Source organism: Pollicipes pollicipes, unplaced genomic scaffold (assembly GCF_011947565.3).
Source record: "Pollicipes pollicipes isolate AB1234 unplaced genomic scaffold, Ppol_2.1 Scaffold_4295;HRSCAF=5057_pilon_pilon_pilon, whole genome shotgun sequence".
NCBI classification, from domain to species: Eukaryota; Metazoa; Arthropoda; class Thecostraca; order Pollicipedomorpha; family Pollicipedidae; genus Pollicipes; species Pollicipes pollicipes.
In genome coordinates this window covers 5636518-5707316 of record NW_023596461.1, presented here as the reverse complement: position 1 = coordinate 5707316, position 70799 = coordinate 5636518, and the positions used below count along the sequence as shown (strand labels likewise).

The 70799-nt window shown below is 55.0% G+C and overlaps 4 protein-coding genes across 4 annotated transcripts; 2 read left to right on the top strand and 2 right to left on the bottom strand.

The window, feature by feature from the left end:
• The first annotated feature begins 7119 nt into the window (after nucleotides 1-7119).
• LOC119097013 (MFS-type transporter SLC18B1) lies at nucleotides 7120-10991 on the top strand. The gene has a single exon (XM_037220024.1). It carries the CDS (start codon nucleotides 7149-7151, stop codon nucleotides 8589-8591), a length of 1443 nt encoding a protein of 480 aa, XP_037075919.1. The 5' UTR covers nucleotides 7120-7148; the 3' UTR covers nucleotides 8592-10991.
• A 4793-nt stretch (nucleotides 10992-15784) lies between these two features.
• LOC119096421 (uncharacterized) lies at nucleotides 15785-23404 on the bottom strand. The gene is made up of 2 exons (XM_037219324.1): nucleotides 22889-23404; nucleotides 15785-17719 (listed from the first exon to the last, which is right to left on the bottom strand). The coding sequence occupies exons 1-2, from the start codon at nucleotides 23185-23187 to the stop codon at nucleotides 17332-17334; spliced, it is 687 nt and encodes a 228-aa protein (XP_037075219.1). The 5' UTR covers nucleotides 23188-23404; the 3' UTR covers nucleotides 15785-17331.
• Nucleotides 23405-33326: 9922 nt separating this feature from the next.
• On the top strand, nucleotides 33327-33860 carry LOC119096590 (ubiquitin carboxyl-terminal hydrolase 2-like). Its single transcript, XM_037219492.1, has one exon. The coding sequence runs from the start codon at nucleotides 33327-33329 to the stop codon at nucleotides 33858-33860; it is 534 nt and encodes a 177-aa protein (XP_037075387.1).
• A 13114-nt stretch (nucleotides 33861-46974) lies between these two features.
• On the bottom strand, nucleotides 46975-61217 carry LOC119096589 (segment polarity protein dishevelled homolog DVL-3). Its single transcript, XM_037219491.1, has 13 exons — nucleotides 61213-61217; nucleotides 56818-56887; nucleotides 56359-56485; nucleotides 55392-55451; nucleotides 53131-53268; nucleotides 52454-52691; nucleotides 51726-51982; nucleotides 51314-51364; nucleotides 50665-50751; nucleotides 48932-49063; nucleotides 48174-48341; nucleotides 47277-47489; nucleotides 46975-47012 (listed from the first exon to the last, which is right to left on the bottom strand). The coding sequence occupies exons 1-13, from the start codon at nucleotides 61215-61217 to the stop codon at nucleotides 46975-46977; spliced, it is 1584 nt and encodes a 527-aa protein (XP_037075386.1).
• Nucleotides 61218-70799: the final 9582 nt, after the last annotated feature.

Sequence of the window (70799 nt, the reverse complement as noted above, 5' to 3'; positions counted from 1 at the left end):
CTGCCGGAATGTTTGTCGTAGTGGCGTCGGTTCACCTACCCGCTCAGACGAGCCCTGCTTCAGGTACACATCTTCCACGTGATATCCGCAGTTGGCCATTATTCGGATTAGCTTTTGTCCGCATGCAGCGACTTAGGTTAGACTTTTCAGTCGACGCCCATCGGGAACGCGCACTTTGTGCGCTTTGGTGTATATTTTGTAGTCTTAGCGCTTGACGTATTCAAAGTTCATGTAGGTTGCAGTGGGATTTTTTGACGTGCGAAAGCTGTGTTAAAACCGGACACATGCAAAGAGAACAGTGGAAGTCCAAGCTGGAGTGGTTTGTTTATTGTTTATTTTCCATTATTGGCTTGAAGCAGTTGATATGATGAGTGGATTGACGCATAAGCAGAACGCTTAAATCTGAGCGCCTCTCCTAACAGCAAGATGTGGTCATCGCCACCAGGGAACCCACGACCCACCGCCCACTCGTCCGATCTGTAAGCCGACGCGGGCTGGGTCCGCCGCCGCTCCGGTTAACAAATGTAGCCGTCTCCGGCCGGTAGCGGACGCCCGGCCCGACGACGCCACCCAGCGGTTCATGTGCTGCTCGCGCCCGCTGAGAGTTTTTAGGCGGGTAATTTGGTTCCAAAATAGTTGCTTGGATTTTTTTTGCTATGTGCTGCGTGGTGCAATACCGTAAGTCGTCACCACTGATGCAGATACTGAGCTGCTGGTTGTATGTGAGCTTATAAAAGATTGAAATGATGCGATCTGCTTTACTTAGCATTGACTTACTTACTTACTTACTTACTTACTTACTTGACTTACTTAGCATTTACTTAGCATTCTGATCTCGTGACAGAGGGAGAGTCTTCATATGGATAGCCACACAAGCAAGAGGGGCTAGGAGTAGTTGAATTTTGAATTTTGAACATCCGAGCATTAAGTTCTGACCCTCCCAATGTCAGCCCAGTGTTTAGGACGCTACCAAACCTGCATCCAAAGGTCTGATACACTGGAGGCGCAGCTACACCGCAACGCTGGTATATTTTCCCTCTGAAGGAATGCGAAGACGGGAGTTGACACCTCAAGCGGAAGTTGGTTCCATCTTCTCGTGGTTGATGAAATGTAAGAGTTTTACTGTGCTGACGTTCTGTTCGGTGGTAATGTGAGTGTCATTGTATGCGCAGTGAACAAGTGTGCGGGTGTGTGTTCTGTAGAATGCGCCGCCGAATCTGTAGAATTCTGTGGCCTTGCTGCTCTGTGCTGTAATCTATCAAGTATAAGGGAGTCGCTGGCTGCCAAAAGTCTGTCATATGCTAGGTCACAATAATCTGACCAAATAGTCAATTATTCATGGTAGAACTCACCGCAAACAGGATGGACCTCCGCTGAGATAAGCAGCAGATATGATGGAAAAAGATCACTTGTAACTATTGGTGTGCTCTTAAGGCCAAACATCTTATCCTTACAGCGAATTTTCGCCATCAGTAAAAAAAGCACATTACATCATTGTTTGATTACGTCATCATACACCGCTCAACACTAATTGTGAGCCAATTGATGGCCGCCATACCTGGAAATCATGCTTATGAATGCCGGATATGAACGACTCGACGATTATATTCTTTGGCCTTGATCGCCTTAGGGTCAACAGAATGACATGATTTAAATGACGCTATTATGGCGTCATGCATGCCTGGGCCATCTTGAAATGTTCTTTCCGAAATAGTCTGCACATCTTTGCGGGCGTGTGGATCAGAAACTTGAAGGGTTTAGGTCTTGATAAGGGCAGGGTTGTGAACTACGCCGAATGATCTTCAAGATGGCTATTTCAGTTCCAAACCCCATACAAAGGAGGAGCAACCCCTCTAAGGGCCGAAGGGGGGGGGGTCTCCCTAAATTACGGTCTGTATTTTTCACAATAGCTCCTTCGCAATGCGCCGCTGAATTATTTTCGTATGCGTATATTTTTAACGATCCCCGACGGGTGAGAATTTAAGTATGTTTGCTTACACACAAAGCCAGCTGTCACTTGTTTAAATCATAGGTGAACCAGCTTTTTTGATTGATGAATGTAGAAGCAAAATCTCGCACGACTCAAATCCCTCGAGTTCCGTCCAGCATTCCAGCAGCATTCCAGCATCCAGCATACCAGCATTCACGTAGTTCCATGCAGCCATCGCACGCCTCTGCATCACTGATCCCTCTGCTACTGGGCCCCGTCCTTCCAGTCGCCACGGAGGCCAGCCCCCAGTCGGGACAAGGCCCACTCGCAATCGGACGAGGTCGTGCAGCTTTACCGCATCATCGCCACATTCATTACGGCGAGGGCGTCCTGCCGTACCACGGACACTTATCATTCAAGATGTCTAGACGGTGCCATGGCTTTCTTCCGACAACGGCAGGGGCCTCCAGCCGTGTCTTGGATATCTACGATACAGTATCCTGCGTGGAGGTCTCCTCCCGATTATACCAGACTTTGCATGCGGGAGCAAACCGTGCGGGGTCCGTTTAACTACAAAGGAGGCTCAAATGACAGCTCATCTGGTCAAAAGGGACCTCTTGCTGTCTAAATAATCAAGCGATCCGATTCATCTGCATGCTTAAGGCGATGTCTGCACCGGGCTAGAGATTGTCCCCATCCGTGCGCCACCGTGCCTCCGCTCTCAACCGCAAAGATTCGTGCATTGCTAAGGCCTGTTGTCATCCGTGACGTGGCTCCTCGCAGAACGACGGCCCCTGATCATGCCAAAACCTTTCACGACTGAGGCGTCCGCGGATCATTGCGATGTTGCATACGTTAAATGTCATGGGCGAGCCTTCTCACCACACCACTGCTGCTGACTGTACACATTCGCGTGGTTTTACCGGTCTTCCTTACAGAACGGGCAAACATGTTTGTTTGCCTACCCTGTCTGACGGTGGAGTGGGGCTGCTCACCCTGCCCACCTGGTCACCTTCAAGTCCATGGATGCCCTCAGATTGACAGAAAATGGATTCATGCGCCGACGGTGACGCATCAAAGTTATAATTATAGGTTACATAGATTGGGAGCTAAATCAACTACTCCCTCTGTTTGACTGTTATAAATGAGTTGATAAAATGTGATGGGAGCGTCCATGACGATTTTTTGCTGCTTTCATAATTACTGACAACCAACGCAACTCCGATGTTCATGTATCGCAAAACTGCGGTCGAACCTTCGATCCCTCACTTGGTCGTAGGCAGTGCTTTATACCAAAAGCACTATACGCTGTCCCGCTTGAAGCGAGGAGTGGAGAGGAGGCAGGAAGGACAGCTGCCTTCCATCCAAACACTGGAGTGGTGGCCAGCCACATCTCTTTGTCCATCAAAACGCATGTCAGACCACACCTAATTTGCTACCTGTTTTTCTCGGACGTTGAAGGTCGTCTGCTATTTTATCTGAGATACCTTCCAAATGTCACGCCGACCTTATCTGACGGCAGGCTTCTTGTCTCAGCTTGCTGCAAGTAAGTCAACACTTCTGACGCCGCTAGCGCAAAAGTCCAACGATATTTGGATCGATCTGCTTCCCCGAACGAATGACTGGGAAAGCTAAGCATGAAGTAAAAGTCAAAATTCATCTACGAGGTGTCGCTTGATAACAGCAATGCTCAAGGCATAATTAAGGTTACATGTAGATTGTAACATTATTATACTGCTATTGACTTTGGGGTTGAAAGCCACCTTCAACTTTTGTTATAACTTGGAACACTGGTGCAGGGGTGTGGTATGCTTACGTCTCCAATTAGGTCAAAATGATGGCATAAGACAAACGCGCGATCAGGTGGGCGGGTTTGGGGGGGCGGGGCAATTTGACCCCCGTCAGGGTTTTTCAGTGTAAGTTTTTAACGAGCGTGGCACAGCTGTCGGCAAACTTTACGCAGCTGCAGGGAATTGACTGTCCGGTATTTTGCATCAAAATTAGATTTGTCTCGCAAGTTCATTGATTCATGCAGGTCATAGTCGGGCAATGGCTGTCCGTGAAGACAATTTCCACGGAATTCTTCAACCTGATGAGACAATGGAGCATGAAATGGAGTCATGCGGCCTTGAAATCATTTGTTGGAATATCAGACAACTGAAAATGTTCTTTCAACTGATTCCATTAACCTTGAATCAGGTATGAGGGTCAGATCACAGTCAAAACCTTTGCTATTATCTTATTGCTGTAGAACTTACATTTTATGGGATAGTTTTGACGATCTTTCGCATTCTTTGATCACAGAGGCGTTAAGATGTATCTTATTTTGACATCATGGAAGTCAGGGAAGGCCATTTACCTAAAACGACCCCATCAGTCCTGAGCTTTGAGAAACATGCCACCTTGCGTGGTTTTTAGCGGTAATTTTATGTTCAAACATCAAAACAAACTCAAAGGCCTTCGGACATCTCTACCTCCTGAAGGTCAGAAAAGATCGCTGACCCGATGTGAATGCCAGCAAAGTTTTGCTTAGAAGAGGTATTTAGGTTAAAGCTGGTGGTGTGATGAGGTCTCAGGGCGCTTCAGACAGCGATCTGTAGTCAGGTAAAAAAAGTCAAACATAAAGCTTCACTCAGTAGATGGTGACGAACGCGCCTGCAACTGCCAGAGTCATGGCTTGTGTGTCTTTCCGGTTCTTGCCAATGTCGAATGACCACACCGTGAGCAGCAGCATCCTGTTTGTGTACACGACCTGAGGTAAGCCGCGCCGCAAACCACGAGACATTTGATGGGCCGGCATGCATGCATGTACATTGCGACCGGCGCGATAAGCGCTGGGTTGGGGCAGGCGGGCCGTACTGCAGACTGGGTGGGTCGCCGCTAGCCGGTTTATTGGGTCGACGGATAACCGGATCGGTTGCGTGGGTGGAATTTCAGAATCACCGAAGTAAAACTGAGGATAGGTTCTGTCTTCGTTACAAATAGTTCCTTGAAATTTTCAAGTAATATGCATGCGTGACGTTATTGAATGGTCAGTTCTTTCGTAATAGGCTTTAAAAGACCGGAAACCCGGCAAAATGTGTTGCAAAAAAAAACCACCGTCATCTGTGAGACCTGGGGCCTTGAACCACATACGCTATTCTATGTAGACCTGATCACTTTGACGTAACGTGCATTTCGGCTTTTTTACTTTCCAATCTCGGCACTGATGGCTTGAACCTCAGATTAAATGCAGGTTTGCCTTTTCCCTGTAAGAAATGTATTCTTCATCGTGAAGGCCTGGACATTGTCTGCGGACATTGCGTGCTGGCTTCTTCTTCACATGAATTACGAAGCTCACAATCATGAGGAATAATATCCTCCAGCTAGTTATGCAAAACAGCCCTGAATGAAATGCATGGAAAGCATGAGGACAACGAATGAGTAATATTGAAACATCAACGGGCACCTGCATACAATTTTAGTTCAATTTTAGTTCACTTTTGCCTCACCCCGAGAAATCTTCCGCCGTAGCTGTGTCCAGGTATAGACAAGTCTTTACACGTCTCTAGGACCATCCCGATCACTCCGCCTATGAACGAACATCGCTTGCTGACGACAATGAAACAATATAAAAACAATGAATGATTTGTAAAATGCCTCGTACGTCCAGACGCCCGTTGGCAAGGCAAAGTGCGCCTTTTGTGGCTTGCCGGAGCTGTTCACATAGCAAGGCTAGCAACAGGCCGAACCGTCCCACCGGACCGGTTGGCGTCCGTGACTGCGACGTCGGTGGCGCTACCTGGCATGTGCGCGTCCAGGGCCCTGCTCATAAGCGTGGAGCGGACGCCCCCGATTTACTGCTCCGTTGCATTTCGTTGCGCTCTCTGAAGAATTCAACGAAATCATCTCAGGCCCTGTGTGAAGAGGATCTCATTCAGCTATTCGGAGAATCACCGGATGCAAATGGAACACTCGGCGTGAATCAAAAGTCCCACGCCTGTTGTGAAAGAGGCGCGGGCGGCAGACGCCGTTCGCGCCGGTCGCTTCATAAGCCCGGGGAGAGGACGTGAGGAGGAGAGAGTGCAGGAAAGGCCCGGCCAGCTTGCGGGCGCCGGTGTCCGGGTAAGAAGGGAAGGCTCGATCGCGACCTGTGGGGCGGAGGGAGCTTGGAAGAGGGGCTGGGCTTTTGACGGTCGTGTGAGGAATGCAATGAGTGGATGATGTGATTGGTGCTCAAGCTAGGGTGCGAGGATGATGAGATTGGAGCGAGGTTCACCTGCTACGAAAGCGGTCGTTTCGAGACAGAGCCAAACAATTTTTCAGGACTGTCCGAAGATCACCCAGAATTGTGCTTCATCCAGAAACACGGAACACTAGCAGTGCAAAGCGTCTGTAAGTGGCAATGATTTGAGCACCGGGCTGTGGGCTTCTTGAGTTTTGTTAGGCACGGAGCGTCACCGAATGACTTAAATAATCAATACAGAACAATACAGTAAATGCAATACATGAGATTCAATGCGGACAGTTCACTTTTGAGCGCATATTTTATCGAAGGAAGCCTTATTGGGCAAGGCATGGAGCAGCTGGGGTCGGTAGGACAATTCCTATCCAAGGGAGAACTCGCCTCTGTCAAGCGGCGTCGTAAAGGGCACCATGTACGCGAAAGAACCGCATGTTATCACGCAATCACGACAAGTGCACGCACTCTCACCCTGTTCTTTCGGCTACGCCGGTTTTAGCGCAATCACGGTAAAACAAGGCGTGTTTCTGAGTAGAGATGTGGTCAGCGAGATAGCAGGAGAAAAAAACCGCGTGATACGGGCGAGCGCACCGGAGACGACCGTCTACCTTGAGAACCCCGACGAGTGGGAGTGCACCAGCTGAGGCAGAGAACCCGATGGGTGAGAGGCGCCCGCCGTCCCCGTTCGGGCCCGCGCCAGGCGCCCGCCAAGACAAAAAGTGCAATGGCGAATCGAGAAGGGTTTTCGCGCATTCCTTCCCACGCGTCACCTCCAGACGTCAGGCTCAATTTACAAAGTTGGCTCCTCTCCCCGGTGTGCCGCCCATGCGGCGCCGCCCACCGCGCTGAGTGCGGGCCTGATGGCCGATGGCCGCCGCCCGCCGGCGCCTGCTGCGACCGCGGCTGAGCCAGTGGCTCGGCAGCGGCCGGTGAGGGAGGGGGTTACGCGGCTGGGCGGCTCGTTACGCGCCGCGCGCGGCAGCGGTGGTGCCAGCCATGGGCAAGACGAGCGCGGCCGACGGGCCTGATCTGCTCACCAGTCTGGTCCACTCTGGTGACGGCCTGGGCAGCTGGAACAGCGGCAGCGACACCGGCGCCGGCGGAGAAAATGGCGGCAGCCTGGCGGGGCTCGGTTACCAGACGTTCGGCGACGCGCCGGCGGCGAGCGGCGCCGCGAAGCGCACTTACTCATGGCGCCAGAAGCTGCTCATGCTCGTGTTCTCCATGGGCAGCCTGCTGGCCGGCTCGTGCCTGGCCATGATGATCCCGTTCTTCCCGCTGGAGGCGCAGCGACGTGGCATCTCGCAGACGCTCACCAGCGGCGTGTTCAGCATCTTCTCCTTCACGCAGCTGGTGACGTACCCGGTGATCGGGAGGCTGGTGCCGCGCGTCGGCATCAATCGGCTCTACTGCATCGGCATGAGCATGACGGCCGTCTCAAACATCGTGTTTGGGCTGCTTTTCCGGCTGGAGAGCGCGACGACCTTCATCGCAGCCTGCTACACAGTGCGCGTGTTCGAGGCGATCGGCACGGCGGCCGTCATTACTACGGCGCTCACCATGGCCGCCAACCAGTTCGCGGAGAACACGTCGACGGCTGTGGCCGTGATGGAGACAATGAACGCCATCGGGCTCTCGTTGGGCGCCGCCATCGGCGCCGGCCTGTACAGCCTCGGAGGCTTCGGGCTGCCGTTCTTCTCGCAGGGCTGCTTCATCCTGGCCCTTGTGGTGCTCAGCGTCCTCTACCTGCCCGAGGTGGCCGTGCCGCGCCGGTCCTCCGGCGACTTCTGGGCCATGCTGCGCACGTTCGCCTCGGCCGGCGAGAGCTGGCTGTGCTGCGCGATCGTGTTCACCGCGGCGGCCACCTGGACCGCCATCGACTCGAGCATCGCGCGCTACGCCAGCGACGCGATCGGCACGACCCCGGCGCAGATCGGACTCTACTTCCTGGTGGCGACCGGCGCCTATGCGCTCTCCAGCCTGGTCTGGGGCCGGCTGGCCGACCGGCTGCACAACACGTACGTCATGATCGCCGGCTGCCTGTTCGCCACGGCGCTGGGTCTGGCGCTGATCCCGCCACTGCCAGGGCTCGGTCTGACGCCCTCCTGGTGGCTGCTCGGCCTCGGCCTCACCATCAAGGAGATCTTCCAGGGCGGCGCGTACGTGCCCGTGCTCAACCGCATGATCGCGACGGCGGTGCGCCAGGGACTGCCGGCCGACGTCACGACGCAGGCGTTCACGTGCAGCGTCTTTGGCACGGTCGCGTCGGTGGGCAACGTGCTCGGGCCCGTGACCGCTGGCGCCATCATCGACGCGCGGAACTTCACCTTCATGGTTGGCTGCTTGGCGACGCTAGCGTCGCTGGTCGGCGTCACCAGCGCCGCGCAGGCCGCCCGGGTCGTACGGCGCCGGTGGAGTGACCGCGGGGACCAGACCTGAGTGCTGTGTGAGACGCCGACGGAGCGACCGCGGGGACCAGGTCTGGGTGCTGTGTGAGACGCCGGTGGAGCGACCGCGGGGACCAGGTCTGGGTGCTGTGTGAGACGCCGACGGAGTGACCTCGAGGACCAGGCCTGAGTGCTGTGTGAGACGCCGACGGAGCGACCGCGGGGACCAGGCCTGAGTGCTGTGTGAGACGCCGACGGAGTGACCTCGGGGACCAGGTCTGGGTGCTGTGTGAGACGCCGACGGAATGACCGCGGGGACCAGGTCTGGGTGCTGTGTGAGACGCCGACGGAGCGACCGCGGGGACCAGGCCTGAGTGCTGTGTGAGACGCCGACGGAGTGACCGCGGGGACCAGGTCTGGGTGCTGTGTGAGACGCCGACGGAATGACCGCGGGGACCAGGTCTGGGTGCTGTGTGAGACGCCGACGGAATGACCGCGGGGACCAGGTCTGGGTGCTGTGTGAGACGCCGACGGAATGACCGCGGGGACCAGGCCTGAGTGCTGTGTGAGACGCCGACGGAGCGACCGCGGGGACCAGGTCTGGGTGCTGTGTGAGACGCCGACGGAATGACCGCGGGGACCAGGTCTGGGTGCTGTGTGAGACGCCGACGGAGTGACCGCGGGGACCAGGCCTGGGTGCTGTGTGAGACGCCGACGGAGTGACCTCGGGGACCAGACCTGGGTGCTGTGTGTCAGCGTGTTCGCGGGGCCGTGCAACTGGCGTGCTCTCGCGGTGTTCCGGTCCCGAGCACCGACTAACCGTCAGGTGAAGACGGACGAGGACGGCTCGATCGCAGCGCTGGGCGTCAACGGGCGCCAAAGGATCACTGCCTGAACCTAACGCATGATGGCTGAGCCGCCTAATGTGCGATGACTGCAATCACAAGACATTGTTAATGTCATGCGTGGTGGCGGCTAATCTTCCGACGAATGGAGGCTGGGCGTGGACACAGGCGCAGTTTTGTCTGCTTTCTTTCCGTGCAAGCGGAAAGAAAGCAGACGCCTTTGCCGTCCGTGAGGCCACGCCCTGTTGCTGATGTCATACTCCCTGAAGACGTTCGACACTGAAAAAGACGCATGAGTATCAAGGTCTAGTAACGGTGCCCGAGTGAAGTTGTCTTTCGTTGCAATTTATGATTTTTGTGGCTTGGTGATCTATGTGATTACTCAGATATGTTTTTCGTATAGACGCGTGCTGCTAGTAGGATTGGGCATGGATGCTGGATACGCTGCTACATAAAGTGGTCGAGGCACAAAACATGCGCCTTAGGAACAGCCCTCAATTGACAATGCTACGATTGAACAAGATCCAGGCAATACCCACATGCCTTAGGAGCAACACCGTCAAACGCTGTTCACGTGTGAGACACGTCACATTTCTAATACGTCCTTCACGATGCATACCGTTTTTTATTGCGTTAACGGTGCTTGCCACATGAAGTAATACCGCTCCAAAGTGTCATAGACCTGTAGAAACCTCTGGAAATCGAGCGACAAAACCACCCAACGAGCTTATAAGCCGGCGTTTATGAACGTCTTGGAGGCACAGCAGCATCACACACCTGATGTGGCTCGTCCACTGTCGAATAGTGGTAGGCAAAAGTGTACTCGAATTCCGGTGATTGGGCGGGAATAAATTGAAGACCTTGGAATTCCGGAAATGGATTCTAAAGCCTCAGAATCCGTGCCTGAGAACCCAAAATGATAACACACACGCAGTGAATGGCATCACGGGCCTGGCTCCCAACATTTGAGGAGATTTAACATTATGTCTGTGCGTAGCTGGGCATGAACAAATTGAATCAAAATAGCCCTCAGTCAAGTCTCGTTCTGTAATACTGGACCGGTTCTCTTTGTTTCGCAAAATGCCGAGACAAGAGCGCCTAGACATTGTTTCTGCTACCAGTAGTTATGTACGAGTGCTACGCGGCAAAAAAAAACTTGCACCCGTTCTTGCCTTTACTTCAAAAACTTATGCAGTCATTGCTTATGCACGGCATTGATGACAACGTATTTGCCATAAAATCCACATGTTTTTCTTACTTAGGCACATCGTGATAAATTAAACATACAGGGATCATAGCAAAAGAACAGTCCAGTCACTGGCAAGGAAACACGTGCACGTGCACACCATATGAACTGATGGACAGCATATAACCACAGCGCAAAACTCACAGGTCCAAATGTGGCCAACTATGCCGACAGCATCACTTGTTTCACGTGGAATCGAAAAGCCGACGCTTGAGGGAAGACACCAAGCCTTTTACATCTTTACGCACCGGTAGCATCGTCGGCTCCTCCCCACTTTTCTGCATATTAGCGGAAGAGTCCGGCGCTCGGTGCGTCTGCGCCGCGTTTGTGCCTTTGATTAACACGCTGTCCGATTGTGCAATACATGCCCTCAGGCATCCCGGTTTAACGCTAGTATGAACGGCACACAGTTTGGTGGTTTATGAGTTGTTTGGCAGTCTTCTTCAGTCTTCTAGTCCTCTTCTTCGGTCGAGTCTTCCACACTCGACGCACCGGAGTACAGGTACCCAGCCAGAGCCCTGGCAAGGGAGGGGCACAGGGCTGGTAAGGAGCCCTCTGATGGTAACGGCTCCCTCAAATAAAGATCGCAGAATATGACCCATTTGCTAATGAGATCATATTTTTCTTCGATATTCCCATTTTTACCTCCTACAACTGGAATAAAAGCCGGCAGACACTGCGAGATCAATACTGCCTGAATTTTACAGTCAATCAACTGAAGAAATCATACCTTACGCAACTACATGAAATAAATTGCCGTCGCTCTTCATTTTACAACGATCCAGCAGATTGCAAACGATTACAATGATCCCTTCCTAAACCGACAGAACTCAGAAGCTTTGTCAGTCTTCTTTTCTGACTACAGATACATTATGGACTCCGCGAATGTAGATCACAATGGATCAACAATCTATATTAACATGGCCAAGCCACGCTGGTCTGAAAGTGTTCAACGTTCCGTTAGAATTGATTAGTGAAACAAATTATGTAATGTAGTTTTGAGCATGCACGCTGGCAAATGTTAGCAAAAACCCGACAAAAGGCGTTGCAATCTCCAGCCCGTCTGCCCAGATACGCCCAGCCTAATTTTCAAACGATATGAATTAGTTTTTTAAAGCATTCGGAAGTAATATTCCACGGTGATCGCTCTCGCGCGCACGGCGCCCGCCGCCTGGTGCTAACTGCTGTGGCCAACACCGCTCGGTTTTACAGAAACTGCAACCCAGGCAACCGCTGTCTGTGGTTCGGAGATTGCGGCCACATAGGTTCAAATATTTTGATAATTTGTTTCACCAGTCGATTTTGCAAAATAATAAGGATAATAAATAATGGCAATTATAAGCGTTCTCAGGTAAAATTGGGATGGCTTTGTTTATTTTGAACTCGTTTCGACTCAATCTTTTCAACACTAGCCAACACTTTTCAGCCCCTCATTTCCGCGGAGAGCCCCCCCCCCTCTCTCTCTCTCTCTCCTCTTAGTAGCAGAGAGCCCCTCTCTCCGGAGCGGAGAGTAGAACACTCGGGGCGCACGTTTTCTCCCGGCCAGGGGCAGAAGGGCCATTCTGTCCCACCGCGGTGTGTCTTCCGGCTGCCATTCTCGGGACACGGACGGGATTCCCTGGCCGATCTGGAAGCCCTTAAAGGGATGCATCGTATCACATTGGTCCCTTCCTGACGCGGGAGGTCTTCTGGGCCCATGCAGACCACAGTTGACCAAGGATCGACACAGGAACCCTCAATGACGCAACAACATCGCTGATCGCCGCACGTGGTCCAAGAATTGGCACATTGACTGCAGTCGTAGCACTGACTGTAGTCGTAAGGGACGCCGACGAATGTAAATCACGAGCCCCGGCCTCGTCCCTGCTTGAGAAATGGGCCCTGAGTACCAGACCTGACGATGGAATAACCTGGTGGCGAATCCGCCACGTGCCATGGTCGTGAAGCCTCCACCAAAGAAGTGTTGTCTCGCAAAACAGGCTACGAGGCTGAACGAGGAATCCTAGCCATAAGTGCACTAAAAGATAAGCTTCTTCCCAGATTGGACCCACTTTCCTCTCAACGTAATGAAGTTGGACTGCCATCCAATTAAATAGGAAGTTGAAGCACTGCTCTAATACGTTTCCTCGCTCTGCCTCGGTGGACGAGGTTGTCATGGGGGCATCATTACCTCTTTGCTTGGCGTCGATCGTCGAAACTGGGCTTCGGTAATCGTCGCGGGGTCGATGTGGCTTTAGACGTTGTTGGACGTGTATGGCTTTGGAAGTAAATAGAGTTAAAGGCCTCTACCACTTGGGTTGATGTGCACGACTATTAAAGGCTGCCACGGAAATATCCGGCTGGTGGCCGAAAAGCGGGCTGCGGGCTGCAACGCAGCACTTTAGGTATGTTCGACACGGCTAGTGCTGTTTTGGTGGTCATTGCCGGGTAACTGACGCCTACAGTTAAGTCGGCTGGTATCTATCGTCAAGTTTTCGTAAGTTTTTCATCGAATGTCACGTCAAATTGGAGGTCGGCACATTTCAATAGCTCTTTCGCTGCCGGCTAAGAATTTGTTCATGCTTTTGGGTTTCAACATCTAACCGCGTTGTTTTCAATTTCCGACAGGACATCGTGTTGTATCTTGTCAAAATAACGCACCTTACTGCAGTCTGTGGACCTCTGAACATCACTGAATACTGCCAAAACACGTAGACAAAAGCACAAAACTATGTCAGCGTTAATAAGAGACATTGTTCGTGTAACTAAAAGCATGCATCATGCAAAAAAATAAACGAAAAACTTAACTAAACCCGGTACCAACGCGGAGAATTTACAACGTGATTTGTCCCGTCAGTTTTGCTAACTTTATCTGTGAAACAATGAGTAAAAGCCTTGTTCAAAATTGATGTAATTTGGATTTCTTATTTTTAATGCCCTCTTTGTTCTCTGGCACCAGAAGGTTGAGCAGGGGGAGGGGGCAAACCCACCGTTCGGGGGCTTAATCCCACATTGGGGGGGGGGGGGGGGCGCATTACGGCCATTCTCGTGTCTCCGTCAACAAACGATCAGCTGAGATCGTCCACTGCAGCATTGGGGCAGCAGACGGGTGACCTTTGTACCCCCGACGATCCGTTTGATAAGTCGCACATGTCGGCTGTCGCCCACCCTCACGGACACGCCGCCCTACATCGCCACTGCAGTCGCTCACGCCCACCTCCACGGATACGCCGCCCCGCATCACCACTGCAGTCGCGTCTGGTCGAGGAACGCGTGGCTTAGTTCACGTCCTGGTTGTGCTCGGTCGGGATCGGTCCAAGTTCAGCTAGCGCCTCATGGCGGCGAGACAACAAAACCTTAGTTTTGTCTATTACCACGGTGGCGCTAGGGCTCCGGATTGCATGGACCTGATGGATAGGGGCGTCGATAACATGCAAAAGATGGGGACAAAATTGGGCCACTTGAGCGTAATGTTTCGCGGACTGAAGTGAAAAGCTCGTTACGGCAGCACTACACAACATCGCGAAAATGGGTGGTGAAGACATCGTTTGTGGAGCCGGTCGAGTGGGTACGTAGGAAATGTAATTGGGTCCGAGAATGGTCAAAATTCCAATCACATCAAACGTATTCAGCGGGGTCATTCCAGCTTCAATAAAGAGTCATATGTTGAAAATGGGTCAGCAATTCAGCAAGTGTGAGCAACGTTTCGTCTTGACATCCGAAAAAGTCTAACTTGTGGTCGAGACTGTCGGCAGCAGTGGTAGCCTAGACGAAGCAAACGCTTATACCGACGCAGGCCGTCGCACCACCCAGCCGTGTCTTCCGCTGTCAAGACGGTCAGCTCGATGAAGCTGGTATCCGGCCAAGGGTAAAACTTCTGAGGCAAGAGTCTTGCTCCAGATATGGAGGGATTTTACAGAAACCCTGCTCGCATTCGCGGAAGTTCGGTCAAAACTTGACAAACTCCCCAGGGAAAACTCCTGGCTGCGTGCTCACGCTAGATTATCTGTCGTCCGATAAGGATTTGGCAGTCACGGTCCAAACTGTTAGCTCCCATTCGCTGGACAAGCATCCGCCCCTCAGCCCTGCAGCGAAGTGCCATCAAGATAAACCGAACATAACCGGTTTTAATTCTACAGATCACTGTCGTGCGGCCGCTCGGTGTCCTGTCTGGCACACTTACTCAATGGTCACGACATGCACGTCCTGCATGCTGAGAACTGGCAAAGGGCTGAGAAAATTCTCAAAGCCGTAGCCCGGTCTCGCCAGCAGCGTCGTGCACCTCCCGCGACCGCCTTGGCTTTCTCGTAACGAAGCAGTCCTGTTATGCCCCGATATGCTCATACATTGAAATAGTTGAAACGATGACCGGCATACCTCACGGTCATTTTTATGCTTAAACTGCTGGGTATATGAACTGTCACCAAAGGATATAATGTCAAACAACTCAGAACAGTTCGGCTGCTTCGTGGTCCTGCCGCAGTTACTGTAATAGTTACGTGACCTTGGACGGGCACAACTGAAAGCCGGTGTAGGTAGGGCAACGACATGGGAGCTGGGTGCCGAGGACAACGGCAGAAGACGGTCGAAATATTGTCTTCTTCTGCGTGATAGACATATCACAGCGTTTAACAAAGGTCCGGTCCAAGGTTAAATCAAGTCAACGGTAATTCAGGTCAAGGTCACGTAAGATCTTTCAAAAGGATGTTCTACTTTTGAGCATCATCCATGTGACCTCTGACGAGCCTAACAGTATCATTAGATTGAAAAGGTGTGAGGGTAACCGACGTATCACCACTGGCCAACACGGTGTTATCTCAGGTTCGCTACTCTCAGGTTTACTTGACTGTTGTCTCGGGTTTACCTTCTTCCCGATCCGGCCACCGGTGGCAGATTGGGTTCAAGCTGCTTCAAAAGCCCGCTGTTTGCGCTTGACAGGTATGACCTGTGTCCGTGGCAGTGATTACGCTAAAGTTAACGTGACGTCAGAGGACAGAGGACGGCGACCGTGTACATTTGTCGTCACTTCACATAATGTCTGTGCGACCCACCAGATGTATATGGTGCGATTTTTATACTGATTGTGAGTAAGATTCTGATCTAGAGTACAGTCAGACATGTTATATATTAGTGATCAGACATTAGATGATAGGGGTCAGGGTTCGCATAACAGCGTTGCTTCACGAGAGCTCCGTACCCAGAAACGCAGCCATTTAAAAAGCTCGCATTAAATCTTATAACGAAGTACGTAACGGAGTAAAGTCTGACCAGTTGACGTGATACGTGAAAAATTTAGATCAGGAAAGGAAATTTCGACTTACTTCTGACAGGAACACAGACAGTTGCGCGAACGTTCAATAATGATGTCATATCTCCATAACCTAACCCAGAAGTGGGATAAAAGTGTCGCAACGTGTCATTCTGATCGCTTAACAGCTTCCAAAGTGTAGCTGGCTTGCCTGGAATGTTTCAAAGGTTCTTGCAAACGGCAAAGGTGGTACCAATGCCCTTAGAGGCGGCCACGGGTTAAAATGACTGCAGTTTTCCGTCGAGAAGGTTATTATAAGTCGACGTCAGGGCCCCTGCTTATCCATCTGTCCTTGAGTGCTACAGCAAACATTCAGGATTAGTGGTCGTAAATCACCCTGTTTGGTCGGGCTTCCCAAATGTCGAGTTAATCCCTCTCGTAACAGCGGAGACGGCGGACGCAGCTCTCTGCGCCGACAGGCCGGACCGGACAGGCATCAGCTCAGGCTGGCCGGTGTCAGGAGCACGAGCTAGTTTCTTCTGACACATACTCGTTGTGCGGACGATTGCATCGCTCTGGTGTATTGGTGGTTAAATGCTGCTTTTCCTTTTGCTTCCTTGTTTGTGAAATATATTTTCGGGTTATTTACAGCCGGCGCACGCGGTGGCCGTTGTTAAAAAAATAATTAGCATCCCACCTTCAAATTTGATAGCCGATATTTGTCATTGACTAGTTGCAACTGCACTTAAATTCTTCTTTTTTAAGTGAACAGACCAGTCAGCGTACAGTTCGAGTCATATATTCTTTTTCAAACATGTGTGACGTCTGTCCATGAATAAATACACCGCACGCTCGCTACTATAAAAAAACAACACCAAGGGTGTGGGCGGGCTCTGGGGCATACAACAATGCTGCAACAAGAAGACAATGCCAGAACGACACACGCTCGACCAGAGCGTGGCCTTCTTCAGAGACCAAACGCAAACACACATACAATACACGAACAGGACAGGTGCGCTCAAATTCCCGCTAACCAGCATGATACGAGGGGCCCAGGTTAGCAAACGACAGGGGCTTCCAATGATACAGCTCTGAGAAGCCGGTCGGCGTGTTTTCATGGGAATGGAGCTTGTCCTGTGAGTTACTGAATAAGGTACCTCTGCACAGCCCGAGGGAATTCTCATGTCAGACTAACCCATCAAATATCACGCAACAGTAACACTCAACAACCTTCCAACAAGGTGATAAGCTCCTGAAGCCGCCGCACTGCAGCATGGTGAACATGACGAATAGCGAGGCATCCAAGGCAAAATGTGCACTGGAGGTCTCTAACAACGGGACACCACTTTTGTATCCCCATCACACAACCAAGAGGCGCCATCCAGATCCACTAGCTGAACATCCATCTGCAGACATCTTGAGCATCAGCGTCCGAGGAGCGTCCTCCTCGGGGAGGCGTTGTACTCGCTCCCCGTCACGCCGCACACCCGTCTCTGTTCTCCGGCGACGCCTCCGGTGCTGTGTCCAAGCCGCCCGCCCCCGACTCCGACGCCAGGCCACGGCCCGCCGCTTCGGGGCCACTGACCGTCACGTCAGGGTCACTGACCGTCGCGTCAGGGTCGCTGACCGTCGCGTCAGGGTCACTGACCCCCACCTCAGGGTCAGGGGTCGCCGTCGCGCGGTCGGTGATCACCGACGCGAGCCCGCTGCCGGGGCGGCCGCACGCAAGCGCCGCGGGGCACTTGTCCGTATCGAGCTCCGAGTAGGGCGGTGGCTCTAAGCTGAGGTAGGGCGGCGGCTGCTGCACCACCACGTCGTACGGCGGCGGGTCCGAGTCGGCCGCCGGGCGCGCCGCAGTCCCACTGCCGGAGGGGAGAACACCGTGAGTGGGGCGCACAGCTCGCGAGAGGGGCGCGGTCACGTCACGAAGAGCTGACATGACGGAGTCGGTGGGTAGCGCACCTTGGTCGTGCCGTGAAGGGTGACAGTAATTTGCCAATGCCGGGACGACAATGATCGTGATGCGCTGGAGGAGGCTGCTTACAATCAAATCACCAAGTCAGTCGGTTAAAGGCTGTCAATGCAACTGATGTAGGCATGTCTTAAGACAGCCGCTTCGCATCCACCAGCTGCAGTAGGAAACAGGTTGGAGGCAGAGCATGGTAACGGTGTAAGTTTTGTATACAACTGGAGGACTTGGCTGAAGGCCCCGAACTGTTTTCGAAGTGGTCACGGCGCATCTTTAAATGCAAAATAGCGACGAAGTAGTTAGTCGTTTATCTACCGAGTTTTTAAGCTTCATTTCTTTTCTGGAGTAGAATTTCCAGGACACCCAGATGAACTGCTCAGCCTTAAGAGCTGAGACTGGCCAACCGATTTGGCGGAAGCTGCACCAGACAAGACTGGAACCCGCCGGGCTAGGGCCGAGCAGGCTGCTCTCGGCAGGAGCGGCGCCGGCCATGGGTTGAGTTAGGAGACGGTCTCACGTGCAGAAGGCAGTAGGCCAGGGACGTCGTGCACACCATTTACATGGAGAGGCCCTCCTGTTAAGTCACGCTGATAAGGAGATGTCGGAAGAAGGAAGCGCGCTGGCGGTCATGCAGAACACTCCCGTACGTCTACTTCCGCTTCGCCTTACGTGCGATATTTGATCTTAACACCGCCTCGACGGAAAAGAATGCCCATCGTTGCAAGCCGGTTCTGTTTCTGTCGTGCGTCGGCCCTACGTTCGATATTCTTCTATCTGGGATGTCTCGGTGGGACCACTAGTCAGAATATTCGTTTGATAAGCGCCTACTAGCATTCTTGTCAATTGCGGCACGGCAGGGGGGGGGGGGGGGGGGGGAGAAGTGGCCAGTTGAGCACACGGTCTTGTGAGAGGTCCAGCAACCTATTCCAGCATGGCTGTGACTGCCAGTGCCCCGGGTCAGCCACCAGGCGGCAGCAGCAGCGCACTGCTGTCCCGGACGTCTAGCGGGGAAACCCCGGCGACTCAGCGCTAATCCTATATAATCTAAACCACCCGCCCTTACACAGATGACCTTGTCAGTCACCGGTATGCAAGTCTTGTTCCCTCTTAGGCTGTCTGCCAACGCAGAGGCGCCTTCATCTCCGCTAGACCAGCGATGGCAAGACCGCTTTTTGTGCTGGGACTGCACGGCGTTGTCACTATTCGTTCATAGAGCGCACGCTCCATTTGGAAACGCCTGCACCCATGAGTCACGGACGTAAAGCTGCAATGTGATAGGCATCCATGGTCATCTTGGGGAGTGTCGGATCCATAATCGGCCGCGACACTCGGCGAACCCGTGACGGGGCGGCCGTTTCCAGGCCGGAACTTCTGACGTAGTCGTGGGGCTACCCAGCGTCCCGTTGCGCGACACCGCGGACCAGAGGACTCATCCTGCGGCAGCCGCGTGCCGCCGGCATGTGCCGATCCGTGATGTCATCGTGACGGCGCCGGTGGCACGTGGCGGGGAATCCTTCCGGCCGCGCGGTCTCCGGTCGGCCGGGATGGTGTCACGGGTTGGTGACGTCACGGAGCGGTGACGTGGTGGGCGATGCGCAGGAGGAGCGCCGGCCGATCTCAGAGGATTGCGGCCGCCTGCGCGGCGTCTGGTCCGCGCGGAGCCGCCAGACGGCGTCACGCGCTCGGGCGCGCGGGCGTGCTGAGCTTCGATCGTGGTGCTGAATGCTCACCGGCCGGGATAAGTATGTCACCCAGTAAGGGCCCGTGACGCCCGTGTCAGGGATTAGCACTTGAAATCACTAATCAAACTGAGACCTATTCGGTTCAGTCGGCTCTAGTGCCATATAATACTGGGGTATATAATTATTTCATGTAGTTCTGGAGCAGTGACCGTCCTCGGTTGTTGGTGGAAAAAGGCATTAAATCCTCTCCATCTTCGTCCAAGAATATCTCCGGGGGCAGTCTGCCGATCACCGAGGATTACTAATGACGTCACGGGCCGAGTCCGTGTCATGATTTTTGGAAAATTATCCAGGTTTGGTGCCTCGCTGAGACTGAACGCGCCAAAGCATGTACGTCACCGGCCATTTCAGTGACGCCATTTTTCCTCCACCTGAAATGATGCAACCTATTTTGGCACAGGGCTTCTCGGAAATTTGATGAAACTGTAATTTCAGATTTCTGACTTACTTTTGTGAAAGTTGTGAGAAATACCACGGAGGACATTAAGTGTTCCCCAGTGGAAAGCGGACCGACATATAGAAAGTCAAAGATAAAATGTCAAGGACAGGAAGCCAAATACCCCCTGTGTACCAGTTTGAACCGGCGGGCTTTAAAGCGACTTTAAAGCCTCCAACTCCCAGTCGATAGATATATGTGTCCGCAAAAGGAAGACAGGTCCCCACACCTATGGCGACAGCTGTCGTCAGCGTATTGAAGTAGCTTTTAATTGATAAAGATGATTTTAAATCGTGATCAAAGTGCACACCTATTTATAATACACCTTACACTATACAAGTAGCCGCATGCAGTATGAACAAGTCAGTGACGCCACTTAAAGAGCCACTGGGAAGTGCTCTGGAAAAAGTCTGGAAGCCATCAGTCCTCATTCCGATGCCTCCTATTAGAGTGCATGCGCGCGCTCACGCTCCTACGTCCGGCTCCACAAAAACAGGTCGGCCCGATCGGCGCAGGCTCGAGTCCGGATATGACCCGCTCCTCGGAGGGCGCGCTGCCCCACCAACTGGGTCAGGATCTTGCGCAGCACACAGTGACTAACGGCCACGAAGGGCGCCGTCACTTCCGTCCGGCGCGGCTGCATCGGCCCTGACGTCCGAGTAGTGTTCGGCGCGCCCTAGCGCGGACACCGGTAACCGCGGTCGTCTCCGCCGTCGCCGCACCCGGTAACGCTTCGTCACGCGACGCCGCCCGGTGGCGAGAACGTGACTCGCAAGACGCCGGTGGAGGGGAGGAGGGGAGGGGAGGAGCGTGGCCCGATGTCGCCCAGGCGGGATGCAGCGGTGCTGTTGGAGGATATCCCCGCTTGGAGGATATCCCGCTCTTGGTGGCGCCGGTCGCTGCTTTGAGAAACCGTGGAAATCAAAACTTATCACGAGCAACAAGCGGCAAACAATGCCGCTAAACGAACCATTGCGGCGCTCAGCGCTCTCTGCGACGGCCTTTGATCTTCCCTCCTGAGTTAACCGACCCACCACAGCTGGGTAACCTTAGCTGCCGCCGGCTGACCCTGCCTGATCCCCGTCTGACCCCGCGTGACCTCTAGCGCCGCGCGCCGCGACCGGCACGGCGGCCGGCCTAGCGTGCAGCCAGGCACCCGAGCGTGACCTGAGGTCACCCGAACCGGGACGGCCGCCCATCTGCGGCGGCGCTGAACCGTGTGGGACGACCTCGCGGGAAGCGGCAGGGCACTGGACCGTGCCGCGACCGTGCCGGCCGGCCGCGCCGCCCGCCTTCCGAAGCAGCCGGAGCGGTGGTGCAGGTGGTGATTGGCAAAACGCCGGTGCAGCAGGCGTCTGGAGGCTGCTGGAGGCCTCGTCTGGAGTTTGCTGGGTGACATGGTCTGCTTTGAAGCAGACAGAGCGCGCGGCGGACGTGGTTGACCTTTGCGACAGCCTCCTCGCTCGCACCGATGTAAGCCCGGCGGACAGGCCCGTCAGCTGCATCGATGGTTCGGCTTGTACGCCGGACATCGGTGGATCGGTCTGTCCGACGGCAAAAGGTGCTTGCAAAACCCGCAGGTTTTACGCTCAGGCAGCTTATGCCGGAACGCGCGCACCCAGAAATGAATGGATGGATGAGCCGAGCCACACCGAGTGTGAGAACGCGACGGCTGTGTTTGCTGAGCGATAGACTGCACCGATGAGCCACAGCCGGGTCTCCCGAATGGCTCCAAAACCGACAGCATCGTGCCGGCTTTGAGGTCGTGACCCCAGCGACCTCAGTGTCGAGAGATAACGGGGTCCGGCGCGGCCCGTTGACTAGCGCGCTGTGTGTGACCGCAGACCGGTACCTAACACGGCACTTCGGGTGTTCGCCAAGACAGCCGAGCGCGTGCGAGTTCAACTCTTACGCCTGCCAGGGCCTACCGCGTCTACGAATGTTCAGAGCCGCAGCACTGTCCTGCCGGACACATCTCACCCGACGGAAGTATGATCACGTGATGAGTCAATACATGATTCACAGCTTGCTCCCAGACCGCCATGACATTGTACACATGTAGACAGGACGACGGGCTCAGCCTTGTCACTTAGTCAACGGAGTTCTGTGCCTATCTTGCAATTCCACAGACATCGTCGCGCAAAGGGAGAAAGATAACAGTTTGCCTGTCAGCATCGTCTGCACAATGCACCTTCGCACACCCCCTTCCCCCAAGAAAACTTATGCAGTCTGCCTGCTGTCCCGCAACAAAGACGTCGAACAGCAGAGCGCGCGGACCGAGACAAAGAGCTCAGCGCAGCGCGAGCGGGCTGAGGACCTGCGCTCAGATATTGCCTTGTCGGCGCATGGAAGGAGACAAAGGCGGCGCAGCGGCGCACACCGGGAGTGAACGATTGATCGACGGAGCCTGACGGCCAGCGGCTAGTGGAACAGCGCGTTTGGCGGCCACATCACGAACCACCCCGAGGTCGCGCGGTCAGCACAGGGGACCAGCCGTGGGGAGGCACTAAACCAGGGTTCTGACGACCAGGTGACGATGCCCGCCCCAAGCAGATCGCAGGAGTTTGTGTGGGTTCAGCATAAGCTGAGGAAGGACCGAGCTAACAAGTTAAGTCTTGCCCTGAACTCTCCGCTAAAACAACACCATCCTTACCTTATCATTATACGAGAGAGCTCGCCCCCCCCCCCCCCCCCGGTGCAAATGGTGTGATGCAAGGGCATAGGGGAGCATCCAATAGCATGGGGAAACCCTCCTCAAAGCTCCATGCACCACCTCAAGATGAGCATTGTGCCCTAAGAAATGCAAAGGGATCGTGCCTCTCACCTGTGCTTACACCTAGGGGGACAGGGGCGGGCAGCACTGCCGACGAGCTCATCCACTGACCTTTGACTCGTTTCCTGTGGCTCGCTGCGGCGTCGCAGCACCCGCAGCGCTATGATGACGACACACATGATCAGAAAGACCACGCACAGCCCGGCCGAGACGCTGTAGCTGCGTGACCAGTCGACCGCCACCGGCGGCGACGTCGTCGTCGGCGCCGCTGTCGACGTCTCGAGCGCCGACGGGCAGCCGAGCCGGTCCTCGTGCTCGCACACACAGTGCAGGAAGCCGACGCGGTCTCGCGGGTGAAGCGACAGACATCGCGAGACGACCTCCGGCTGGAGCATCAGCTCCACCTGCATATTGCACTGTCCGACGCGCTGTCCGGCGCTCCGCCCGCCGTCCGTCCCGCTGTCCGCTGTCCGGCGCGCTGTCCGGCGCTCCGTCCGCCGTCCGACCCGTTGTCCGCTGTCCGGCGCGCTGTCCGGCGCTCCGTCCGCCGTCCGACCCGCTGTCCGCTGTCCGGCGCTCCGTCCGCCGTCCGCTGTCTGGCGCGCTAGCGGCGACCTCAACTCGTGCCTGCCTGCGCGTCACTGCCGCCGGGCGCCGCGGCGGGGCGCTTATAGCTGACGGTCCGCCCGCGGCCGGCGCCGGTACCGTCAGCTGGCGGCCTCTGCCCGCGCCGCCGCCAGCGGCTCGCACTGAGCGCTTGGGCACACCGCGAGTCGGAGACGTGTCTTCGTGTCGGTCGGGTGCGGTGAACCATTGCAGGGTTCGGCTTCTCGGGACGGTTTTGTGGCGCGCCGCTGGGCCGTCCCGACCACATGCTTTGGGTGTCTCGGGGTACGCCGCACTGAAAGTCCTTTCCTGTGATGCGGGTGCTTAGTGGGCTCTGAGTTGAACCCGGTGTTTGAAGCGTTTGGTTTGTTCACGTTGTGGATTGTACGCGACCTAAATTTCGTCACGCGGAAAAGGTGGTACCCACCCGGCCCACTGGTACGAGAAATGGCCGATCCCTTTTGATCACCGTCTTACGTGATATAAGCTCCATCTTGAATTTGAACGAGTGCAGTAGAGTAGCCTACCTGATCCTTTTTAATGTTACTCGTTGGCAATCGTTCCAAAATGGATGCATCATTGTGAACATGCAATACTATTTTCATGACCATTTGGAATGTTCTTGGACATTCGCTGTCACGCCGTGCATGTCCCAGGTCATTATTCAGTCTGCACGGAAAAGCTCGCTCACTCCCTTGAAAGGTCCATTTGGTGGAGATAAAGGACATGGTAGGCTTTGTCAAGTCATGTGCCAGCCTCAGGGCGGTTCGGGACGAAATGGGCGGGTCCATCTTCAGACACGTTTTGTCGAATCATGAGAACGCTTCAGAGGGATGATGCACATCGCCATAATTTTCCCTAGCCACTAGCCGAACCAGACTCAGTGAGGGAAAACGCCGCATATCGCGCCAACATTTCGGTCTATCTACTCCAGAGTGGCAGAACTGGCTCAACACCGCCAGTACTCACCCGCACTTCTCATGCCATCTGAACGGCCAGCGCAGAAGCGTGTTCCGCGATGATGCGTCAGAGTGTACTGGCGTAAGGTTCTGCGCAGCGCGGCGCCAATCGTGGCGCACCTCAGCGAGTGTCGAGGCAATGTGGAGAACGGGTTGGCGACGCTCTTGGCGCACGTCAAAATCGTCAGTTTTGACATGAGCCCCAACGAAAGTTTGTTCGGTGCCGGCGCATGCTGGACAAGATACGCGATTTGCATTTGCTTTCAACCAAATGTCACCAAGTACGTGGATGTTTCGGATCCAACCACATCAGCATGGGCAAACGGGCAGCTTTAGTCGCGTAGCGATGATACAGAAGCCCCTCATCGCCCTTGAAAACCTGAGCAAAGCTCTCCCATAATCAACCATAAGAAGTCCTGAAATGACCCTTATCTTTTCACACATCACATATTGCTTGGTAGTTCGTGCGTCGCCCACCCGCCATTTACCCGCTGGTCGGCAAGGCGATGCATTTTGCGATGCCTCACATTGTGAGATGTGACATGGAAGATGTCTCACATCATGATATGTGACATAGAAGACATCTTACATCATTATATGTGACCTAAAATATATATCACATCATGAGATGTGGCCTAGAATATATCTCACATTATGAGATGTGACATTGAAGATATCTTACATCATGAGATGTGACATAGAAAGCCTCGTACATCGTGATATTTGACACAGAAGACATCTTACACCATGTCATGTGACATACAAGACATTTTACATCATGCGATGCGACATAGAAGACATCTTACACCATGATGTGTGACATAGAAAACATCTTGCGTAATGAAATGTGACATAGAGAACACCTTGCATGATGCGATGTGACAAAGAGGACATCTTACATAATGCCATGTGGCATAGATGATATGTGACATAAAACAAATCATACACCATGATATGGGATACCGCATAATTTTATATCGTGAGATGTGACGTAGGCTACAGCTTACATCATGGTTGAAAGGGGCAGTGCCACCCACACCTGTCACGCACAATCCAAATGAGGAAAAGCGCCTGAAAAATGTTCATACGCAACATTTTTGTAAGGCGGGAGCACCTGATTACAACGTTGTGGAGTTGCAGGATGATGAAAACTTTCGGTAAAAATGCTTAAATGCTAGTCCCAGTAATGGCAGAGCCCTTGCCAAAAGGATATTGTCGGGACAGTTATGCCGATTGTTCTAACAAGAAGTCCCATCATATTTTGTAAAAGATAATGCACGGGGAAGTCGGCTTTTCTCACACCCAATGCTTTTGAACCTGCTCAACGCGTGATACATTACGATTTCATCGCTAACTTTAAACATATGTGCAAACGGCATCCCCCAATTGTATGAAAAACCTTCCGATCCAACGCTACGGCCACGCAAGGCATGCGTACTTCAGATGCTTCAGATTTTTCATCCGGCCGAATTAAACAGCTGAGCGAGCTGTACCTTGGCGACGGTCACAGTTCAGTATGTCTTTTTATGTGTTTCAGTCAAGGTGCTTCGATTTAAGCTTTTGATTTTGCACCTTTCTGATTTACGTTGCGTTGTACTGCATGTCCTGTTTAATGAACATAATGATGATCATGATGATCATGATGCCAGGCGAGGTGGAGGCAGACTTAATCATGCAGCCCAGGTCATACAGTTCGCAGCAGTCACATTCCACGCGGCGAAAGGCGGAATACGCCGTGAGACAAAATTGATCACCCTCGAATTGCACTGCAGACTTGCATCTGCAACTGACATCTCCGCCGATTGGTGCAAGCGCCATGCACGCCGCGAACCGGTCCCAGTCCGGTAAAAACCAGACCCAGGTAGCTGTGAGCTGGACTCGCGACTGGGGCCGCACGAGGTGCGGCAGCAGGCAGCGCGCGTGCTACCGCGTGCCAGGCGCCGGACGCCGCACCTGGCACCTCGGGTACGTACTGTACAACAGGGATGGCATTGTCCACAGAGTTAACAAAAAGTATCCCTGGCCTCGGATAAACTGTAACGTGTGATTTGCCACAGCTTCTGTGGTAAGAAATGTGTTCTGTGGCTTCTTTAAAAAACAAAATGTAATTAGTTCACGTTAACGTCAAGTTTCAAAGGTACTGAGGTAATCGTATGCCATCATATAGTATGCGATTATATAATTTTCAAACAAATAGAGCATGCGAGAATCCGTGTAAAGGTAGCATTCAATAGCAGCGATCGCACAAACGTCAGCTGATACCAAATCGTGTACAGTTCACACTAATGTCCTAATATCACTCAGACCAATCACGAGATCAGAAGCGTCATTAAACCTAGGGAGGTCAAGAGTCACATACAGCGCCAAAAAAACCGTAATAAAGTTTTTAAATGCGGCCAGGGGGCAACGCACTCCTTGAGATGACTATGGGAGACCTAAAATGACAGCCAGAGTGCCTTTCAGACATGTGTCATGCCACAGCGCCCTCTTCTAGACTGCAAGACGCTCCTGACACATTTTTAGCGCCCCCAGAGCGGCAGAGAATCCTGACATGTCCCAGAGACGGCTTGCAGCATCATGGACTCCTGACATTACCAAGACGTTCCCGAGAGGTCAGCAGTCTGCTCAAATGGCCATTCGGTGACCATGGTGGCCAGGAACAGGACAGCAGACACCCGCGAACCTGGGAGTTTGGGCGCAACAATTCAGGTGAAAGCTTGGCGCGCACCTGTGCACTACATTAGCCGCGTTCCTTCGCAGTGCACCGGCGTATATCTCAATTTTTCCTGGGCAGTTCATACTTCTTTGCTGAAATGGCCATTTTTGCAGATTTTTACGATGAGGACCCTTAGTCACCATAGGACACATCCTATAACGGAACTTAAGTATTCAAGTACTGAACAAGCATTGGGTGGACCTCCTGCCCACAGTGTTCTCTCCAAAATCACAGGAGAGCTGGTCATACCGATTTCATACGTTCATGCGTATACCGATAAGAATGTGACATACAAAACATCCCAATCTGTGAAGAGCAGGGGGGGGGGGGGGCAAAAAATTCCTAGCGGCTCAGGCTTCACTGCATGAGAGAAACTCCGTTGGCCTTCGGCAGTAACAAAGTCTCGCCGCAACGAATGCAGTACCTTGTTGGGTTCTCCAAATTACTAACCTTGCCAAAGGAGGCTACAGACAAAGGTAAAGGTCTCGGATGCACGAATTAATTGCCAGGCGGTCCAAGTCATTTGAGACACTATCTGCTTGCTTGTCTTCCAATTAGGAAACCCTGACAATGTCATTGATGACGCCACGTTTGAGGTGAACGTGTTGTTTACAGTTGGGATCAGCTTTTTACATTGTGACTTTGATAAACAAAAGTGTTGATTTCACGCTTTAGGCGGTCCAGACAGCCATAGTTATGTCTAATGTTCACTGATTTAATACATCTAGTGCCCCAAATAGCAGTAATACCTGGTACCATAGGTAACCCAGGCGATAATTAAAGTGTTGCTTTTAACTAGCCCCGCCACGCTGAATATCGCCCAGCCGCCTACTCACCTTGAGTCTGCACCATGCAGCCAACATATTGCTATTCGATGCCATTGAGGTGCGCTAGCATCTGCACACACCCACTCCAAATGTATTGCGGATGTGAGGGGCGCAAACATGCAAAATTCCACACCTCTACACTCACGCGTACACGGTAATAGTTTGCGTATTTTGTATACAATGAAACATACAGCGTCAGGCCTATTACGTTCGAGGCGGCGGGTCGATCAACCAATAACGCCAACTAACAGGATATGTGTATAGCTTCAGCGGTCCGAGCCAGCCCAGCCCGGCCCGGCACGGCACGGCCCAGCCCGGCCCGGCCCTGCCCGGCCCGGCACTGTTCGGCATTGCCCAGCTCGCCCGGCCCGGCACTGCCCGGCCCGACCCTGCCCACCCCAGCCCGGCTCGGCACTGCCCAGTGCTGCCCGGCCCGGCACTGCCCGACACTGCTCGGCATTGCCCGGCTCGCCCGGCCCGGCACTGCCCGCTACTGCCCGGCCCGGCACTGCCCGGCACCGCCTAGCTCGGCCAGTCACGCTTCTGGCGGGCTCACATATATCTTTGCAACCACCGAGCATGCCGCCATAAGGCTTTCAGCAACAGTCGCACAGTTTTCATACCTATATTGAAAACTATTCGGCGCAGTTCTCATCCTTGCCCTTCTTAAGACCTCAACTCCTCTGATTTTTTAGCTACACACCCGCGAAGTGTGCATACTTTTTCGGGGAGACTTATTCAGTATCACCCAGGCGCCCATGACACCATAATAACACCATTCAAATCCTGCCATTCTATAGCCCATGCGGCGATCAAGGCCAGGAAAATATAACTATCGTATCGTTTATAGCTGGCGCCCGTAAACACAACTTCCAGGCATAACGGTCGTCAATTGGCTCCCAATCAAGGTTGTGCAAGGTACGATGACGAAATCAGACAATGATGTATTGAGGAGCATATTTCCTTACAGAGCGGTTGTGCTGTGTAGACCGGTCTTTTCCACTTTTAGGTATACCAATAGTTATAGTTAGTTTAAATATAGTTAGTCATAATTAAAAGTGAGCTTATTTCATCGTTTCTGAGGCTTGCTTCATTATACTGAAATGTGGAACATTTCACTTAAACACAAGATGTTTGATTAGGCGGCATATTTCTGGAAGGTTCTGATATCGGCACTATTTATCCTCCCGACATGACAAACATCAAGCCTGCAATTTCAACAAATCAGAAGCCTGAACAGCGCGAGTCGGAAAAAGGACCCGACCCGGCGACCGGGCTTCCCGGCAACTGCTACTCATACCAGCAAATCAAAACGGGCAATTATATCGGCAAACCTATTGACCGACGCGTGCGTGCAATCGCGCACAATCAAAGCTCAACACTCCGAACCCTGGAGGATCGAAGCTTTGATCAAAGCATCGGTCCGCCATGGTTCTGACGTTTTTACGATGGACTTCAAATGCCGGCAACTGAAGCAGGCAGAGAGTGAACACGTTGCTCGGTGTAGGAAATGTATCGCCTAATCATAACGCAGCGATCACAACGCCGCCGCCCCCGTAGAGGCACTGGCAATATGCGGAGGAACCCTATGTTGCCTTATCCCGAATCGGCTCGAAATAAGGCACGATGTGACCTAAACGAAGACGGACCACATCACGAAAACTACTTAGACGCTCAGCCTAGTTTATTGCGATCGAAATCCAGACAAAAGGCTAACGTATTTCCAGTACTGTCGTCACAGTTACAAAAAAGGGAAACCAATAGCAATCCACTGACCTCTCCGATTAGCGTTGCTAGGCTTTGGCAAAAACAGTCAGTTCTTCAGTGCTGCAAGTGTGGCGCGGCCGGCAAGCATCAGCGCGAGGACACCAGACATCAGCGCGAGGACACCAGACATCAGCGCGCCGACACCAAGCATCAGGGCGGGAACGCCAAGCATCAGCGCTTGGACGCCAGGAATCTGCGCGGGAACACCAGGCATCAGCGCGGGTACACCAGACATCAGGGCCGATACCAGGCGTCAGCGCTTGGACGCCAGGAATCAGCGCTTGGACGCCAGAAATCAGCGTTTGGATGCCAGGAATCAGCGCGGGGACACCGGCATCAGCGCGCCGACACCAGGCATCAGCGCGGGGACACCGGCATCAGCGCGGGGACACCGGTATCAGCGCGGGGACGCCAGGCATCAGCGCGGGGACGTCAGGCATCAGCGCGTGGACATCAGGCATCAACGCGCGGACGTCAGGCATCAGCACGCCCCCCCACCTGTGTACGTCAGCGCGCCTCTGCCTACTAAGCCCATGGAGGGTGGATGCTGTCGCGAATGGTAGATAAGCTCTATCAGTACAGATTCCTCATGGTGACACACTAACCCACGTATGTTTAGTAGTATCTGCGTGGTTAAACAATCACGCCTCTTATCTCGCTTGTGTCATTTTGCAAAAGCCGTCTGACAGGTGATGCGTTTCGTTTTTCTTGGCCCCATTCTTGGCTTTAGTCTCTATAATATGTCAACAACATAACTCAATTTCGACGCTGATTGGTATTAATTCTGGTATCCCCAAGGCTATTGCAATGCACTTTCAGCAGAACAGTTCACAGCTAAGCGGGCACCACAGGCACTCTTCATCCTTACCACAAACTTTGAAGCTAACCGTCGCTGACATCGGTGTTACCGCGACCTTCAGCAGCGTAGTGAATTTACCGGCCGGCACGACCCTCACCTTGACATTTGTATACCCAACGGAATGGAGCAGACGTCCAGGAACGGGTAGGCAACCCCACACACGATCTATAACTTTTGCTGACGTCACTGTGCAGTCGCTCTTACGGACGGCCTTTCAGGTGGATTCAAAAGAGGCTCGGCTATGCTTTTGTGCTACTGAGGTTGTTTTGCGCCAACGTACACTGATTAAAGTTGATGGGAGCCAAAGCCCATTTGCTGTTAGAGACCAGTGGGATATCGCCTGACATCGTTGCATTACTTCCCAAGAGCTTGGGATAGAGGTACCTTGCTTGCATGGACAATCATCATAAGCAATGGTGGAAGGCATTGGCACGCCATGAAAGACTATTCACTATTCACTATATGAACACTATTCTGGTCGGTGCCAGAAACTTGCCTGACATGATCTTCGCCCGAAGCAATATCTGCTCAAATGTTGACATACGTTAATCACTCTAGTCCATACCGAAACACTTTGAAAACTGATGAGACCGAATGACATCAGGGGAGGTTACGAGCCTTGACAGTCCTGATGTCACGCCTTTCAGGCCCACTGAGAACATGCTCTGGCGCACACAGAGCCAAGAACACAAAGCCGAGTGTTGTGTTTTCACGTTTTCACCGCACCGCGCTTTGAGAACGAGATCCCACCCGCCACCCAGTCCGGCGTGAGGTGACAAACACGGCCAGCCAAAACGCCGTTGCAATACGCGGAACGGCTCGTGAGGCAGCTCCCAAACCCGGGCCGGAACACGCTTTCCCCGTTCTGACGAGGGTCGCACTGCACAGTGCCACGCCAGGGTCACGGTGCCCGCGTGCAGCCCGTTGCCATGACCAAGTCGTGACCATGCCCCAGCGGTGATCACGAACCTGGCTGCAGCCGTCGATCGGGTCAGCTGGGGGCCGTGCCGACCCGCCCTGGCGTCCAGCGAGGCCCGCTGGCGGCCGCTCTGCTCGAGCCTCTCCCTGCCGCGGCTGGGTGTGGCGGCCCCTTTGTGCGCCGGTTGAATCCGGTTTGACGGCATGTGCAGCCGGGAGCCCTGGGTCGGGCAGGAAGACACATCGCTGGCAGGTTGCCAGATACAATCACAGCACTCGTCGCCGCCTTTGTGCAGACCGGGTGCGGCGTTGTCCGCACGCACATAAGACAAAGGCTGGCTAAACGCCGCTGCAGCTGCGGGCTCCGAGCCAGTAAACCCGTCGGTGAACTGTGATAACTGCAGAAATGTGCAAGCGACACACGCAAGCCCGTGGGAGAAAAACGCGCCCTGAATTGCTGCCATAAAGCCCTTTAGACTCTCAGTAAAAAGGGAGGGCACATACGCGCGGGGAATCTAATTAAATGTTTAGCTCATTAGTAGCTGGGTCCACGAGGGCTGGAGGTAGTGCCGGGGACAATGGGGACGTTGACAGCATGTTGGGTTGAGGTGAGGGCAAATCATTGAGCACATCACCTTGAAATCAGTTTTAATCCTTCTCTGAACTGACCCATATTTAATCAAGCACAAAACACCTTGACTTCAGAGTCACAAAAGTGCAAAAATATTAAATAGGCCATTTTGGCCTATTTGATTTTGCACCGATATGAGACTGAAGTATGGAATGTCACTGTATCACTTTATGTATATATATATATATATATATATATATATATATATATATATATATCTCTCTCTCTCTCTCTCTCTCTCTCTCTCTCTCTCTCTCTCTCTCTCTCTCTCTCTCTCTCTCTCTCTCTCTCTCCTTGATCTTGATCTATGATCTTTTTAGTATTTTTTTTACAATCACATGAGTCTGATGTCAAGGTGATCTGCGTTGCAGGAACCATTTTGTTTCGTGATCGCAAGGTAAGATCAACTATACAGAACTGAATGAATTGATTTCCTTGAAGTTGTGCAGACATTATACCCATCAACTGTCATCCAAAATCGCCGTCAATTTCTTATTTATCGGCATTGAGTCGATATCAAGGCTGCCTCAACGCTGTGACAATGCTGCCTCAGTGTTGTCACTGCTAGTTTCCTAGCGCTTTCTACTACCCAACTACTTCCCTTAACGTGTCTGCCCGCGCTCAAAGACAGACTGTGGTGAACTGGGTATTGCATCCGAAGGCAGCCGAAAACTTCATCAGCCCGATTGGTGGAACGCCTAACTCGTCACCTCCTAAGAGTGAGCCTCCTACATACGTTTTGGCGGCCGGTCGCCTCCTCCCAGATCGGCACGACAGCCCGGTGAAGCCAGGCTCAGAGCGTAGCCTTCCGGAGCTGTAGGCCGAGATGAATGATTCCCACTGAACAACTGGGGGAAACCCAGAAGGAGAGGAAGCGGAAGCAACAGTCCGAGCGTGCTGAACAGTACCGAACAGGCGCGTGCTGATCAGTGGGACGCGGAGCAGCTCCGCCCGCTCGTCTGCTCAGACCCGACCGCCTCCCCGCCGAACTGCCCGGGGACCGTTGACCCGAGCGAAGGTGGCGGTGGAGCGCGGCCCGCGACACGGCCGCCTCCCCGCCGAACTGCCCGGGGGATTGTTGACCCGAGCGAAGGTGGCGGTGGAGCGCGGCCCGCGACACGGCCACTTGGCCTCGCTGGACTCCGGCACATCGCCGTCACGCGTTTCGCGAACGTGGTGCTGCAATGGCTGAGCAACATCCGCACCCTGCATGACTGCATCGTACGAGACGAGCACTCGAGAGAGATCAACACGACTACCTCCGCCATGAAGGGTGCCCTCATCACAGCATTTGCCATGCTAATGTGGGACCTATGGAAGAGCTCAGATGAGGCTGACCGGGCACTGGTCACCTCACCAGTGACAATACAATTCCAGCGATTTGCGGCCCGCTTTACAGGCTATCAGCAGCAGGACGCGCAGGAGTTCCTCAGATACCTGTTGGAAGGCTTGCAAAAGGACGTGAACCGTGTCGACAACCTGCCTAAGCCCAAACCCACCCACATCGACGACAGCCTCAACGCTAGCCAGAAACCGCTGGAGGCTTGGAAGCGCTTCCTGTTCCTGAAGAACTTGAAGTTCGTTGACCTGTTTGTCGGGCAGTTCAAGTTCACGCTGCGGTGCACGGTGTACGGCCAAGCGTCCGTGACATTTGACCCGTTCTGGGACCTGAGCCTGCCGATCCCATCCATGACGGGCCAGGTGCGCTTGGAGGACTGCTTTGACCTTTTTACCAGGGAAGAGGTGCTTGACGGAGAAGAAAAGCCGACATGCTCCATGTGCCAGAAGCGTCAAAGGTGATCCAAAGACTTCAAGATTCGAAGGTTCCCACGCATCCTTGTAGTGCACCTGAGACGGTTCTTGCAGCAACTGGATCAGAACGGGCGCAAGCTCAACATCACTGTGGAGTTCTCCGCCAGTGGTCTGGACCGGTCGCTATACTCTGCCGTACCGCGAGACCGAAATTATAAACTGCACGGCAGAACAAAACATTCTGGCGTGGCGTACCGGGGCCACTAAACAGCCCACTGTAAGCATCATTATTTGAGAGTCTGGCACCAGCACAATGACTTTAAAGTAAGGCTCGTCCGCGTGCACCGCGCCAACAGCTGCGAAGCGCGCATGCTGTTTTTCGAGCTGGCCAGTCCTTGACCCGGTGCCGGCCTGGACACCAGTAATTGAAGGAGTTGGAGAGAGCTGTCCTATCTCTAGTCCCACCGGATAACGCTGTGATTGCATATGTACTAGAAACATATGTGCTAGTATATATATATATATATATATATATATATATATATATATATATATACATATACCGTGCACAAAAGATATGAAAAAGCGCGAAATACTTTAATTAATGTAATTTACCTGCACAGAAAAAAACGCAGGTACCTGATTAATCATGCAGTCTGGTGAAAGTCATCAATATCATATAACATACATGGGAAAAGGATAGCGAGTGAATGATCACCTTGGCTGCACCTGCTCAGTATATTGAACACGTCCGGCATTTTATCTCGCGTATACTTCGGCATTGCGTGCTAGGTGTATACTTCCATTTACTTTTCTTGAGTTAATGTTTATTTGCGTGAGTTTTATCCCGCTCGGCCAACAGTTGTGCTGGCCTCTCTTCCCCACGAGGGCCTTGATTGAGCTCCTACAGAAACCTCTCGGTAATTCAGGTTTTGTAGAGTTGTGTAGACAAGTTACTTACTCTTTAGCAGCCTAGATCGTTTCGGGCCTTCATAAGCTTTTCCAAGAGCTGCTTAATTGTCTGGGCTGTTCTGAACGTGCCTCTGCTGTTATCCGCTTCAGCGACCCATACAGTGAGGCGTCATAAGGGATCTCAAACAGCTGAGCCCCGTGTTTTTCTAACAGTCTTGGGCTGTCTGACATCCTACCAGAAAGCCATGCATATTTGCCAAAGTCCCTGTAGCCACGCCAGAACACTGACCGTTCTGGGTAACCATTCCACTGTAAGATCTAACCTTTTTGGGGACTGACCAACTTGGATTAGAAACAATCCTCAGAGCCCTTGAGTTCTAACACGCTCATAAAACGTCTCCAGATCTCCTCACCAAAAATGATAATTAAAGCGTCTTATGTCGCATAGATAAGAAATAAGAGGGTTTGAACACAGGACCGGTCGCAGGACAACGACATGGTGGCGGTGCCGTAATATCGGACAACCATCGACAGACAACATACCTGCAGTGACGTACACTTGACGTGATATCACAGAGCCCACCTAGCCGAGGTATTCTGGCGCTAACTTGCCCACGGTATTCTCTTACTTGCTAGGGCAAGAAGTGCCCCCCTCCGTTAGACCTTGATTGACGGTGGGCAACTCCCGTGCTGTTCCTTGCTTCCGCCATCCCTGGACGGTGCTCAGGAATCTGCAGTTAGCACTTCCCCCAAACAGTAACGCCATGCCGGTTCCCGGAGTCGCTCGACGCCAATGTCCAGTTTTCTGAGGTCCAAATTTTCCCACGTCCACCGGGGAAACAACCCCGCGACGCTGAGACCGGCGGAACAACCCCGCTCCCCGCGCCGCTGAGACCGGCAGAACAACCCCCCTCCCCGCGCCGCTGAGACCGGCGGAACAACCCCCCTCCCCGCGCCGCTGAGACCGGCAGAACAACCCCCCTCCCCGCGCCGCTGAGACCGGCAGAACAACCCCCCTCCCCGCGCCGCTGAGACGGGCGAAACAGCCCCCCTTCCCGCGCCGCTGAGACGGGCGAAACAGCCCCCCTTCCCGCGCCGCTGAGACGGGCGAAACAGCCCACGCGCTGAGACGGGCGCGGACCGCTCTGTGCCGCCCGCCAGCCACTCAGACGCGTCTCGCCGGGCCGTCGCCAGCCAGCTGAAAATCCGCCCATGATGAGGCCGCATGCCCTGTGTGATGTCTGTCTTTGATGTGAGCTGGTCACGTGCCACGCGATCCTGACCTCGGCCGGTCTAGTGAAGCCCCGATCTCGTCAGTCAGCTTTATGCGCTGACTTCCCCTGAGCTTTACGCATTCTTAGCTTTGGCCGCGATTAACCAGCCAGGCGGATAGCAGGAACCGTCTTAAATATATATATATATATATATATATATATATATGTATATATATATACATAATATAATATGAACTATGTATATAATATAATATACAAACTATATATATATATAATATATAATATATAAACTCGTAAAGCACTCGTAACAATGAGCGCAGCTTGAAACGTCGAATTTTCTTATGCAACCAATGCTTTTTGATAATGTTGTTTCACTAGTGCGTCATCATATGTTGGAAGGTAAGTTATTTTCAGAATAATAACTACCAACTCATAAAACTTGAAACATGCTAGGTCTGGTCCCTTTAAACTATGGCTCTCGACATGTTTCAATGGTAACAAGTGTCATAAAACTGATACCGCTGTTAAAATTGCGCTGTATCCAACAACCACGTCAACGGAGATATATCTACAAACAGCAGTTTGTATTCGCATCGTTGGCATCTGGCGTTAGTATGCTGATCAGTATCTCCTGTTACCCGGAAGGCCCATATTGCCATCAGAGCTGGTTAATGGGCGTTGTTACTACTTGATCGCATGACATATCGTTCACACATCGAACGTGTTGGGTACCACTGTCGACATTTCGCGTACAGCAAAGGGCAACTGGTAGCGACACCATTACTCTTTTATTCACCCGAAAGGTTTTCAAACCAAGCAATACTACCTGAGTGTGCTGGAGGGGTGCTGTCATCCACGCTATCAAAGGCTTTTTACGCATCCACAGCGTTGCTGATAAGATCTGTCCGTGCTGTCTCCCTGTTGTCCTCGTTCCAATCAGCAACGATTACCACTCTGTTGTGTAACGGCGGCTTCCCGTTGGTAAGCTGGCGACCGTTCGGCATGCCAGCGGGCAATTTGGAAAGTATCGAGTTAGAAGCAGGTGGCAGGTCGCTGACTGCCTGAGGTAATTTCGGCTGCAGGTGCATGCATAATTTGGACTAGAGGATGACAACGGAAAACAACTACTCTGGCGTGATCCCTTCGTTCTATACCTGCGACACAAGCTTTGTCTCAGTTCGCTCTGTACGCGGCGCACGCTCAATGTGCCTGGAGGCGTGGCAAATCGTTTCATATGCATGGTGTTAATGGCCTCAGACATACTTTTATGGCTTTCAAGGTTTGCATGCATACCCGGGCAGCGGAGGGCTGGAGCTGGGCTTTTTATCCTGTTCGCTCATGCTACTACTACCTTATTAAGTAACCGAGCGTTTGCCTCTTATCCACCGTAATCCGCTTTACAGTCCATTTGCTCGGGTGTAAAGGAGCAGCCACAGGGCAAAACGGATCATTTAGTTATTTAGCCGGCATGGAAACTCGCCTTACGCGTCAGCCCTCACAAATGCAGCCTCACTTCCGAAATTCTCCACGCGCCTGAAACGTTAGAGAAAAACCCGCCTTACAACTGACGACGACTTTCGATTTAAGTAGGCTACGGTGGCGCTTAGATCTTAAGATTTTCAGCGACCATTTCCTTTCGCAATGCCGCTAGCCTCTAACGGTCAGGAAAGATTGGCGTGAGAAAGCGGCGCTGTTCTCACCGTAGTTGATCACGCCATTGGGCTGCGCGCGCCGGAGTTCCCCTCCACCAGCCGGCCAAGGCAAACAGTGGCGGCTGGACTGAGCTTTAAGCTCGAACAGCGTCTGGAAATCCCGGCTGAAAACCCTGCCCATGACAGGGGTGAGGGACGCTGCATTCTTTGCAGGGCTGCCGGTTGTCAGCTACTCAATGACCATGGCATAGCACTCACTGCAAAAGACCTGTCCAACGAACCGGAAATACTGCAAATTTGACTCGATTGAATAACGTGGACAGCTTTCACAGCCGAATGCGGACTCCAACATCCCGACACACTGCGGATGTGGCCTCCTGTTCACAACAGCCCTGCATCGGTCGCCGAGCAGTGCGCGGCATATTTGTCACAACGCTACCTGCCTGCAGGCGCCGGGGCAAAATCACAGGGCGGCGTCTGCAGTCTGCTGCAATGCAAAAAACGGTTGCCATAGTCCGTTTAAGTGCAGCTTTAGCATCTGAAAGTCGGCGCGCCCGCCTCTCGCACGGTCGACACGTGGGCGGCGCAGAGCTGGGCGCAGGGCGGTGCTGCAGTGGGCGCGCGCGCATCACAACCGGGGGGCGGTCGCTCCAGGCGGACGAAGACGAACAACGGCGCCCGCTGCCCAAGGCCGCGGCGCGGAATGCAAGCCCACTGCCGACCCGCTCTGCACGGCTACAGGAGCGGGGAGAGTGTGGGGGGGGGGGAGGGGGGGGGGGGGATCACTACGCCGTTCATTAGTGGATCGCGCCGTAATAGTATTCGTATCCTGCTCCTGTGTTTTGATGCTGTTGAACTTACCCTTATTCTTATTGTCGACACTTGCCTCACGTTCTGCGGTTTTCCTGATTCCTGCAAGCGCTCCTCGGTTCATCTTATTCTCACACACGGCGATCCAAACCCCGTCTGGCATCATATTTCCATCATCTCTATCATGACCAAGATTGTCGTGCGTGTGGTGCAACGCCAGGCATTCACCTGCATGTCCGACAATCATCTGTCCTCATCCCAGCATGGTTTCCCTTCCCGCCATTCCACGCCGACTGCTCTGCTCACCGTGACCAACCGCGTCTTTTCCAGCGTGGATCATGGTCGCCTCTCACTCCTATGCTTCCTGGATCTCGGCAAATGTTTTAACGTCATTCCTTATTCTCAATTTGCTCACAAAGTCCAGCTCCATGATATTAACCCAGCTTGGTTCTCTTATCTTTTTGGCCATTTTCAGTCAGTCTACATCCCCTCGCCTTCTGGTGACAGAGTCATCTCCAAACTCTTCCCCAGTGACATGGGAGTCTTCCAGGGATCAGCCCTCGGTCCCCTTTACTTCACAATCTTCGCCAACGACCGCAGCCTGCACGCGCCAGATGCTGATGTAACACAGCACGCTAGCGACACCTAAATCCTTGTATGTGAAGTCAAACGCAACCTTCCCTCCCTCATCCATCGCATGAAAAGCACACTGTCCTCCCTATCATCATGGTTCCATGCCCACGGTCTCAAGCTCCACGCATCCAAAACCGAACTCCTTCATGACGCTAGACAGCACACAGGCGGAATTTCCCCTGTCAGGTGGTTTTCTCGGTCGGTGGGGGGGGGGGGGGGGACTGCGCGGACACAAGTCAGCGATGTGGCTCAATTTTTTTTTATTGGCCTCCCGATCGGCCTCCGCTGCCTCAGACATTTCCTCCCAGTGCTGCTGACCGTCGTGCGGGGCCTAGTCATCTCGCGCGTGAGATAAGGCGTTTCGGTTTATGGCTAGGGGTCAGGTGCTAATGATACCAGCCCGCTGAAAGTAGTTAATTCCGCTACGCTAGTGGTTACTGAGCTCCAAAAGCGTGGCCACGTGTCTCGAGCGCGATATGATCTGCACCTTGCCACGCCTCGCCAAATGTATGAAGTGTAAGCTGTTATCGCTGCGCAGAAGGCCGTGAGTGAGCTCACCCTGCAGACCTAGCCGACTTATTTCAAACACGCGCCGACGAACACTCCTGTGAACGTTCCACCCGCATTGACCAGAACCCGCGCTGGCCCCCGCGGCGCGCACGGCGGCAGGACAGCGGTCCTTCGCGCACCGAATAGTCCGTCTCCTGAACCAGGTGCCGGCGCGGGCGAGAAGACTGGACACATTTCCGGTACCGTGGCAGGCTCAGCCCGCCGGGCGGCCGAATGTGTGTGTGCACCCATCCGCCTACATGCATTAATCCGTTATCATTTTTCACTGCTTTTTTGACTCATTGCTTCAGTTCTCTCACAAATGAACGCAATATCCACGTACTTGTGTGCGGAGTGTCAGTCGATGTCACGTAAAATTGGCCAGCACAAAAGGTCAATTGGTGGTTCAGCGCCGGAGCATTTAGCGGAATGAGCACAGAGTATATCACGCGTCATCTGCTGCCACGTACAAAATCGCATGCCATGCGCAGCCGAGCGCCAATGCTTTACGTTTTTACCATTCACCGTCGCAGTTGTACGCGGTGGTAAGCCCAGCTCACGGAGTCCCTCCTCAGCGTTCGCTCAACGACGCAGCTCAATGTTTACCTTTAAATTCCTTGCTGTGTAAACCATTGCATTGCTTCCTTGTATTCATCGTATCTTCGATCGCCGACCACCGTCCTCAAACATTGCCACGGATTTGTCAGCCGGTATTCCGGTGCACAGTCCGCCACCCGTAACCGCTTCCGAAGCCGGACCGTACCGGTGCGCAGCCGGTCTCGCCTGGGCCCTCCCCGCCGGGGGCCAGAGCCCGGTGCCGGCCCCGCGCCGCGAGCTGTTGTCTGATCGGCCGGAGGTGTTCAGCGGGAGACAGAACACATGTCATGCCTCCGGCGCCCGACGGGCTGCTTGCCGATCCGGATCGGACGGGCGCGCAGCTGTCCTTGCCTGAGCCCTCCCCGCCGGTGGCCGGAGTCCGGTGCGGCCCCGCGCCGCGAGCTGTTGTCTGATCGGCCGGAGGTGTTCAGCGGGAGACAGAACACATGTCATGCATTCGGCGCCCGACGGGCTACTTACCGATCCGGATCGAACCGGTGCCCAGCTGGCCCGGGCGCTGTGTTGAACCGCGAGTAAAGTAGGTACCAGACAGCATTGCCTCGGGTGGGGAGTACACGGCAGCCAGTGCCGCGACGACCGTTCTATGCGCCGGTGACATGCGTTGCGTTCGGCGCTACGCGGTATGCCCGATCACAAGAGGCGTAATTCTTTTCAAACCATAGCGCGCAGTTTGGTGTGCAATACTTGAACTACGCACGTGTCTACGCTGGACGGAGTCTTCTTGGTGGGGGGCATATTGGTCGAGCGGTCAGCGTCTGCGGCTATCACTCTGATGCCCCGGGACTAGCCCCTGGCCGCTGATACGGCAACCGCTGTCGCTTGCGCTCCATGAAGAAGGAACACGACGCACGTCGAAAACCGGGCCTCCACGCGGAAGCCGCGGTCCCTGACCACTCGGCCACCACGCCCCCCGGTTTTTCGCGTCGTCTGCCGCGCGGCCCTGCGACGCACTGCACGCGTTGCTTGTTTCTCTACCACATCCAGTGCTGTGAGATCCGTCTTCCGCCAGTGGACATCGCAGCGGGTTCCGTGCCGGCCATTCCATGCAGGTTCGATCCCTTGCCCAGCGTTGGTTCGGTGTTTGGCGATCCACCAGCCTGGTGACTGGTGTCGCATCAATCACCATTAGGCGGCACACCAGTGAGGTGACGGTGCTGGGCCCGTCAGATGTTTGAAAACGACCCTGTCTTACGATTCGCTCCAACCAATCTAGCTTTATAATCAGTTTTATGATGTCACCGCGCGACGGTGTGGTGCTCGCCTCAAACTCGGTACTGTTACCCATCTCGTGTCAGACACATCCTGGCGCCGGCGCCCAAGGTTGGCGGGCGTCACGCCGTTTTGTGAGCTTGAGTTTGCGCGATAGGACCCCGTGGTGCGCCGTGCGGGCGCTGAATGTCATGACAATCACAACGGTCGCAGTGTCGCTGTGGGATTCTCCAGCATTGACAAACGTCAGCGCGGTAGTGACTGCAAATGCCGCATGACTTCAACGCGACTCCCCAGCTAAGGTCGTTTTTGACGAAACACTATCCCGGGTTATCACCCGGAATGTTTGGCAACTATCCAAAAATAAGATTCGGTACGCAAGCACGGGAAACTTTCCGTAACAATTTCGCCAGCCAAGTGACGACTTTGGAATATTTACACACCACGGTACCCGAAAAGCTAATGTTTATCGGAAGTCAAAGCCAGCATCCGTGGTGGAAGCGGTGTCTGAGACTCCCAGGCGCCCCAATCACTACTGCTATTACGGATGTCAGGTTTGGGTTCCGACGAGCAGTACCGAAAGATGTGACGATGAGTCCACCTGCTTCTCCCGCCAGCCGAGCACGGAGCGAGCAGGAGGCGGACAGCCGACCCGCCCCCAGCTCAGACAGCCGCGCCTCTCACCAGACCTCGCAGCCAGCGGCAGGGGCAGGGTCAGCGGTCCGCGCCGCCCGGGCCCGGCCAACGCCGGACGACTTCCATCCGGCTCCGGCCCGCCGCCCGCCGTGCTGAGGCTCTGTTTACACGGGCCGGCCCGCTGCGTCACGTGTGACGTCGTATCAACTCCGATCGGGCTCGTATTCCATGAGGCGATTGCGCGAACTGACGCGGGCTATTCTCGTCTCCGAAGCGATGCCCACCCACGCCATTACGCCGAGCTCGTGCCAGTGCACGGCATTGCGTACATCGAAGTGCGCGACCTATGTTTACATACGTCACCCATCATCATGGTCATCGTCATCCCCGGAAATGCCATAGGACTCTTATGTCATACGTAATTGTATCAACTTGCGTAGGCTCGTCGCTGGCCATCCCCGGGGTGACGTTGGATCCTCGCTATCACTCACATCGTAGAATGCTACAGTGCCGGCTGGAGACGCTTCCCTGCGGCGCCACTAACCGGCGCCCGGGATCGTCCGTAGCCTCAACAAGCCTGCCCAGCACCGTCTGCCCTGTAACTGTCCGCGGTGTCGGCCACACTCGCGGCGGGGACGGAGGGTTCCCGGGCTCGGGCTTCCCTGGTAATCTGACGCCTCGCGGTGCACTCCCAGGACAGCGGACTGCTCGCCACTCCGACTCACGCCCCCCCCCCCCCCCCCCCCAATACCCGCCCTCAGTCAGGCGGTTCGAGATCAGGGAACTCCCGTCCGGCAGCCGGCGCTCCTGGCCGTGCCACGCGGGCCAGGAGCGCGGGCCAAGCCGATGACGCAGCCTTCTGCGACAAGCAAAACGCGGAACGGGCCATATCCTGCAAATATGTAATCCACAATCGGCAGAGGGGAGCGCCCGCCCGACACGAGTACACAAAATCAACGCACCAAGTCGACGCCGCCCGCGAAACCACGCGCCTCACTTACAAAAGCATAAATGTATCAAAGACTATACAATCAACCAGTGCGCGGCGCGAGCAAAGCTTCGCTGCAGCGGCGGAAACGAGGCGGACTGCGCGCGCGCGACTACGTAACAGAGGCCGGCCGCCGGCCGGGAAGCGGACGAGAGTCGAGCGAGGCGGACGCGGCGCGCCGCTGGCGGCACCGAGCGCGCGCCGGCGGGCGGGCGGGCGCAGCGCCGTGCCTGTCCGCCCGACGCACGCCGGGGAAGGGCAGCGCCTGGCTGGCTCCGGTGGCGAAGGTGAGGACGCCGCCGACATGGACGATATAGCGGGCAGACTAGAACAGACTCGTTGCAACCTGGAAGCGAGCGACCGGACGGTCAGGGGCGGGGGACCGTTGAGGCGGTCTGCAGACCATGCCCGGGCCTGGCGAGGACTGTCGTGGCGGTCTGCAGACCATGCCCCGGTCTGGTAGGGACTGTCGGGGCGGTCTGTAGACCACACCCCGTCCGGCGGCGCGTGACAGACCAGCTTACAACCACCAGCATCATCAGTTGACCACAGCCAACCGTATCATCACAAGCTGACAACAGCCACCGTCATGCGCAGTGGACATTGCGGCAGCGTACTGTGCCACGAGGGGGGGGGGGGTACGGAGGGGTGTGTCACGGACGGACGGAGTGTGACGGGGAGGAGGTCACGGAGGGGAGTGTCACGGACGCGGGTAAGGGGGGCACGGAAGTGTCACGGACAGGTGAGTGTCAAGGAGAGGAGTGCCACGGAGAGGGGAGTATCACTGAGAGGAGTGTCACGGAGAGGGGAGTGTCACGGACAAGGGTGTGTCACGGAGAGGGGGGGGAGTGCTAGGACCGGCGAGTGTCACGGAGAGGGGAGTGTCACGGAGAGGGGAGTGTCACGGAGAGGGGAGTGTCACGGACAAGGGTGTGTCACGGAGAGGGGGGGGAGTGCTAGGACCCGGCGAGTGTCACGGAGAGGGGAGTGTCACGGAGAGGGGAGTGTCACGGAGAGGGGAGTGTCACGGAGAGGGGAGTGTCACGGAGAGGGGAGTGTCACGGAGAGGGGAGTGTCACGGAGAGGGGAGTGTCACGGAGAGGGGAGTGTCACGGAGAGGGGAGTGTCACGGAGAGGGGAGTGTCACGGAGAGGGGAGTGTCACGGAGAGGGGGAGTGTCACGGAGAGGGGAGTGTCACGGAGAGGGGGGAGTGCTAGGACCGGTGAGTGTCACGGAGAGGGGAGTGTCACGGAGAGGGGAGTGTCACGGAGAGGGGAGTGTCACGGAGAGGGGAGTGTCACGGAGAGGGGAGTGTCACGGAGAGGGGGGAGTATCACGGAGAGGGGAGTGTCACGGAGAGGGGGGAGTGCTAGGACCGGTGAGTGTCACGGAGAGGGGAGTGTCACGGAGAGGGGAGTGTCACGGACAAGGGTGTGCCACGGAGCGGAGTATCACGGAGGTGAATGCCCCGGAAAGGAGCGGCACAAAGTGCATGAGTGTGCACCGCAACGCGCCGCGCGAATTGAACACTGCAGAGCAGCGCCCATCGCACGCTGTGCCATGAGGCGCGGTGCGGCAGCAGGCGCGGCGCCGCATGCGGGCACACACAGCGCCGCCGGCGGGCGGCCGCGCTAAACGGCGCCGCTGTGAACACCCGGGTTGACTTAGTTGGACCTGCTAACACGTCAAACATAGTTCCGATACAGGAGTAGGAGATAAGGTCTGCGCCACCGCCGAGCAAATAGCTTTTTGTGGAGCTGGGGCTATCACCGCGTTCAAAAATAACATGCCAAGGTCTACAGACGATGCGGAGCATATGATCTTGCAACAGGCTGGCCGCGGAAGGTCGGGCATACATTCGAGAACCTGCTTTGGTAATGCTTGCGTGCTGCTTCTGATGCTAGGCCAGAACACCGCCCTGCCGTGCCTACACATGACAGATCGTGATTCAATTTGCAAGGCGCTGAGAACTAAAACACAAATCAGGCAATACCCACATTTGGAGCTGAGTCTGAATTCCCTGGACCACGGCTGACGGCCAACTGACATCTTCGGCGCACGCGGCGGGCGCCGCCCCCAAAGCCGTTCCGCAGTACCGCAATCCAACAGGGGCACGGTAGGATCACTCACGCGACGGATTTGCGCTACTCGCAGACGGCGAGTCACGGAGGCGCACCGGTATCGATTTGAACTCGATCCCATGTTTTGAGACAAGCTTTAGGGTCACGCCAAGTCCCAACCGGAATACGCACCTGGCTGACTGAAAACACTCAAGCGAAGAACACCATGGGAGGTGAAATTTAAAGTGGCAAAAACAAAACAAATAATTTAAGCATTTTAAATGCACGTGAATAATGAAGGCCCTCGATTGAGGCATGGGTGGCAAGTTACGTCTGTCTGGGTATCATTTTTACACCGTAGTCCAGGGCTTTAGGTCATCGATCAAAGCCGTTCTCCCATTCTCCAAAGCCGTGCGCACCGTCTACGGACACCATTGTCGCCAGTGATGCCGGCCTTTCGTCGGAGGTGTGCTGGTTTGCAAACTGACAATCCCCGGCGGCAGATTAATGACGCATGAGATCGGCATCTTGAGGACCAACCACACACACAAATAACACGTGAGTCATCCACATATTTACAGAAATGAGGGAGTGTACGTCTTACCAACTCCGCGCGAGACACGACATGAGGCTGACATTGCTGACCCCGCCTGCGACAGTCTGCTATAAAACATACGTGAGCGTCTTCATGGCGCCAGACAACCAGCGCGGACTCCAAGCTCCCCAAACCGGTTGCTGACCGTGCCATGCGTAATCTGGCATAAGGCACAGGACCGAGGGCCCCCCATGGCTGACGAGGGCACCCTGCCACAGCGGCTGATGACACCAGACCCCGCGCGTCGCGGCCGCTCACCCCTGCCGTCCCACCCTGACAGCGAGGTGCGGACAACAGGGCCGCGGGGAGAATAGGGGGGGGGGGGGGCGTCGGCGGCGATCAGCAATGACGTGGAGCGCCTGGGGAGGCCCAACGAGGCCCAAGGATATCACATCAGCCACTCCCGCCTGGAACGCGGCTGAATGAAACACGGGTTATGAAAAGAAGCTGGCGCTACCCGGCGACCAGAGACGCCCCTGCACATGACAACAACGCGCAACAGCACGGTGGCGCCCTCCCCAGCAGAGGATCGCTGGACACGCCGGCTCGCCCCGGCGGCCGGCAGGCGCGCCCCGTCTCCTCACCGCGCACACCCGTCACATGACGTCCACGAAGTAGTCCGGCTGGCGGCCGTCGGCGCCGGCCCCGGCGGCGGCGGCGGCGGCCGCGGCGCCGGGGCCGACGGCCGACCGCTGGCTGGTGACGGTGGTGGCCACCGACTCGGTGCCGTCGCTGCTGCTGCCGGCACCGGGCGGCGCGCTGGCCGCCGGCGGCTCCAGGCGCCGCCGCTGCGAGCCGGCCGACGAGCCGCCGCTGCCGCTGCCTGCCGACGCGGCGGAGGGCGGGGGAGCGTGTCACTCCTGGCGGACCTGCTGCTCTCACCACCCCGGGATGGAACGGCTCCAGACGCGGGCTGGCCACCGCGGCGGCGGCGTGACCGACTTGGGGTACCTACTTCATTGCCACTGCATGGGTAAGCCCAGCCAGGAGCACTAGCCCGATCCAGCGGACACAAACTGATCGGGTATCCCATCCCCTTGCCACCGGCTATGTAAGTACACACGTGGAGGTTAACCCAATCGAGCGCATCCAACTGCAATTAGGTTAACGTGGCGAAATGAATGGGTGTCCTATTCCCTTGTCCCCGCCTATTCAAGCGCAGGCACGGATGTGAACCGAACCCGGTGCGGCACAACACCAACAACTACCACACAACGGTTTGCAACATCGAAAACAGGCACGCCCTCTGCACCGTTACCCGGCTTCAGAGCTGCTGCTCACGCGGCCGCGAGCCAAGGCCAGCTGACCAGGAACACCTGACACGCGTCGGGGCACGCCGTTCATGCGCCGCCCGCACACCACACGCACCATCGCACCCGAACTCGACGCACGAGCGCCACCTATATCAGCGACTCTCGGCTGCACACTCTTCGCGCACATCGACCGCGCCAATACCCCACAAGCCGACTATGAAGCAGGCCAACACAGCCAGCGGGCCGCTGTTGAGAACTGCTCGCTCCACGGCGCCCCCATCGCCGCCAGAGTCGGTCCGCGCGCGCCTCTCACCTCCCTCTCGCTGGCTGAAGCTGCCCGCCTCGTTGGTGTAGCTGAATGGCATGGGAGCGTAGCCCTGCGCCGGCGGCACGTAGGTGCCGCTGTACGGCATGTGGCTGCCGGCCCAGGGCGAGGGCGCCGCGCTGGGCGGCGGCAGCGGCCCCAGCGTGTCCCGGTCGGCCTCGCTCAGTCCGTCCTCGTCAGCCAGCTTCATCGCCGAGAAGCCTGGCGGCGGAGCCGGCGCGTCAGACGGCCACGGCAGCCGACAGCCGGGCGTCAGGCGGCCACGGCAGCCGACGGCCAGCGCGTCACACGGCCACGGCAGCCGACGGCCCGCTCGCTACAGAGATTCGTCACCGGGAAAGAGGCGCGCGCTGCCCATCAGACGTAGCGACGGAGGGCACCCACTCCTCGAAGGAAGCGCTCAGAGGGTGAACGAGGGGCAGCACAGTTCAGCAGGGTGCTTGGAATCTGTAAGGAACATGCCAAATGTGGCAAAACTTGAGGGAGGGATGGTCCACCTGCAACATTCCAAGTTCTGTAGCCCAGGCAGGAGTGAACGGGTACCGCGAGAGCGGCAGTATTAGGTACAAGGCGTGCGGGAAACTACAACACACAGATGGCCGTCCCAACAATTTTTTAAACGCAACGCCACGCTAAAGCCCGTGCTCTATTGAGGTGGCTGCTCACCCGCTGCTCCCAAACCCACAACTCAAAATGTGTCTGTGTCTTGTCCACTGTGTCTGATGTCTTGCATGCGCTCGATGAACAATCATCCAGCGCCGGCTATCGCAACCGACCGGCCACTTCAACGTCAGCCGCGGCGCGAGATTATTTGTCAGCGGGCGCACTCTAGAACACCCATCCCCAAAGACCAGCCCTCCCGCATCCGCGGCGGGCGCCACTCACTGTTGCAGAGATCGCCGAACACGTAGTAGCACTGCTCGGAGAAGGTGTTCTTGTTGACCGTGTGTCGGATGAAGCCGGCACGCAGCATGTGGGCCGCGTACTTGCGCGCCTCGCGACGGTCGGCGAAGCCCGCCACGTACGAGTGCAGCCAGTCCACCACGTCCGAGCCTGCCGGCCGGGGCGGGGCGGGGCGAGGGTCAGGCGGGCGCTGCACCCTGGCTGCCTTCACTGGCGGGGCAGCTCGGCACCATATCGTCGCCACGACCGGGGGGGGGGGGGGAGGGGGGTCAACGCGAGGGCGAGTAGGTGCGTCGGATACCGGCTATTCTTACCGAACGAAGCTGGTGAAAACACAGGCTATCAGACACAGCCAACATAAGCTACGACATGCCAAGCACGCAGGCATGTTCATCGAACATCAGAAATGCATATCATTCGATCAAAACTCGTCGCCATGCCAACAGTGGTTTCGGAAAGCACGGAAGCACTCGGAAACTGCTAAGAACCCTAACATGCCGGCTCTGCAAATCTGGCCTGACCGCCCGCAACACGAGGAGACGGCATCTACCATGTCCCGCCACAATCCCAAATATCAACAGCCTCAATGCGGCCAAATCCCCTGCCGCATACCTCGCTAGATGGCAGCAAAATAACCCCCAGCAGTGACCGCGCTCCGCAACTCGAGTAACCCATCACACCCTCCCGAAACGCTCACACGTCCCGAAGATGGGCCTTCCAGTCCCGCGAGGGTCACTCACCGATGAAGGCGTTGGGGATGGTGATCTTGAGCCACATCCTGTCGCGCACCTCCAGGCCGCTGTCGGGCGCGGCCATGGCGCGCGCCACCGACAGCATGCCCGAGTCGACCGTGAGCGGCTCGGCCGGCGGCCCTGACGGCAGGAGCGGCACTGCAGCGACGGCGGCAGCCCCGCGGCCGAGGCGACGAGGCGGTGGTGGCGAAGCGGTGGCGGTGGCGAAGCGGTGGCGGCGGCAGCGAAGCGGCGGCGGCAGCGGCGGCGGCGGCAGCGGGAGCGGCGGGCAAGCGGGCGGCAAGTCAGACAAGCGGACGCTCTGGACGGCAGGCGACCGAGGCCGGTGGCGGTGCAGGTGCGGCAGGTGAAGCGGCAGGCGCGGGACGCGGGAGGGCGCCGCGCTCGACCGCGCTGGGTGCCGGGGCCAGACGAACACCGGGCCGGGTGGCAGGCGTGAGTCAGGCCTGACTGGCCCCGCGAGGACGGCGGGGAAAGCGGGAGCCGGCGCCAGCAGTGAGAGCTTGATACGGTGGCCAGTAGTGAGAGCCTAGTGCCGTGGCCAGCAGTGAGAGCCTGGTGCCGCGGCCAGCAGTGAGAGCCTGGTGCCGCGGCCAGCAGTGAGAGCCTGGTGCGGTGGCCAGTAGTAAGAGCCTGGTGCGGTGGCCAGCAGTAAGCACGGTGCGGTGGCTAACAGCACCTCCAACCCCCAAGAAGTCACCCGGCGGGAGGTGGCAGCGTAACCCGACACCAATCCCATCCGCTACCCGAAACCTTTCGCCGGACCACACAAAGATAGCGCACATCCACAAAAGCTTGTCGGCGGCGTCATCCCTGACAGACCAAAGAATACTCGGAGTGACTGCTTGTAACGATTCCGCGCAAATGAGCCGGCAGGTTGCAAATGGCTGCTGGTAACAGTCTAGTGTCCGTGAGCTGTTCAGTTCGCCGGGTCCGCCCGCCCTCGGACGCCACCCCACCGTGGCTTTCACAGCGTCCCGCCACGCCTGCCGGTCATCAGGCCGTCGCCAGCGGCCACCGCCGCCAGCCCCGCCAGACGGCGGGAGCGATCACACACGGACGACAGACACGACATCGGCGTCAGAGCCGCACAGGTACGCCGCGCGGTAGCTCGGGCTGCAGACACGGACAGGACGGGGGCACCCGCGCACGCGGCGGCGAGCGGAGCGGGCGCCGGACCAGCCGGTCGGGACAAGCGTGGCAGCCAGGCCGGTATGTGCACGGCGGAAGCGTCGGTCAGCGCGCCGCGGCCGCAGCCCAGCCATGCGACGACGCACACAGCTGCCGCAGCAGACTTGGGCAGGGCCACGCCGCTGCCGCAGCAGACCCAGACAGGGCGACATCGCACAGCTGAAGCCTATGCGCGCCGCACTGAATCTACACATTTAGGTGTGAGTATACATTTAAGCTCATACATACATCCCACATTAAGTGATGATATGATGATCCATATTATTTAGTAAGCAAAATATTGAATTAACATCAAAACGCATCAATAACATACTCTAACCTGCACAACATTCGGCAGATTCCTATCCATCTTGAACAGCTGAAGATCAAAAGCAACTGCAGCTAATCCTAGCCCTCCTAAGCTAATCCTAGCTAATCCTAAGAAGTTCTCCACCAGCAAAGTAACCCGATTAGCCAGAGCCGCCCGGCGCGCCCCCAGCCTCCTCGGCCGGGGCCGGGCGCGGCCGCGCGGCGTGGCTGGCGGCACTCACTCTCCGACTCAGGCATGCTGCTGGCCAGCGACGAGCTGGTGGACGTCAGCGTCGAGAGGGACGGCTGCCGGGCCCCGCTGAACTGGCCTGGTGACACCCACACACACAGGCATCAAAGGAAAATCCAGCACAACTGACAGCACAGGGACGGCCGGCCGCCTCCGCCAGACTGGCCTGGCGAGCCTGGTCTGTCGCTTCTCCGACAGCAGACGTCAAGTCCGCCCCAGCCTTCCTCCAGAGAACGCATCACCCACGAGGCGCGCTGGCGCCGACGGCCATTCCCGCCCCCGACTCTGTCGAGACACACGTCTCATCCACGCCATCCAGCAGTTCGCCGGCGGCCGACCAGTTCACAGACCTCCCCCGCCCCCCCCCCCCCCTCCCTCCGCCCGCTGCGGACTCCGATCTATCCGGCCCCGGCCCCAGGCCTGAGTGGCCGGGGCCGGGGCCGGGGCCGGGGCCGGGGCCGGGGCCGGGGCCGGGGCCGGGGCCGGGGCCGGGGCCGGGGCCGGGGCCGGGGCCGGGGCGGGCCGGGGCCGGGGCCGGGGCCGGGGCCGGGGCCGGGGCCGGGGCCGGGGCCGGGGCCGGGGCCGGGGCCGGGGCTGGGGCCGGGGCCGGATAGGCGCCCAGCAACGGCCCGCCTGCGTACCTTTGAGGTGGGTCGGTGTGAAGGTGGACGGCGCGCCCACGGAGTACTCGCCTGCTCAGTCGCACATGAAACACAAGCAGAACGCGTCAGAGGCGCCAACTCCGGAGGCCCGACGGAAACACCGGCGCCACTTGGCATATTTGCAGCGTCGAAAATAGCTTACTTAAAATACTGGAAGTGCAAACGAAGCACCAACCAAAACTGCCATAAACGCGGGTACCAATTTGAACGAACTGACAAACTGAACAGTTTGCTACCCTTTCCGGAAAAATCACAACACACGTGCAGCCTCCGACGTGCACATCCGACGGTAGCCCTGCAGAAACCAACAGATGCTGCGCGCCGCCAGCAGGTGCACCGCGGGTGACCAGCCCAACGCGCGTGCTCCAGCCGCGCTTCCACCGGGACTGACCTCTGCAGGCGGCGGTGTGCGCCACCCAGGCGCCCGGGTCGATGGGCCGCACCGGCTCCGTGCGTGGGATCGTGAAGTAGCCCTTGGGGTTGGGGTCCCAGCACTTGGCCACCACCAGCTTGACGGGCCCCGGCTTCTGCACCACCTCGCGCAGCACGCGCACCGCGTCGTCGTTGGACATGTTCTCGAAGTTGATGTCGTTCACCTGCAGGATCATGTCGCCGGGCTCGATCCGGCCGTCCAGCGCCACCGCGCCCCTGGCGGACACGAGGGCAAACACAGCTTAGCTACAGGGAAATACAGTTCGTCTACGGGGAAACGCACGGTCGTCATGGGCTGCAGCGGCCAGGGCGGCCCAGCTGGTGCGACTGGACATGTGAGAAGCTCTGCACCCAGTCTTCGCTACGACCACTGAAAATTGTAACCCAATTCATTGGCCTTTTTGGGCTAGTTAATCGCGACATGCGTATGGCTCCGACTAGCCCAAAAACATGTTATTCACGTGTCTGAACGGTACAGATTTGCAGGCAGGCACGACCCACGGGACAAGCTTCAAATCAACAATAGTCGCGCGACCTTGGGAATCTTGCAAGAAACGAACAGTCAAACGGTACACAGACTAACGCAAATCTAACAGACACCCGAGGGCATAAAGATGGCACGTAACGCTACAAAATCGCGCCCAACCCGAACGGCTACCGACGCGGCGCGCCGATAGTCTCCATTACCCCTTCATGATGCTGCCGACGTAGATGCCGCCGTCGCCGCCCTTGTTGCTCTGGCCCACGATGCTGATACCGAGGAAGTTGACCGTGTCCATGTTCAGCGTGACGGTGATGATGTTGAGCGTCATCGTCGAGTCGGTGATGGACGAGAAGGAGGAGGTGCGCGACATGCCCGGGGGCCGCTGCGGCCTCGGCTTGCGGCGCCGGTGCCGCCGGTGCACGCGCGACACGGACGTGCTCCCTGCCGGCGCGCGACGGGGGCGACCGTCAGCCGCCGCCGCCGCGCTGCTGACGAGATCTCCCGCGGTCGCCCCACGAGGGGCGGAGGCGGCACGTGCCGGCGCTCGCCGCTGTACTTGATACGGTCCCGCGGGTGAAAATACCAGCCAGTGGTACGCTATATTGGATTACTGTAAGACTGGATTACGTTGCGAAACACTTGTAGGTCATGCCAGTCAGGCAATAGGGTGCGTGGGTACACATTGTTCAAAAACAAGGCTGGCCTCGTCCAGACACCTTCAGTCCTGACCAACCTAACAGCGTCGCGCGGCCTCCACCTGCGCACGGGGGTTCGAAGCCAGCACAACACGTGCCGGGGTGCTGCTGCACCTGCCCTCGCTCCCTCCCTGCCGACCCAGGCGGCCGGCCGCCGTACGGTGGGAGGCCGGCGCCGTCCACACCTGTCGTGGACGTGATCCTGCTGGAGCCGTCGTCCTCCGAGTCGAAGAAGCTGGTCGACTCGAGGTCCGAGCTGAGCATCGAGCTGTTGTCGTACAGCCGGTCCCGGTGCCTCGCATGGCCGTTCAGCTTCTGACCGGCTGTGCCGCACACACGGGGGTCACTGAGGCGGCGGCCAGCCGGCGACGCACACGGCCGATCCGGCTCCCGGACAGGGCCGGGCCACATGGGACAGCGGGCCCAAAACTACTACACAAAAATCTAAGTTTCAAATGCATCGTTAGGAACACTTCGATTTGAGCCAACCACCTTTTTCCTCGAACACAAGAATGGCAGCACTGGAACTAATGAGACAGCAACAAACCAACGGTGTTTTTCTCCATTCACCCAAGTGGAGTCAAACACATTACCAGACCGTCAGGCAGACAAGACGTGCACCCGAGTGCACGGCCGATGGCATGTGGCACAGATGTGGGCACCTGGCGCGCGCGCTCCCGCACCCAGTTAGCTCTCGAAAGGCATGCACACCGACCTACAGGCCGTGCAGAGTGTATCTACACATAGCGGGATGAAGTGCGGCGCGCGGCCGGTTATGACAGACAGGCGTCAGCGATGATGGAGCCGGCGGCGTGCTCGTCACAACAGTAACCGGCAGCTGGTGCGGTCACGTGCCGGCCACCTCTCGCGCACCCCCTGCGGCTCTGGCGCGGCGCCGGCCGGCCGATCGAGCCGTGCCTTCCGCGTGACGAAAGGAAGCCGACCGAGGTCCCCACGCAGTGCAACATCACCGGCTGCCCAAGCCGCGACGGCCTTCGCCAACGGCAGGAATTGTTTTGTTAGGTCGAGCTCGTACGACCCTGAATGCGTCGCATTCTCCCCCTTCCCTCCTTACTGTGATCCAGATAGCTACGTGGCGGTGACAGGGACCCGACAGGTCCGCGTAGAAAGCCAGCAACGTCGACTTCCAGAGCTGGCAGTTCGAAGCCGGCAGCTGCGGTGCTCTGCGCCGCTTTCGGCATGTTCCGCGCCTTCAGCTCCAGTGCGCCAGAGGCCGTCACGCGTACACTCGACGCATCGCTGGCGATCTGCCCTTCAAGGTCCGGATCTCGCCGGCCTTCGAGATACTTTGTGGGCGCCACACGTCAACGGTCTTACTTCATGTAGTGAGAGTTCGGACTCCAAATGTCACCAGTTGTAATGCGATTAGTTTCTGTTTTGAAGCAAACCAACCACCGCTGGATTTTTGTTTGGGGCTCCGGGTGGGAGAGAAACAGTTCTGGTCACTGTCTACGAGGCAACACTTCCGATTTTGAAAGCTTCTAGAATCCGCGAGCTTATGCAGATCGGAGTACAGGAGTGGACAGTTTTGGAGCAAGGTGGTGAAGTCAGTTTTTCAAGACCGCAAAACACCACTAGTACGTAACTTTTGCAACAACGTGACTAACAATACCACGTTGGCTCACATGTAACCAGCAGACATCTATGACATACTCTTCAATCCATCGGTGATCAGCGACCGATCCCAGGCAGCAACATTCTCGCGGTGCCGAGAGACAAGCGGTGGGAGCGGCTGCCCTGGACAACCTGTCAGATCTCCACAAGCAGCGTCCCCGGACCCCGCGCCACAAAACGCTTTAGTCACGCCAATTCTGCCGAGTGCCAATACGCATGATGCTCTCTGCGCCGCCCACGCTCGACCGTGCTGCACCGCCTGCTGAGCCCAGGCTCCATTCGCACGAGCCTCTTCTCCGGTCACGCCCACGCCGCCGTCTCAGCCTCCATCTTCGCCCGACTGTGCTTCGGCAGACGTCACTGGCGTCATTCCCGGTCCACCACTGCGTTCGATCGCTCTCGCCCGCGGCACCACACCGGCCTGCACTACAGCCGAGCCCCGTCTGTTAGCTCTGTTAGCCTGCTCGGTTAGCTCGGGCGGCGGCGTCACGCGGCTAGCTTGGGATGTTGCGTCACGAGGTTAGCTCAGGTGACGGCGCCACGCCGTCAGATTGAGTGCGGGCCGGTTAGCTCGGGTGGCGGCGTCACGCGGTTAGCTCAAGTGGTGGCCGGCTAGCTCAGGCGGCTGCGTCACGCGGTTAGCTCGGGCAGCGGCGTCACGCGGTTAGCTCGGGTGGCGGCGTCACGCGGTTAGCTCAAGTGGCGGCCGGTTAGCTCAGGCGGCGGCGTCACGCGTTTAGCTCGGGCGGCGGCGTCACGCGGTTAGCTCGGGTGGCGGCCGGTTAGCCCGGCTGGCCGCCGGTCGGCTCACCTGAGTGGTAGCGGCCAGCCTGCGGCGCCCGCAGCGGCGGCCCCAGCCGGTGTCCGTGGCCTGCAGGCGGGCGGCACACTGAGACGAGCCGCGGCCACACGCGCGCGCGCGCGCCGCCCTGGGCCCCGAGACGCGTCGCGGCCGGGGTCAGGGCGAGGGCGGGGGCGGGGCGGGGCGGGGCGGGGCGCGGCCGGGGTCAGGGCGAGGGCGGGGGCGGGGCCGGGACCGGGACAGCGACGGTGTTCGTGCACCAGGTTGAGAGGTCGGCGAGCGTCGAGGCGAGCCTCCGACGGTGATGCACGAACAGCACCGCGAGTCCAGTAAATGACACGCGGCTGTCCACACGCGCGGGCGCCGGTGTGTGGTATGTGACCCGTTGACACTGTGCAGTCATTTGCGCGTGAAGAGGGGACACACTAAGACAGGGTGCAGAGTGAGAAGCACACAGGGAACATGCAAGGCCAACGGAGTTTGACCCATCGAGCCGCTGCGAATCAGATTCGGGAACGCGAACAGACAACGCCCGCAAACGAGAGCATGTTCGCGGCGTCGCAGCCCACCTCTTGCTGTTTCAGAGCACACTAGCCGGAGTAGAGTTATACATATCGCACGCCACTTGGCGCGCCTTCGAGCGGGGACCTAGGGTTCAGTAACCAACAGTGCACGCAGCTATAGAGAAGGATGCAAGAACCGCATGCCAGCCTTCAGAAGCTCACACTGAAGATGGCGCTAACAGGTATCGGGTGCGACTCATGCCGTCCGCTAAACGAAGAGCTGACCGAGACACTGCTGCCGCATTCACCTACTTGACACACCGATCTCGCTGAAGCCCCTCCCCGTTCACCTCCACCTATGGGACACATCCCACCCACGGCGCCAAGACGCCGCGAGCCGCCATCGGTGCCGGCGGACCGGCGGGCGGTGCTGGGAGCGGCCGAGGCTCCGAGGGCGGGCGACGCCGGCGTACCTCTCACGCCGCTGACGGTCGACTCGGTCTCGGTGGCGTCACCCGGCGGCCGTGCCAGCTCCGACATGGCGCCCACCGGGTCGCCGCACTGTGAGCCGTCAATTGTGCTGCCATCTGCCGACACCAGCTGAGAACAGGACGGCCGGTCAGCGACGACCGATCGGAAATGATCAGGAGGCCGACGGGGCCTGACAGTCAAACTAGGAAACCTACCTGCAGCTTTGGCGCCATAAAACAACACTCCGCATTGTTAGATCGACTCCGTGCCGCAGCACAACTTCCCACCAGCCCCGGGGGACAGAAATTGGGCCCCACGCCCAACTGATGGGTTGCAACAAATCCCAGAGACCACAAGCTTGCGCCACGCGCCGCGCAGTCCGGGAACCGAGTCGCGCTACCCCACCGCAACCGCGCTCGCCGCACAGCCGGCCCCTTAGCCGGCCAGCTGCGTCCACTCACCCAGGAGACGACGCGGCCGTTGATGCAAGGGAGGTGGGCCTCATCGTCGATAATCTCCTCCTTGACGATGCTGCAACAGTCGGGCCGACGGGTCAGAGCGCGGTCGGGTCGCGTCGGGCGGCGGCGGGGGCGGGGGCGGGGGCGGGAGAGGGGACGGAGTGGGGCGGGGGAGGGGGCGGAGTGGGGCGAGGTGGGGCTCCCGTCAGCTCCGGCCAACGGGGCATCCAGCTGACGTTGCCCGCCTGCAGCCGGCCCCAGCGCCCCCACAAGGTCGTCGGGGCCTCAGCGGCGCCGGCGCCGGGCCGCGGGGCGCCGCCGCCCCACCGGCCACCGCTGACTGGCGGCCGGCGGGCGCGATGTTTGACGGGCCGACGGCGTGAGCGCGATCCTCGGGCGCCGACGTGACGGCGATGGACGGCGCCGGCCGGCGGCGGTGACTCAGCGGCCGCCCGCCCGCCCCGCCCGCCGCGGGTCGGGGCCCAGACCGACCGGTCACCGCCGCCGGTAGCGACGTCCGCCGCGGCACGACCCCGGATGACCGGCACCGCACCGTACGAGCCACACGCCGAGGCGCGGCCGCCGGAGCTGGGAGGACACGTCTGCCGGTGGCGCCCAGAAGAGCGGCCAGCGCCTGGCGCACGGACCCTTTAGCGGAGCGGACCAGGCACGATCGATATCAGACACTCTAGACAGATTGCAGCGGAACAGACATTGTCCCAGCCGCCCGCCGTCCGTTACATAAGATGTTGGGCCTGGCACACGAACTCGTAAACGCCGCAGCCAATAACAACCAATCGTATGACGGCTATCCGACACCGTCTCCGTTCGCGTCTCAAACCTCAGCATCCCCTTCATCGCACAGCTCCGGCGCCCGGTGTTTTGCCCCACCAGCACCGCAAGCCGGGCGCCGGTCGCCCCCCCCCCCCCTCGCCCTTCCCCACCGCGTCTCGGCCGGTGACGGAGCGCGACTGCAGGGCCCGCCCGCCGCCGGCCGCGTGGGAAGCGGGAGCGGCGACAGCAGCGCCGTCGTGTCGTGACCGGGTGTCATTTGCGGCAGGGGCGCGTTCCCAGCCGCCAGTCGAGCCGTCGGCGTGTGTCACACGCCATCAACACGTCCGAAACACACACGGCTCCGCCGATGACGCCCGGCCACCACCGAGACTTCAAGGCTGCGCCTGGCAGCGGGCTGCAGCGTGCAGGCGTTAGACGCGCCCAATACCCCCTGTTACGGCCCATTTGAGCGCACCGTGGCTGGGTGGTGCTTGACGTAAATGATCAATATGCACTCCATGACCCTTAATTCCTCACGTAATCTTCCAATCTGTTTGAGCAGCGTCTCTTTAGCGCTTAAATATCCAAAGATAAACAGTACATGCAGCATGACGCAGACATGATGTTTTTACGTTTCCAGTCGTTGCAGAACGAATGCAGCAAAAACAAGTCTCGGACAGCACCAAACAAGTGCCACGAATCCGACGGAAAACACACAAATACACGTCAATAACCAATACGACACAAAACCCTGATGCTCGGTCCATTAAATTATGGCAGTCTGTCACGCAGCCGCTAATTATGTTGACCGGTCATGTGAAACTATTGGCCCAATCACAGAAAACGATGGAAAGTTCCACAACTGTTTGCACCTCCCACGGCTCAGGAAGCGCCGCCACGGAGAAACCGGGTGGACCACTGCTCAAACAGCACAGGTCTAACGCGAGGCCAGCGCCCCTGCCTAATCTATAACAATCAGAAACGATATGATGACGGATGCCGCCATCAGGACGGCGCGGCGGTCGCCGGGGGTCCATTTTCGCCCAAATGACGGGGTACGCCGGTCCACCGGGCGCTGCCGCCGAATCAGCCGGGTAGGCCAGCCACAGCCGCGTCCACGGGAAGCGCCAGCCTTCCGTGGACACGGCCAGGGGCAGGGGACGGACGCCGTCCGTCTGCCGTCCGGCCATGCTGGGGACGGACGCCGACCGCTGACCGGCGGGTCGGACCAGCCACGCGGCCGCGCGCGACCCAGCGCACCAGCCGAGCGCGTCGCGAGCGCCGCCGACGCCGACGGGCCGGCACCGCACGACACGCGGCGCGCTGCAGCAGACGCTTCGCCACCGGAATGACGAGTGGTCGCAGACGTCGCCGTGAAGCGCAATAACCTGCCATCCCAGAATCCGAACAACATTCCAGACCGCGTCGCCGAACGGCGAAAACCGACCGAGTGGGTAGGCCGCGCCCTGCGCAGCGCTTTGCTTCTCATGCTGGACTCTCTGATCTCGCCCCACTGTCGCCGGCGCGCTCGTCACGTGTTTATCTCGCAGGTCGCGGCGCGGCGCTGAGCACGGCCAGGCATCAGGGCAGGCGATATCTATGCTAGTGGGGGCAACGTAGCCATGCTCACGCCAACCTAAAGCAGTGAAACAACAGAATCACCTCCGGAGATGCAAATATGTCACTTGTGATGAGCATGTCATGATTGCCTTATTTACTTTAGTTACATGCAGGTGCCAAGACATCTGTGATAACAAAGCTTACAGTTTACAACCAAATGCTAGGATAGCTTTTCTAAGCAGATTATGCAGATTACACACAATAACCAATTATCAGAGCATGCTAGATGCTGCTGCTTAGTAGGCAAACAGTATGGTTTTCAGCCTTTGAGTGACATCTGCAACACCATAGTAGCTAGCTTTTGATGACAGGACCAGTATATTTTCTTTGAAACAAAAACTGTACATTACCTCACAAACTAGTGGAAATAAACAAACTAAAAGTGACAAATTTTTGAAGTGCATTGATAATGATATCCACACTGCTGACCAAACAAGGGTGTAAGAGTGTGCACAACAAAAACTCATACTGTAAGCACAATATGAGCCAATACCTGTGAAACATTTTTTTTTTTGTTCATAAGGATGTCAAACAGGGTTCAAAAACTGGTTCAAACAAAGCATGGTTCAAAAACAAAACAAAAATGACTCTTAACCAACAATCTGATTTACAGCCTTCCTTGGTGGAAAGTAAAGCCATGTTATTTTTAATGATTTTGGAACCTTTCCATGGATACACATAACTCTCATATTACCATGGATTGCCAACACCTCTTACCAACCACTTAGCCAATCACAGCTTAACATGTGTCACAATGTCTTGTGTCATGGTGTCAGTTGGCTCATAGCCCTGATACAAAAATGACATTTGCATTGCTACATGTTTCTGCATTTATTTAGAAACAAGTAAAACCAGGCTGGAATCCACTAGTTGTTATCCAAAACACACAGCAAATTATGCTTAAAAACTTGCTGTGTTAAAAAAAAACATTACAAACTTGCTGGGTTTCAAAAAGCTGATGTCTTGTGCTCAATGATGGGATGTGACACCTTTTGTCTTCAATGTGCTACACCAGATGATAACAAATATACAATCACACAACATAGCATTGGATGAAATCATCACATAACTCAGTGGCAATCTTGCAACATTTCAAAAGTTGCATCTGGTGACAATCTTGAGACATTCTTATGTAAGAGAACACCTCTCTCTACAAAAAGCCATTTGCATCCCACAAAAAATGTACAAAAGATGCAAATGAAAATGTTCTAGGGCTTACCACATGCAATGGTAATGTTACACCCAGTTTGGGAGTATCTTCAGACAAAAATAATATTCTAGCCATTTTATTTTTTGATCCTGTCTAAAACAGTAACTCATACATTATTCACTGGAGAGGATGGATACAAGTCACAGAATGATTTCCATACTTTGAACAAACCAGGCTGGCCCAACAATGATCCTTGAAATCATTGTTCTTGCCAAGCCTATCCTTGTTATGATGACCCAGAAGGTTACATCATACCAGAAGAGTGCCTCCAGTAAAACAGAAATTTGTCATGATACTGTTACATACCTAGGATCAATCCCTCAAATCATGGCAAGGGCTTTGACTCAGCATATGGGACAGCCCAAGTCATGCTCAAGATAACACAGTAGCCCGCTCCACTGCCAAACTGCACAATCTGTACCTTACAATGAACACATTGGCATAGCAGTGGCTTTGTGGCAGCAGTTTCAGCAGCATGCACATGGTAAGTCCTAAATTTGAGCTTAATGCATGGTCAGCACTATATTCAGTGTGCACTAGAGCCTGTGGTGCAAAGCATTATGATGTTACAAAAGGCAATTTCTTACAGAAATACTTCCAAAACATATTTTCAAGCAACAAGAGCTTATGGTATAGTAATTTCAGCATAATTAGGTCTAGCCTGGGCCTGGCATATGAACTGGCAGGTTCAGCACACCAATATGGTGTCTGCTGCAGTTGATTTTTTGCAGACTGGCCCCATTGGGGTTGTAGCTGATCTATGGGTTGTTGAGCCACATCCACCAATTGCTCACCTCATGTGGCTTATATCACCACCAATTCACCATCAATAATGAGCTGCAAAAGCAAAGCTCGGGCCACAAACCCCTGTGCCCGCTGTTCTGTCTGCAAAACAGTTCCCTCTGACCTGGTCACCTCCTCAATGCTGGTGCACTGAACCTAACACTTTCATGCACCAGCTCATGCCAGACCAATTTTTTAAAGGTTATTTCAGCATGAAATTACCTTTGAAACAACATTTTTAAACAATTGTTTTTCAATGTACTGAAATTTGTAACTGCAGGAACTCTGAGAGCTTAGATTTAAAACATACATATGATGACACCATGGCTACAATCTCCACTGCTACTTGCTGCTATGCCAGCCATGTTTGGCATAGGACATATTTTTTAACAATTTGGCCAGCTGCACCTGGTCCAATGTTTCCTTTCCTCCACTGAACTGTTTAAAAGCTCAGCATTTGTTAAGCATGAGAAATAATGCTGAAGAAACCAATTCAGACTTTTGGTGGCAAGTATTTGTATACCCAAACCTACTAACCCTTGCCTGCAACTAAGCAATGCAAACCAAAATAACACATTTTATCAAGTTTACCCCTATTCATCTCAATTAATTACCAAATAAACTTATATTAATTCACAAACTACCAGTGGGATGCATCTGGTTTAGGGAATGTCACTCACCCAAAGTCATCGTCCATAGATTTGAAGAAAAACTTGAAATTAGGCCTATTAAGCACATTTTTGAAGTCTCCTAACGTCACCGCATCTGGCGGCTTATTGATCTTCACGAGATACGGAGTTTCTTCATCGTCTATGTGGTATATAATCTTAGTTTCTTTGGAACTCTCCATCACTGGCCTGCATCAACACAGCGCGAGATAGCACTCATACCCCGCCTCGCCCAACAGCCTAGGACGTAAACAACACACACGGAACACAAGGCCCATTAAAAATGGCGTCTTGCATCTGCGGAATACGTCAGGTCACGTGACGCCTCCTTCAAGAAGGTACGGTAGATGGCGTTGCGCGCGTATCTTTAGGAAAACTGACACGAAGGTCTCACCATAATATTTATTCCAGATAAAATTTTGTGCAGCCTGATGCGGAGGCGGCAGGTTGGTGGTGGGGGTAGAGGGGAGAACGGAAAGTGGGTAGTCTGTCTAGAATGATTTAGCGTTGACCTCATGATGTTTGGGAGAAGTGAAGTACAAATCGCGTTTGCTGCCGATCTCCCAGCATGGAGCTACAACCACCGTCATAGCCTCCCATCGGCATGGGCACCACGAAGACTGGCATCTGTGTGACCGAGATCCCAGTAACTAAAAGGCTGATTAGTCTATTTCTGTGTTTCGGCCATACCAAATGATACAAATGTAGAAATGCACCCCGTGACATTGCATGCATCATTATGTACGGCCACGGCCGTCCCGTTGTTTGCATCGATTAACAAATGATAACAAAAGACATAGCCGTAGGAACATTTTAAAGTGTGCGGACCAGCCGTGCAGCCAGAGCCCTGGCAAGGGGAAGGGGGGGGGGGGCACAGGGTTGACAAAGGCCTGCTGGTAGTGAAAAGCCCCCCCCCCCCCTGGGGTCTGGTGATGGAATGACTGAAATGTGGTGCTGGAACCGGAAGGGTAAATAAAGAATCTCTACTTTTCGTGTTGCTGTCACTGTTCATCTGTGAGGAGGAAAGCTTCGAAAATGTAAAAAGGATACGCCCAGTTTGTAGCTTTGGACGGGGCGAATTAATTTTGAAAGACATTTGGAACCATTGTTTTTCACGACGGGTCTTCTCGCGCGAGGCGTATGGCGTTACTTGCAGTGGCCAACGCCATTTAGTTTTCGACCAGACCATCGGTGTCCTTGCTCCCGATATTTCAGGCGCACGCTCAAACCTTTTGATGTAATTTGTTTCACTAATCGATTCTGTAAAAGAATGAACGTTATCAGGCAAACATAGGATGGCCTTGTTCGCTTTCAGACTCATTTCGACCCAATTTTTTCAACACTGAGACCCCTTATTTCTTTTCAGGCAAGGGGGTCTCTTAAGAAGAACACTAGGAGACGCATTATTGTTCCCGGTCAGGAGCTGAAAGGTCGTTGCTTTCCACCGTGAGGTGTCGTCCAGCTGCCATTCTGTCGATACAGGGCGGGATCCCCTGGTCCATTCAAAGGCCCTTAGAGGGAAAAATCATACCACATTGGTCCGTTCCTTACGCAGAAGGTTTCCTGACCCACGCGGTTGGCCCTGGATCAACGCAGAAAACCTGACTGACGCAACAACATCCCTGATCGCCGCAGGTGGTCCAATAATTGGCGCATGGACCCCCGTTCGGCTTAAGGACCATGCTGGAATTGAATCGGAGTGCTCGCCGTTCGGTAGCGGGGGTCCTGACTGGCACAGTACCCTTCCATTGTCTCAATGTGAACACTTATCATACATTTTAATATTTCCTTTCATTGTCAGAGGGCCCAAACAACGCAAGAGATCCTCTGTCATTCGTGGTCCTGCCTCCGTCCATGTTGAGCAAATGCTCCCCTGACCGACTCGAGGCCCTTGTTGACACGGAACACCCTGTTAGGCACTGGGCCCCTGACCGATACAGATTCTCCGTAATGTTGCAGGGACTCCGACCAATGCAAAACACGGGCCCGGCCTTGTCTTTGCTTGGGAAATGAGCCTCCAAAAATCAGACCGACACGAAGCCAGCTGCTCGGGTTGGTGATCTCTGACCGAAATAAAACGCGCTGTCTCAGGGGTCTCAAATTGGTACAAGAGACCTTTTAATTGACATTTGAGATCACGGCCCTACGGGCGGGGGTGCTAAATATGACCTACAGCCAGTCCTTCGGGCCATTCATCGTTCCAGTCCGGCCGTTGATCTTTGGCCTCGAGGGTCCCTTCTTCCGCTCTTCAGACCTCCTCAAACAAAGCCTGTGACCGACCCGAGGTCACTAGCTGACACATGACCCTCTGTTACACACCGTGGACCCCTGACCCACGCAGGGATCCCATCCATTTTTCCAGAGACCCGCCAAATGCAAGTCGTGGCCCCCGGTCTTGCTCCTGCTTGGCAAATGGGTTCCCAGGATTCAGACTGACAGGGAGCCAACTATCCGGTGTTTATGGTCTCTCGCCGACCGAGACACCCACATTGTCTCAGGGGTTCCTCAAACGGTGCAGCAGGACCTCTGTCTGATATTTTAGGCCACGGCCCTCCGCGCCGCGATTCCTTAAGGGCCCTTGGAGCGCCCTTATGCCCTCCAACCGGGCCCCTAATCGTCAGTGGTTTACTGTATCATATCGTTTTATCGTTTTGATCGTTGGTTTTGTAAGTATTTTAGGACAAAAGTTTACTCACACACACACACACACACAAATATGTATATATATACACATATATATATTGCCATCTTTTCATAAAAATTCGAAAATCACGCTATGGGACTGACACTTGCGTCGTATAAAGTGCTTGCGGGCTTGCTTCGCTATTTGACAGAGCTGGCGCTGTGAAGGCGGATGTGACGGCCTGTGCGTTTCATGGACGATCTGTGGCTTCAGTATTTCGGGATGCGTTCAATATCATTCACCGCGTTTCTTTGCCAGTCGTATCAGAGGCTGCCGGGATGTGTGACGGGGGCCAGGTGTGGTGTGCTGTCTGTCAGGGACGTATGAAGCCATTGCAAATAAACTTCGCCTGTGAGTTAGTTTTTTCGTGCAGCAACATGGGGTGGATCACTTGCAACCTTCGCGGATATCGATCGTTGACCACTCGCCGCTTCACCCACCCTCGTTATCCGCGTGTACGTGCTGGGAGAGGCTGTTGCAAATGGCTGAAAAGATTGAAAAGGAAAAAACTTCGTTTTATCTGTTTCGAGAAACAATCGTTAACCTGTGCGGATATAGTTAGTTCGAACATGAGGTAAACACTGCTTTAGCGCTAGCCGTCTTCGCGCCACGTAGCCAGGTGTCGAAGGTAATGAAACACACCAAAGTGGTAACATGGATCATTCGAAAGCTTCATTTGATGCATTTTCATTTAACCAGCCCACGTTCCCTGACTAAGACCAAAAAGTGGCTCCAAAACGCACTCCGTCAAGACATTGGGAGTGCTGCTTTGCCTACGGATTCGCTGAAAACTGACTGCATTTCCTCAATTCTTTCACCGCATCCGTTGCAAAATATATTGATACGTGCGATATATTCCATTGATGTGTGTGACTTCTCTGACATTTTTCAAAGCAATGATTTGAGCAATGCATTCGGACGTCACCGTGGCCTGCCCCTTTCACTGTAACGAACGAATGAACTAAATAAATGAATCCATCAAAATAATGGCATTTGACACGTGCACTTTTGGTTACTTTACTTAGTCCGCGGGGTCTAAGACAACTGCATCTGGCCGGCAGGGGAAATGTGACTTTCCCCCTATGTCCGTGAAGATAGCGATTTATTTGGTGATTTTTACAGCGAGGAGTTCCGATTTCCCTAAAAAATGGTTTCAAGGTCAATTATGGCATTAGAACATCAAAAATGACCCTTATTTTGTAATATCATGCTACCTTCCTGGTCGAAAGGTGGATTAAAGGATGGGGAATTCGATATCACCCAAAATTACCGTCCGATTTTCAACTTGCAAATGTCAGAATGTTCAACGCAGAAGGAACTAGCGTCCGTCCAAAAGTCCTGAACTGTCAAGGTCACCTTTCGAGGTCAAACGTGGGCTCAAATGACAGGGAACTCCATATCACCCAAAAACTACGGGCCAATTTTTAACCAACAAGCATCAGAACATTCACCACAGAAAGTGCTAGCATTCGTCAAAAAGTTATCACCTGTCAAGGTCACCCTGCGAGGTCAAACGCGGTCCCAAAGGACGGGAAACTCCATATCACCTAAAAATTACCGCCCGATTTTTATTTTACAAGATAAGAACATTCACCACAGAAAAAACTAGCGTACGTCAAAAAGTTCTGACCTCCCAAGGTCATCCTGCAAGGTCAAACGCGGGCTCATAGGACGGGGAACTCCATATCACCCAAAAGCTACCGGCCGATTTTTACCTTACAAAGATAAAAAAATTCACCCCAGAAAGAGCTAGCGTCCGTCGAAAAATCCTGACCTCTCAAGGTCACCCTTCATGGTCAAACGCGGGCTCAAAGGACGGGGAACTCTATGTCACCCAAAAATTACCAACCGATTTTAGCTAACAAACATCAGAACATTCACCACAAAAAGAAGTAGTGTCTGTCAAAAAGTCCTGACCTCTGAAGGTCATCTTTCAAGGTCAAACGCGGGCTCGAAGGACGGGGAACTCCATATCACCCAAAACTTACCGGCCGATTTTTATTTTACAAAGATCGGAACATTCACCTCAGAAAGAACTAGCGTCTGTCGAAAAGTCCTGACGCCTCAAGGTCACCCTTCAAAGTCAGACGCAGGCTCGAAGGACGGGGAACTCCATATCACCCAAAAATTACCGCCGGTTTTTAACTAACAAGTACAAAAACATTTACCACAGAAAGAGCTAAAGTCGGTCAAAAAGTCTTGACCTCTCAAGCTTGCCTTTCAAGGTCAAATGCGGGCTCAAAGGAAGGAGAACTGCATATCACCCAAACATTACCGGCCGATTCTTAGCTAACAAACATCAGAACATTCACCACAGAAAGAACTATCGTCTGTCAAAAAGCACTGACATCTCAAGGTCACCCTTCAAGGTCAAACGTGGGTTCAAAAGAATGAATGTTCTACTGTTTGTTAGTTAAAAATCGGCCAGTGATTTTTGGGTGATATGGAGTTCCCCGTTCTTTGAGCCCGCGTTTGGCTTTGAATGGTGGCCTTGAGAGGTCAGGACCTTTTAACGGAAGCTAGCTCTTTCTGTAGTGAATGTTCTGATCTTTGTGAAATAAAAATCGGCCGGTAATTTTTGGGAGATATGGAGTTCCCCGTCCTTTGAGCCCGCGTTTTACCTTGAAGCGTGACCTTGAGAGGTCAGGACTTTTGGATGGACGCTAGTTCTCTCCGCGCTGGGTATTCTGACATTTGCAAGTTGAAAATCGACCGACAATTTTTGGGTGATATGGAGTTCTCCGTCCTTTGAACCAGATTTTTACCTGAAAGGTCACATGATATTGCAAAATCAGGGTCATTTTTGGTGTTCTCATGCCACAATTGACCTTGAAACCATTTTCCAGGGAAATCGGAACTCGTCGCTGTAAAAATCACTGAATAAATTGCTAACTTCACGGACATCTTCCCCCTGAGATCTCCAACTTCCAGAAGCCGCATGAGAAAGACCGAGATGCTGTTCTGGAGGTCTCGTCAAAACACGAAAAATTCAAACCAACGTTTTGACCCCAGGTCAAATGTGAGGTCACCGAAGGCCATGATATGCAAAATCTTTCGTTCCAGTGGAAGAAGCTGAAACTTGTGTCAACGCGCCGAAGCGGATATGGCAGGCAGGGCAATATGCATTAAGACTGTGGGGAGTCCATTCCGACCCTTTTCGTTCCCCCGCATGGATCAGGTCAGATCAGCTACCGTTCAAAGTTGTTGTACCAGTGACCTACAATAACGATATTTTCTTCAAAATATGCTTCTCTCCAAGTTTGTTTTATAAGATGCAGCTGTGGAATAAAAACATTTCAAACACAAAAATACCATTCCAGGGCGACCTAGAGTTTATCTGAGGTCAACTTAGGTCAAAGCTGTAAGCCACTCAAACGAAAAAATGGGATTCTAACCGGGTGTGTACAATTACGTCTGACGGGACACTACGTCTGACGGGCCAGGCTCCGTAGAGTGCGTAAACTGTCCCTTGGTGCTGACGCCTCCAATGAAAAATAAGGTAGCCAAAGTCAGTATGGATGAATAGACACACACAAGACTTCTAGCAAGGGGAAACCGAGGCCCACCAACTTAGAGAAGAAAGTGGGCCAAATTTGAAGAAATGCCTTTTAATTTGGGCTAGGGTTAGTGTTTTTTTGTTTTTTGTTCAGCCATTCCTTCCAATACATTTCTTTAGCACCGGCACATTTGACATGGCCTTTGATGCGTACAACTTATTCTGGGCCTTCACGTAATTTCGGAATCGTTATATTGAGATATTCATTACATCCCAAATTTTTATACTTCGTTTTTTACCGGCGCAACTTTTTGCGATACTGCATTCCTAATTACTGGTCATGTAGTTCCGTAGCTCCTCATGCTAATGGAATCCAGGCACACACCAAAGGCGATATTGAATATAAACTCAAAGCCCTCGCAGCTGTGAGCCAAATATTCTACCAGTCTACAACGATGTTTTCGTCTACAAGTGATCATGGCTTCTTGAGACATATTTGGCCGCAACTTTATTTCTCCATGGTACGGCACTGGAATCTAACAAACCGCTGACCGCCACATTTTCATCGAATCAGCAGAGCTTGAGTTGCTACCTGAGTGGGAGGAGGGTCCATACTTTTGGCGCACGCAACCGTAATCCATCAGCTGACGTCAGATCCCTGAAAGCTTGACACGCAAACCTTGGGAATGTTCACTTGTGCAAAAGCCGTTTGCGTGTGATGAAGATAAAGCGTGATGTATGTCTGAGGTTGCGCATACCGACCAAAAGGTATTGACGTTTGTATATTTCCTAGGACGAGCAAAATGTCCTTCTCCCTAAGGGAGGTGTTAATCCAAACGAATCTCGATCGCCTGAGCTCTCGCTTCTTTTGAGCCTTCTCTCCGACCGTGACGTTATGAACAAAACGACTGCCGCACTGGCAGTAACGCATTATGGTAAAAGTCTATTATTGGTAAAGCACCGCCGGTAGATTATCGTTACTCATGACAGAACGATGGGCCCATACTACGCGAAAATATTTGGGGATATTTTCAAAACGCTTGGAGAAAGCTCAGAGGAAGAACGATGCCAATTGAATGAGTACATTGCGCTCCAAATTTCCACATAATGAAGTCAAAAATGATTTTTCCGTAGGCCAAATCGACCCATTGCACTGCTCGCATTCGGCAGTTTAACTCATTACCTGACACATCGTGAAGGGACGTGCCCCAATGGAGTACTAAAAAACATACCATAGTGCATGCCTCACAATAGTACATTCTGGGTAAGTGTAGGTAATGCGATTCCTCCTGTAGCTGCAAAGCAAGTATTGGACATTAAGACTTATCAAAATATCCTCTGCGTTTATTCCTTGGGGAGTTCCTTCTTTATGTGCGTGCGTTTTCTAAACCCATCGCTCCCACGGGGGTTGAGAAGGAATTGGCAGTCTTTGCAGCCTGCTGACATGCTTATTAAAACAGTGCGAATGTGTACCGCTGTCGCATCCAATATGCCCACTGTAACCACGCATTCTGGAACACCTTGTGACTCAAGCGTATTCTGGAGACGTCAGCCCTTTGTCGGCCTAATGCTGCGGCCCGGCTGATTGTCAGCGTTAGCACGTCTGACCGCCTGTTGTAAGAGTGCCATCACGCGTGTCCGCCTATTGTGAGCCAGGACGTCAGGCCGCCTGTTGTAAGAGCGCCAAAATGTCAGGCCGCCTATTGTAAGAGCGCCAGCACGTCTGGCCGCCTGCTGTAAAAGCGACAGTACGTCAGGCCCCCTGTCGTAAACCAGCACATATGGCCGCCTGTTGTAAGAGTGCCGGCACATCTGGCCGCCGAGTGTAAGATCGCCAGCACGTCTGGCCGCCTGCTGTAAGAGCGACAGTACGTCAGGCCCCCTGTCGTAAACCAGCACATCAGGCCGCCTGTTGTAAGAGTGCCGGCACATCTGGCCGCCGAGTGTAAGATCGCCAGCACGTCAGGCCGCCTGTTGTATTAGCGCCAGCACGTCAGGCCTTCTATTGTCGGAGCTCCAGCATGTCAGGCCGACTGTTGTCAGAGCGCCACCACGTCTGGCCGCCTATTGTAAGAGCGCCACCACTTCTGACCGCTTGTTGTAAGAGCGCCAGCACGTCTGGCCGCCTATTGTAAGCCAGTACATCTGGCCGCCTGTTGTAAGTCAGTACATCTGGCCGCCTGTTGTAAGAGCGCCAGCACGTCAGGCCGCCTGTTGTAAGGGCGCCAGCACGTCTGCCCGCCTATTGTAAGAGCGACAGAACGTGTGGCCGCCTATTGTAAGAGCACCAGCACGCCAGGCCGCCTGTTGTAAGAGCACCAGCACGTCAGGCCGCCTGTTGTAAGAACACCAGCACGTCAGGCCGCCCGTCGTAAGAGCACCAGCACGTCAGGCCGCTCGTTGTAAGAGCACCAGCACGTCAGGCCGCCCGTTGTAAGAGCACCAGCACATCAGGCCGCCCGTTGTAAGAGCACCAGCACGTCATGCCGCCCGTTGTAAGAGCACCAGCACGTCATGCCGCCCGTTGTAAGAGCACCAGCACGTCAGGCCGCCCGTTGTAAGAGCACCAGCCTGTTGTAAGTCAATTATCTGTGAGGTATGTGCCGTAGTCTGTGATTATGTGGATAACAGCGGATTGGCCCACTTCTTGTCTTTCCTTTATTTCAGAAATCAGAAATGACTGTTTTCAGGCGTAGAAGACCCAACCGAAACGCAAAGTAGGTGTCATACCAGGGCTGTCGATGATAAATG

Excerpts from the sequence above, each read along its gene's own strand:
- LOC119097013 (XM_037220024.1), top strand. The coding sequence starts at position 7,149 with ATGGGCAAGACGAGCGCGGCCGACGGGCCTGATCTGCTCACCAGTCTG.
- LOC119096421 (XM_037219324.1), bottom strand. The coding sequence starts at position 23,187 with ATGCAGGTGGAGCTGATGCTCCAGCCGGAGGTCGTCTCGCGATGTCTG. Across the intron at positions 17,720-22,888 it reads CCACAGGAAACGAGTCAAAG|TGGGACTGCGGCGCGCCCGG; the intron begins GTCAGTGGATGA and ends CCCCTCCGGCAG.
- LOC119096590 (XM_037219492.1), top strand. The coding sequence starts at position 33,327 with ATGAAGGGTGCCCTCATCACAGCATTTGCCATGCTAATGTGGGACCTA.
- LOC119096589 (XM_037219491.1), bottom strand. Across the intron at positions 56,486-56,817 it reads ACGGCCGCGTCGTCTCCTGG|CTGGTGTCGGCAGATGGCAG; the intron begins GTGAGTGGACGC and ends TCCTGTTCTCAG. Across the intron at positions 47,013-47,276 it reads CTTCAGCCAGCGAGAGGGAG|CTGGCCTTGGCTCGCGGCCG; the intron begins GTGAGAGGCGCG and ends GTTCCTGGTCAG.